General features: G+C 36.7%; 3 protein-coding genes across 5 annotated transcripts; 2 read left to right on the top strand and 1 right to left on the bottom strand.

Annotated features, from left to right (window-relative positions):
- The first annotated feature begins 1,995 nt into the window (after window positions 1-1,995).
- On the top strand, window positions 1,996-14,479 carry LYSMD3 (LysM domain containing 3). The gene is made up of 3 exons (XM_016216184.2): window positions 1,996-2,104; window positions 5,366-5,631; window positions 10,694-14,479. Exons 2-3 carry the CDS (start codon window positions 5,377-5,379, stop codon window positions 11,330-11,332), a joined length of 894 nt encoding a protein of 297 aa, XP_016071670.1. The 5' UTR covers window positions 1,996-2,104; window positions 5,366-5,376; the 3' UTR covers window positions 11,333-14,479.
- Window positions 14,480-15,359: 880 nt separating this feature from the next.
- POLR3G (RNA polymerase III subunit G) lies at window positions 15,360-41,291 on the bottom strand. Of its 3 annotated transcripts, XM_016216182.2 has the most exons (8): window positions 41,246-41,291; window positions 36,393-36,552; window positions 34,149-34,278; window positions 29,219-29,275; window positions 26,967-27,017; window positions 22,315-22,397; window positions 19,079-19,219; window positions 15,360-17,957 (listed from the first exon to the last, which is right to left on the bottom strand). In XM_016216182.2, exons 2-8 carry the CDS (start codon window positions 36,507-36,509, stop codon window positions 17,871-17,873), a joined length of 666 nt encoding a protein of 221 aa, XP_016071668.1. In that variant the 5' UTR covers window positions 36,510-36,552; window positions 41,246-41,291; the 3' UTR covers window positions 15,360-17,870. The 3 variants fall into 3 exon arrangements, with proteins under 3 accessions (XP_016071668.1, XP_087671567.1, XP_016071669.1); XM_087815441.1 differs by lacking the exon at window positions 41,246-41,291 and having other exon boundaries at window positions 36,393-36,610; XM_016216183.2 differs by lacking the exon at window positions 41,246-41,291 and having other exon boundaries at window positions 22,315-22,394; window positions 36,393-36,610.
- A 308-nt stretch (window positions 41,292-41,599) lies between these two features.
- MBLAC2 (metallo-beta-lactamase domain containing 2) lies at window positions 41,600-54,247 on the top strand. The gene is made up of 2 exons (XM_016216179.2): window positions 41,600-42,423; window positions 50,907-54,247. Exons 1-2 carry the CDS (start codon window positions 41,970-41,972, stop codon window positions 51,290-51,292), a joined length of 840 nt encoding a protein of 279 aa, XP_016071665.1. The 5' UTR covers window positions 41,600-41,969; the 3' UTR covers window positions 51,293-54,247.
- Window positions 54,248-60,948: the final 6,701 nt, after the last annotated feature.

Genomic DNA, 60,948 nt, shown 5'->3' with positions numbered 1-60,948 from the left:
TCTACTGATGAGAAAATGTCGCAGTGATAAATGGTTACAGACAGGGGTGTCACAAGGGCAATGGCACACAGAACGGCTCTGACAAACTTTAAAAAAATTTTCTTAAGTCTTTCTCTCCTGCAGTTCTTTTTGTCACATTGTGGAGCACAGTGCCTATCCCCTCAAATAAAAGAAAAATATTGCAATACCGAATTCCTAACCTCTACTGAGACACTTCCCAGAAAACAAAAAACATACTCTTTGAAAATAATTTAAAACAAAGCTTCAAAGGCTTCATGATGCATAAATACTGTATTCAGACATTTTGAAAAGAAGTGCTCTGCACCCTACACATTGCCTGTTTGGATCTAAAATGTATATTGTCATACGGTTGTCAAAGTGCAAAGTCTGTAATATCAACAATGGGAGACGTTACACCCATCATTAAAATGCTTTACACCAGTGATTTTCAACCTTTTTCATCTCATTGCACACAAATTAATTATTAAAATTTTGTGGCACACCCAAAAAATATACTTTTTGCTGATCTGACAAAAAATAGGTATAATGTTGATTGATTTACCAAAAAAATAGTAATTACCAACACTTTTTGCTCCAAAATGACTTTTTAAAAAATCAGGTGCTTATACATGTATATAAGGGTGTCTGGTACCAAGAATTAACCAATCAGATGCAACCCTATTAGGCATGTGACCAGTAAACTACAACTCTATTATATGACCATATATATATATATATATATGGTCATATAATAGAGTATATATATATATATATATATATATATATAGTTGCAAAAAATATATACACTCATTTTGAATAATTATAAAGGCAGTGTTTACTAAAATACACTTAATTTTCAAAATTAAGTTATGAGCTGTTAAACAGTGTATGCATTTTGGGGGGACACCCTGTACTTGTGGTTCAAGACAGGGCATTCACACCTGACATTGTTGTGTTGGCTGTTGTCATTTTTGTTGTTGTTTGACAGTCTTAAGGAAAAGAGATCAGTGCCCCTGACTAAATAGTCACGTATTGCATGTTTAAAATTTTTTGCTGCACGCACAAGGGGTTGAAGTTTACATAAATTCAAGTACATTATCATACTAATTTAGTCAAGTCATAAGGAAAATGACGTATGAAGTCATTGAACTAATTTGTTCGTTATTGAACAAACTAATATCTCACACACCTCACCTGTAAGTACCAATGACTTTCAATTATTTTTCAAAACAAAGTAAGTACAATTTACAGAGGGCTTTGTGTCACTGAGAGCAGGAGGCCTGAGAACCCGGGCTGGAGCGCAAAGATTTCCCAGGGCTGGACTCTAGGTGGCTCACTTTCCTCACCGAGAAACACAAAGGCTGCAACAACTGTCTTCCGCCGCCCGAAGGGTGTTTCTTCAATGCTCTGCCTCTTCTTCAGACTAGAGGCTTCAGCGTAAAGAGAAATAAGTGTAGCACAATTTTCTAAAACATCGACGTCGTCACTGCGCTTTTGCGCGTCCAGCCGCACCCTACAGAAATCCCCAGATGCAGCACAAAAACCGCACGGCGGCCCTGCGCCCATCCTCAGCACCTGCCCCACTCAATGCTTTCTAGACAGTTCTGCAGGGCGCGAGTGGATGAGAGACAAAGGCAGGACCAGCAGGTCGCCCCGGGACCCGGGTCAGCCTGAAGCCTTCGCCCGGCGGAGCGCAACACTGGGGGTAACGGGGCGTGGCCGAGGAGGGAGGGAGGAGCGCGGCTGGAACTCGGCCCCGCCCCCGGCCCCGGCGGAGACCCTGCGCGTGCGCGCCCGGCGGGAGCCTGTGGTTGGCGAGCCCGGGGTCCTGAGCTCGCCCTCACGCCCCCGCCCTGCGCTTCCGCCCCCGCCCCTTCCCACCGCCGCCCACTTGACGCGATGACGCACGGCAGGTTTGCGGACGTGGCGGCGGCGCACGGCGGGGAAGGCGGGGACTTTGGCCTCCGTAGCGGCGGCGGCGGCGGTGTAGGAGGAGAACGGTGGCAGCCGGAGACGGAGGTTCGGCCATGAACTTGCCCGGGACGGCAGCGGTGGCGGACTTGGCAGCGGTCTCCTCCTGGCGTCCCCCGTGTTAACGGAACAGGTAAAGATGGCGGCGAGAGGTGGGGAGTGGCTCCGTCCCAGACGGCGGGGTTGGGCCCCGGCGGGGCCGGAGCTGGAGGCGACGCGGGGCCATTGGCTGCGGTTGTGCCTGGGGCGGCCGGGGGAGACCTGGAGGTAGACACCTTGGATACCAACCCCTCCAAAGCCCCTGGTTACATTTATTGTTGGGGAAACTGAGGCTAAGAGTAAGGATTTCTACGTGCCCGATTTCCCGAGCGACTTGTTTTTCACCCACTTTGGTTCTCCCACAACTTCATGTTTGTATTGAATATTCGCTAACGGCATCTTGTCCACATCGTCCAAGTGTGATGGTGTGACGTAAAAATCTGAGGTTTAATCATTGCAGGGGATAACACGGAAAAGAAAAACTAGGCTTGTGGAATGGAGAGGGAGGGAAGTTACGTTTTTAAAAACGGAATTGGCTCTGGAGGATACGTCCCAGTGGTTCAGTCCGGGTGTGAACTGCCTGGTACAGGGCCCTCCTATGGTTTGCTGTTTACGGACTGTCAAAGCGAAACAGCCAGCAGCAGTTATGCAGGTGTTTGGAAAACCATTTTTACCTACAGACTGAACTGATGAATTCATTGGTAATTTTTGTGAACGCTTGTAATCTATATAGCAGGCAGACTTGTTTTAATTTTCTGAAGAGCGGGTTCGGGCTTTTTTCTTGCTCGATGAGAATTAGAACAAGTGAAGAAAATTGAGTCAGGTGACGTGAGGACTGTGTACTTCCTAATCTGTATATAGTTGGCTCAGATAATTATCTGCCTGGGCCAAAGTCTAGCTTCTCACTGCAGTTAGACACACAACCAGTTCTTGATCACTTAGAAACAGAATACCAGTTTGTGGTATACTGCTGCCTGCGTTTCATTACAAGGGAGAATTAAGAGATAGTGAGACGGATAAAGTTGAGTCTTCAAATATTATTTAGCAATATATCATGGACAGAGGTTGATATAAATATCTAAAATGGCTTTTGGGCATTGCTCGGTGACTTTCAGCTGTGCTAAGCCAGTTTGGGGTTCTAAGAACAGAATTTGAGGTAGAAAAATTTTAACAGGTGGCATAACTGAAACACTATAGCCATGTTTAAATTGCTGTATATTAAGTGGTTAACTTTTTAAAGTCATGGACTCCTTTTGAGAATACGAAAATAGTAAATATTTTCCCTAGAGAAATATACATATGTATAAAACGTGCCTACGAATCACAGAATTCACAGATATTCCCTAGATTGAAGACATGGGATAGAAAAATCTTGGTTAAATAAGTGGAAATAAAACTATTACTGATTTTAAGTAAAGGTGAGATATTCTTTAAGCTTTTTTTTTTTTAAAAAAAAAACCATATCTTTATTGATTTCAGAGAGAGGAAAGGAGAGGGAGAGAGAGAGAAACATCAATGATGAGAGAGGCATTGATCGGCTGCAGCCGACAACCCGGGCCTGTGCCCTGACCCGGAATCAAGCCCCGATCGCCTGGATCCTAGGTTGACGCTCAACGGTTGAGCCACGGCCAGCTGGGCTCTTGAAGCTTTTTAAAAAAATTTTTTAAAAATGTCTTTATTGATTTTAGGGAGAGAGAGAGAAACATCAATGATGAGAGAGTCATTGATGTGCTGCCTCCTGCATGCCCCCCACAGGGGATCCAGCTCACAACCCATGGGTGTGCCGGACTGGGAATGGAACAGTGATCTCCTGGATCATAGGTTGATGCTCAACTGCTGAGCCACGCCTGCCGGTCTCTTTCAGTTTTGAGAATTAAATAAAAATAAAATGCCTTAATTTATTGTGGTATTAAAACAAGTTTATTGTGTTAGAATTCCTTGAAAGCATTGTTCATGCCTTAAAAATTGCCTTTGAAATGTAAACTGTGGGGGCTGTCAAGTTAGGAGTCCCAGTTCATGGTAGGTAATAAAGTAGCACCTGGAGGAACAGGTGAAGTAATCTACTTAATATATAGCTATTAGTTACCTGTGTTACCTGAATGGAAACCCTTGAGTTTTTTTAAAGCATTATGTTGCCATAGAACAGGGTCAGAAACTGGTTTTCAAGGATTGGGTTCAATTATATGAAATTGTTCCAAATTTCTTATAAGTATGTGCCTACATAGAAAGCATAATCTATTGTCATCCAGACTCCACAGACTTTCAGAGTTTGTCTTTTCTGATTTCTTTTTTCTCTTTTTCACTTGGTACTTGTTCATAATATTCACAAGTCCTTTTGAGACATCATTTTACCTTGGCTTTTATGATACATGGTTTCCTCCTCCTCTGAACATTCCTTTTCCATTTTCCTTGCATGCTGATTATCCTTCACCAGGGTACTAAATGCTCAGTTCTTCAAGCTAAAACTGGGAACGTGGAATTAGCCTGTTCTCATATTGTTCACTTTTAATGAGAATAAATCAGCTTGTTGAAGGTGAGTTGAGAGTGAGTATGCAATAAAACAAAAAGTATTAATGGATACATGTTTTTAATTTAGGTCAGCTCTCAGTCAGTTTTATAATGTCTTTTCTGAAGTAGAAATGCACATAGTGACCTAAAATCTGTTCACAGTGTTTATGGACTGTAAATTGAGTTTGAGGAGGACTTGATAAGTTAAAGTTTGGTGAAAAGCTTCCAGAGAAGAAAAATCCCAGGTCAAGAGCAAAATCATAACCTATATAAAAATCACTTACTGTAGTACATATAAATAATAGTGTCAACACGATCCAAAGAGGTAGGTAGGTAGTACAAAAGATATTTCAACCCCACATACACTTAAAATGCAGAACAAGCGAAAAGTTTTGGGTTTATAAAAGTATTTGTGTGTACCTATAAAACATTGATTCCATCAGAACTATAAATTGTGTATATATAATCTCACACATTTTAAAGATAATATAAAATTATTTCTTTCATTTTATTCTCATACTCAAAATAAGGGAAGCTTAATTTTTTGACCTACAAAAAGATTGTAGCAATCTGTCCTTGTTAAAATGTAATCACCCTTACATGTTTTGTGATTTATCGTCTATAAGAATGGATTACCTCTTCGTCCCATTCCCTTGTCTCCACTGCCAGATATTTTCATTGTACTTTGACAGCTATAAAACTTGAACCTAAATTTCTAAATAACTAAAACCATTCTTAAAAAAAAAAAAAAAAAAAGACAAAGTGTCCTGAATTACGGTTCATGTAAAATCAGTCCAATGGATCGGCTGCATTTCAAAGTTTTCTTTGCCTTCTCCCCCCCGCCCAGGTTTTGACATTATGGCAGGAAGGCATCAGAATCGTAGTTTTCCTCTTCCAGGAGTTCATTCAAGCGGTCAAGTACATGCATTTGGAAATTGTACAGAGACTGATGTGTTGGAGGAGGATGCGGAAGTGTATGAGCTTCGGTCCAGAGGAAAAGAGAAGGTCCGAAGAAGTACATCAAGAGATAGACTTGATGACATCATAGTATTAACAAAAGATATACAGGAAGGAGATACTTTAAATGCAATAGCCCTTCAATACTGTTGTACGGTAAGTTTTAATTTCATTTTGCATAATACAGTCCAAAACAAATTATTTGTTCATAGAACAAATTGAAATAAATTCTGTGCCTTTTTATCTTGCTTCCCTCCCCTCCTCTTTTCTTCTTTCCATAGAAATCTGTATCATGTTGGTGGATGTTAACTTTTTAAATTTTAAAGTGAATACTTGAATTTCTTATTTCTAAATCCTTGCTTCTGTTTTCAATACTGAATAACACCCAAATATGTTATCTTTTCTTCCTTATCCAAGTTGTAAGAGAATGTAGAAATATATAGGAAGTTTTTCCCTGACCCAATTTCCTGCGATAACACACTTGCATTTCTTTTCATGCTTTTTTTGTGCTTTTAAGAATATACATACATATGTATGTATATGTATATATAAAAATAAAATTCTTGGGAGATTGGTGATTTTTGTGTTTTTAAAATTGGTTTATACCATCTCAATTACTCTGCAAGTTGCCTTTATCTTTTTCATTTCTTAATTTATCATGGATATTCCTTCATAGTCTTATAGATCTAACTCATTATTTTATATAGCTATGTAATTTTCCATAGTATAGTTATACCATAATTATTAAGCCATCTCATACTCATGGATAGTCAGGATTTTTCCCATGTTTGCATTGTGCTGTATCATCACAATTATATCTTTAAATGGAGGTACTTTTATTTCTGTAGAATAGATTCCAAAAGTGGGATTGATAGCTAAAAGGAAAGGTATATTTCTCATTTTAGTAGATATTAAACTGTTTAAACCCATTTTATATCTGTCATTTCTATTTTGCATCCTTAGCATGGACTCTGTTTTCATGTAAACACATTGATATGGAGACTGTTTAGAACATTGGTTTTCAAACTTTTTATTCTCATACTGCCAATAGAATTTTGAAATGTATGTGTCATGTGCCTCTTTGCACATTTTAAAGCGAACTTCTTAAATATTTCCTAATGACTTAAAATAGTTACAAAGATATAATTTTTATAACATCAATATTGATATTTTAAAATAAGACTTTAGAATAGTCTTTAATGTAGGCATGGAATTCTAAATACTAATTTAGGATTTGCTACCTGAACTAATTCATGTAAACATATAGATATAATATATATGCTCTTTTTTTATAAGCATGAAATTTTATATCATTTTCTCCTTGGTTAATATTTTCATTCTCACCCCCAAAATCTTTCATAATGTAAATTATTTTTATACTTGAAAACTTTTTATGATTACCTGTCATAGTTATCTGAAATAGAAATACCCACATACAGGTTGTCCCAAAAAAAAGGTATATACACTTTAACAGCTGATAGCTCAATTTTGAAAATTAAATGTATTTTAATAAACACTGCCTTTATAATTATTAAAAGTGTGTGTATACATTTTTGGGACCCCCTATATATTTGTAAACATATATATACACAAACACACACATATATATATTTAAATTGAATTTTTAAAATCTACTATAACCATGACATTCTATGTATTGTTTTTTTTCTGGATAATAATTATTGCAATTATTCAAAATTGATCAAAACATATTATAAGTTTTTATTTAAAAGTTTAACAAAGCCCGGCCAGTGTGGCTCAGTGGATCGTCCTGTGCACCAAGAGGTCACTGTCTCAATACCCAGTCAGGGCACAAGCCCAGGTTGTGGGCTTGATCCCCAGTAGGGGGTATGCAGGAGGCAGCCAATCAATGTTTCTCATCTATGTTTCTGTCTCTCCCTCTAAAATTAATAAAAATATTTTTTAAAAAGTAATAATATATGTCTTTGAAATGCATTTCTTGATGAGGTAGAAGAGCTGGGGTTTGTTTTTTGGGGGGCAATTCATGTATGGCAATACCATTTAATCAGAAAATCTGATTTAGTTTTTAATGCAAATAAACATGAGAATATGTGATTTGTAGTGACAAGTGTGGTCCAGCTTCATTAGTTTTTCATGAACCTGGAAAGTTTCCTTAGAAGAGAAATTTGAAATCCCATCTGAATGATTAAAAATAGGTCGTATTTTCAGTGAGGTAGGTGAAAAGGAGAAAGTATTTCTGGCATATGACAGCGATGTAGAGAAGATTTCAAGGAGGAAATAAGGTGAACAACTGGAAATTTAATAGGTATTTCAGAAATGAGTGTCATAGACTGATTGGGGTGAAACACTTTCAGAAAACTAATGAAAATTTTACCCCAATAGTAAGAAAGAGAACACTGTATGGTTTTAACAAGAGTGCTGCAAAGTGATAGGGGAACCTCCTGGTGAAATGGACGGGATCCAGGAGAGAGGGTATTGGAATAATCCAAATGAAGATGATCAGGGCTTAGACTAAAGTATTTGTTAGTAAGAATAGAGAAGCTGATAGAAAATGTATTTGGGGGTAATCACATGATATGTCAGCTGATTCCTCATTTAGAATGAAGACTCATGAAAAGTAATTAGCTTAACAGAGGAAAGATGGCATTGGGGCCATAGTAGTGGGAAAATTGATACAGAATTAGGGAGTTAAGATTAGCAATGCTCAAGTAGCAAAAAAAAGATTAACCTTACCAAAGGATTTATCATTTAAAAAATACAGTACTTAGTGCTGTATCCCACTTATATTCAGTAATAGGAATTATTTAAAAATTGCCAGTTATAAAAGAGTAATAAACCAAAAAGTCCAAGGTTGGAATCCTGAATGCTTCCAAGCAAATTAGTATAACAGAAAATATAGGTCTATTCAGAGAGAGAACCTAGGTAGATACTAAACCTCAGAAGCCTAGTTCAGAGAGAGTATTAAGCAATTATTAGAGTATAATCAAGCAAGGGAACATTTAAAGAAAATAGGGTCAGGCTTTGGGGTTTGTAAATAAATCTTTTTTTGTTTGTTTAAATTTATTGGGGTGATACTGGTTAATAAAATTATATAGGTTTCAAGTGTACAGTTCTGATACATCTGTGTATTGCGTTGTGTGCCCACCACCCAAAGTCAAATCTTCCATCGCCATGTATTTGACCCCCTTTACCCTTTACTATTTCCTACCCCCCTTTCCTCCAGTAACCACCGTACTGTTGTCTGTGCCTATGAGTTTTTGTTTTTCTTGTTTGTTCATTTGTTACTTTCAGTTTCATATCCCACATACGAGTGAAATACAGTTCTTGACTTTTTCTGTCTGACTTATTTCACTTAGCATGGTATTCTCAAGACCCATCCATGTTGTCCCAAATGGCAGTATTTCATCTTTTCTTATGGTTGGGTAGTATTGCACTGTATATATGTACCACATCTCATTTATTCAGTCAGCCATTGAAGGACACGTAGGTTGTTTCCATGTTTTGGCTACTGTGTATAATGCTGCAATGAACATAGGGGTTCATAAATCTTTGCGAATAAATGTTTCCTAATTTTTTGTGAAAATAACCCAGAAGAGGGTTTGCTGGGTCATATGGTAACTCTATTCTTAATTTTTTGAAGTGCCTCCATACTGTTTTCCATAGTGGCTGTACCAGTTTACACTCTGACCAGCAGTGAATGAGGGTTCATTTTCCCCCACAACCTCTCCAACACTTACTACTTTTCTGTTGATAATAACCATTCTACCAGATATGAGGTGGTGTGTCATTGTAGTTTTTTGTTTTTGTTTATTGATTTTTAGAGAGGAAGAGAGAGGGAGTTAGAGAAACATCGTGTGAAAGTGAAACATAGATTGGCTGCCTCCTGCATGGCCCCTACTGGAATGGAGCCCCAACCCCTACTGTCCCTACTAGGAATCAAACTGGCAACCTTTTGGTGCATGGAACAATGCCCAACTAACTGAACCACAATGACCAGGGCTATCATTGTGGTTTTGATTTGCATTTCCCTAATAGCCAGCGAAATTGAGAATCTTTTCATAGATATTGTTAGCCATTTATATGTCTTAGGAAAAGTGTCTTCTCAGGTCCCTGCCTATTTTTAATTGGATTGTTTGTTTGGTGTTGAGTTGTATGAATTCTTTATATATTTTGGATATTAACCCCTTGTCAGAGCTGTTGTTTGCAAATAACATCTCCCATTTGGTTGGTTTTCTTTTTGTTTTGTTGGTTGTCAAGGTATCTTCTTTTGCCTTAAGATAAAACAATATTGAGGTAGTAATATGACAAAGGACCCTTATCTCTACTGTCTTATCTCCTACTTACTCTTCAGTCCTCTCTCCCTCCTCCCCCACGTGCACTTCATGGGAGATGATTTTTCCAACTAGAACTCTCTCAGTATTCAATGGACTTGACCAGTAATCTACCATTGATTCAGTTCACTCCCTCCTAAAAACCCTTTGTTTGACCTTGATACTGCAGGTTTCTGATTTTCCTGTTACTAATATTTAAGAACAGCTAATGTTTGCATAACATTCTATACTGTATATCCCTTTTCTAAATGTCCTTCATACATTTTAATTTATTAATCTTTACAACAACCATATGTCATTTTACATATGTGGAAACCGAATTTCAGAGAGGTTAAAGAACTTGCCCCAAATCAGACAGCTAGAAAGTGTCAGCCATGCTTCAAACCCAGATAGTCCATGCTTATAACCACTGTCATCTATTGCTTTCCTGGTCACTCTTAATCTCCTTTGTGGATTTCTCTTACTCAGCATACCCTTCAAACGTTGGTATTCCTCAGGGGTCTTTCCTATGTCACCTTTTACTCCTGTCTTTCTAGTGAATCCATCTACTCTTGTAACTCCAGTTACCATTTTTGCTGGTAACCCACAAATATATATCTCTAGTTAAGATCATTCATCTGCATTTTAGACATACATCCTAGAATCTACTTAAATAGCTGGCATTAGGGCCATTAAACGTGGGAGATGGTAAAAGGTTCATTGGTGATTTCCTAAGACTGGTAAATCCAAAGGGGTGTAGAACTGTTATCCACAAATAAAGTACAATTTCTCTGGGTGTGATAATACTACTAATAGTTAAGTTTAACTTTTTCCCCCTCCCAAAATAAGTGGGATGAATGAATATTGCTACCTCTATTTTGATTGAGAATTCAGTTGAATGTTTTTTTTTAAATTTTCTTTTACAGGTAGCAGATATCAAGAGGGTTAACAATCTCATCAGCGATCAAGACTTTTTTGCCCTTAGGTCTGTCAAAATTCCAGTAAAAAAGTTTAGTTCGTTGACTGAAACACTATATCCTCCAAAAGGAAGACAGGCTTCACGTCCTTCATCTGTTCAGTACGTTCCAGAGCAACAGGAAATTCTGTCACTTAATGATTCTCTTTCTTCCAGTGATTCAGCTGGTAGCTTTTTAAAAGAAGTAGACCGAGACATAGAACAATTAGTAAAATGTACAGACACCAAAAGAGAGAACCTTAATGAGGTGGTGTCTGCCTTAACAGCACAACAAATACGTTTTGAACCTGATAACAGAAACATTCAACGTAAGGATCCTTATTATGGAGCAGACTGGGGAATAGGGTGGTGGACAGCTGTAGTGATAATGCTAATAGTGGGCATAATAACGCCAGTATTTTATTTGCTGTATTACGAAATTTTAGCTAAAGTGGATGTTAGCCACCATTCAACAGTGGATTCTTCACATTTGCATTCAGGAGTCACACCCCCGTCACAGCAGAGAGAAATGGAAAATGGAATTGCTCCAACTAAAGGAATACCGTTTGGCCAACAAGATGATCATAAACTATATAGTCAAAATTCTTAGTCTCCTGCTACTCAACACAAAGCATAGCAATTAGCTCATAATTACAGTGTTTGTGATCACATGTTCATCTGGAAAGTAGTGAATCAGTTATATTCAATAACCACTTCAAAAGCAGAATTTAGGGACATTGAAGATGCTTTTGTTTTTCACCTTTTTTTTTGAGCCATTTACAAATGGATTGAGTATAAAATTCCCGCAGTTAGTTGTCAATATTGAAAACAGTAAATCTATATATCTGTTATATCAATGCTTAAAGCAAAAAGAATTTAAATATGTGTCTAGGAAGTTCTTGGAAAACAACATTTTTCTTATGCAAGACCAGTTATGTTTAAACTTTAATTATTTTTTGGTTTAAGCTTATTAATGTTTATTAAGCAGAATAATGGTAGCACCAGATATCTGCAACAGAAGAAAATTTACTACTATGAACCATCACAATATTTAGTTGCAAAAAAGTTTGATTCTAAAATTATTTATGATACCACATACTTATTAATACTCCATTTTAAAACTTTTGAAAAGTTTAGCACATACACTATGAAGACATAAGTAGACACAGAGGTAGGAAAGCAGTGTATGATGTCTGTAATAGAGGCTGACATAGAAATTAAATATTTTTAAGCCCTAAAGTAATGTGTTGTGGTTGGGAAGTTGCCAGTTGGTCACTAGAACACTGGATTAGGTCAGGAACCTAAAGTAATCTTTGTCTCTCAAAGAATGCTGCCTCTGCTTCTTATTTTTAAGTCATATTTGCCTCTGATATTTGAAAGCACTTTTGTAATTCTTTGATTAAAAGTGTTACACATGTACTGGTCAGCATTATTTAAAGAATGATTTCCTACATACTGTGATAAGATGTTGCTATGTTACATGTAGTAACATGCCTTAATTACATTTAATGCCTTATAAAATATGTAAGCTAATACAAGTTTTAGAATTAAAAGTAGGCATTATTTCAGATAGTCCAATGGGATTCATACCACAGGCTGTATAAATTTGTCTCCACTTTCACTATCAAGCACAAATTAATGGGGTCAAAACAAGTTTTCATTGTCTGCCTCTGAGGTCTGTTGCAGAAATGGTTCATTAAGCAAAAGCATGAGTAAAGATGCCTTTGGCATTAGCAATAACCGACACATTGCTTTATTTATTGATCCCTTAAACTCTGTTTTTCAAAGAGAAAAATGTCCAACTTAAACCTTTTTTCCCTTGAACTATAGCATAAAATTGGGGAACAGAGGCCAAAAGTGTATGATCAAAAGGGCTTGATAATGCCACTTTTAAGATCTGTGGGTCTGCGAGATAAGAAGCATTTGCATACTGATTCCATCATTTAATTTTTAAAAGTATGTGTTTTTAAAAATGTAACCAAAATGATTCATTAGGAGCAAGATTCGGTGGAGTCTGGATTGCCTGTTTTTTATATAATAAAGTATGTACCTTAAGATCTATAATACCACCTCATTTTCTGGGCATTATTTCCTAATTTTAATATTCAGCTTTTTGACCACTTTGTATTTCAAACTCCAATCTTGATACAAAGTGGTGGGAATAAATATATGTGGTAAATGGGGTTTTATGTACCTTTAGTAGCAAAGTATAAAAAAACAGGACAGAGATGTCAAATATGTATTTGAGGACCTTAGATAATTACCAAAAAGTGTTAATATGGAAATTGTAGCAAATTGATTCTTTGAGTAACTCTTAGTTTAAAATTTAAAACACTGTTTTAATGTGCCTTGGGCATCTTGAAAAGAGGAGTGTGAACTTTCTAATTTATGCTCAATGTTAACATGGTCAGTTTACATTGTATTTATTAAGCCTGCTGAAAATCAAGTTTTAGGGAAGAAAATACAGATTATTTTAAGGTAGAATGGGCTAGATGTCCTTTGAAGAACTGTGTTTACATCAAAGTGGTGAAATTACGGAAAGTCAGTGATTCCTTTTTGCTAGTGGTACTTTGAAATTGTGATAGAGAGGTCTGATTCCCAGAGAAGTTATTTTTAAAGTAGTGAGGTATACTGTATATTTGTTAGTGTCCTATTCCTTGAAGGAAATACAGCATCGTATGACACAGGCAGTTTACTTTTTCTGTATATCTGAATTACATATTTTTAATTGAATATAATTTGAATTATAATTCTGTGTTATATATGGAATTATAGATTCTAATCGTTGTGTCATTTTTAAAAGAAAAAAATTCCTAAGCATTTAATAAATAATTTTAGCTTTTAAAAAGTACTAATATACCTCAAAATTTGTAGCAAATGCAGGTTACTTTGTAAAACTTAATAAAATAAGAAAAATTGTGAATTTTAATTGTGTTGAAACCCTTATTTGAATTTACTTTGAGGCTTCACATTAGAAGAGAGATATATATGTGCAACTATAAAAGTAACAACTGTGTGTGAATCATTGCATTTGGTTCACTTAAAAAACTGGAGTTAAGTGAAGAAAAATCTATTTTTAGGGGAGATTTTAAGTCTGGGTACCAGTGGTTAAGGTTGTTTTGAACTAATGAATGCTGTTTAAGAAAAACTAACTATAGAGTCTGCTGGCCACATTAAGAATTAGAAGACCACATGTTAACTTACGCAGAGGGCTTTTTGTTTTCTAAAGCTTTTCTTTTTCTGGACTCCACTTGCTGTTCAGTGGCCTGAAGAGTTCTTTCAATGAACCATAATGGTTCATTACTTAATAATTAGTTCTTTTTAAAGGTATCTACTTCTAAAATTACCTACTTGGGAATATGAAGGATACAGTTAAGAGTTTTAGAAATATGACGCAAGGATCCAAAGTGCTATAGGGTAAAAGTGGAGTTTTTAAAAGTATTTTAAATGGCACTTTGGAATGGGAATCATCATTATTTGGAATTACAACAATGTTTCTCAGGAAGTATTTTTCTTCTAAGTATGTGCATATTGCACTTTTAGATCATAGAAATATCTGAATGCAATATTTAATTTTTATATATGCAAATACTATAAATCTTTTGTATAATGTATTTTATACAAATACAAAATGGAATTGTAGAACATTGTTAGCATGTACATTTGTAAAACTGTTTTTTAAAACTTTTTACCCCTTATTTTTCATATTTTAAAAAGATCTCCAAAATAAAGTTTCTATTTTTTATTCAATCTAAAATGGAAGCTGGTGAGTTTAATTTAATAAAGCAAACCTTTTCTCCTCTTTGAACTATCTGATATGAAGACACTGTGTAAGATAGACCGAATTGCCAAAGATTTACCAATTCAAATTTCCCCCTTGTTATACTGAAACAAAATCCACTGGATTACTTACAGAACATAAATGAAATAAAATGAAAACAAATTTCAGATGAATGTTCTTGGAAGGATCTTGGATCTTGGGGAAGAAGACAGACCTCATAAGGCAGGGTGGACTTCTTAGCAAGTTGTGGACATCAGTCATATAATAATGTGCTCTATTTATATGTAAATTTTACACAACAAAAAACCTTTCCCCTTAATTTTTTAAAATCACCTACAGTAGCAAAAAGAATTGAGATCTTTGGAGCTTTTATTTAACGGAGGAATTTATGGTGTAATCCTTTTCCAATTTTACAATCATCTTGATCTTAAAATTGTATTTAATTGCATCTCTTTTTATTAAAGTTTTTTTTACTAACTCCAGAGCTTTTAACCATATTAAGGCCAAGCCACTGACACTATACATTTGAGGTAGTGGGAAAGGAAGGTTAATATCCTCTGAATTTGTTAGCATTCTCTCCTATCCAGTGTCAGTCAGTCCATGATGCCAATGATCACACTAACATTACCCTGGCTGCCAAATCTCTTAGTTTGTTATGACTTTAAATCATCTTGAGTTTTCTTATGTTGGTGGTTTATTCCAGAATATTTGATACTGTCATCCCTGCTTAATATAGTTATTTTTCCAGATAAAATCTGTATTAACAAATTAGTTAATAAAAAATAAAAATAATTAATACACTAAATATATTTAAGTAGTTTCAAAGTAAAACATCTTAATATAAAACAGGACACAATTCTGTTTTGAAAGAATTTAATATGTAAACAAATACAGAAAGACAGTATAGCAACAAAACAGTATTGCTTGATAACAATTTTGACACTTCAACAAGTACTTTTTTATATATATGAGAGGCTATCTCTGCATTAAAGTTGACCTTCCTATGGAATAACTTCACAGTCTCTTGAGATTTTAAGCCACAAAACCAAGACTCATGCTGGCAAAGCAACCTGCAAACACTTCCTGCCTGTTCTCACAATTAGTCTACTTTAAACTTGTAAAGAGATTTTTCCAAAAGAGAAAGAATGCACTTAGTGGAGAGATGACTGGGGTCTCCCAAAGCAAACCCCTCCCCAAAAGGCTGTCTTACCATCTGCAGGACTGAAATGTTGGAGACAGATTGAAAGCTAGGGAACAAAATACCTGTATCTTTGGTTTATTTGCCCTATTCAGGCAGTTATCTGCAGATTTACAATAAAGCAAGTAAACAGAACCACAGAGATAAGACTATAAATTATATTAGGTTAAGGTACTAGGGAGGTGAGAGAATAAAACACCTGTAGCTCGGCAGGGCGTGGCTCAGCGGTTGAGCATTGACCTAGGATCCAGGAGACCGTGGTTCGATTCCCAGTCAGGGCACATGCCCCGGTTGCGGGCTCGATCCCCAGTCGGGGGCGTGCAGGAGGCAGCCGATCAATGACTCTCATCATTGATGTTTCCCTCCCTCCCTCTCCCTTCCTCTATCTGAAATCAATAAAGATACATTTTTTAAAAAAAGAACACGTTAATTACCAACCCTAAGTTACTACTTGCCTATTATAATGGAAACTTTGAGGTGTCTACTCTTAAGTACAGTTGACTGCTTTAAAGTAGACTCATTTTATTCATGTTTTCCATTTAGCATCTTTAAACTTTTTTATACATTCCTTTAAAGAAATAATTCACATATGATCAACATAAGCACTGAACTAATAACGGTCCTCTCACCCATCTTGAATTATCTGAGGAAGATTACAACTGAAAGTGATCTTTTTCCTGAGAGAGCCACTTTACAAAATGGCATCAGATGATACAAATTTTCCCCACCAGAATATAAGATGGGAAAATCAGATTACAATATTTTGTAAGGAAAACATGTTTGTTTCTTAAAACAGTGTTTTCAATAACTTTACAAGCTACAATATTTTAGGGAGCCAGACAAATTTAAATGAAGAAGCAATTATTTCTAGATGCTAAGAGAATGAATACATATGGTAAATTCTGGTTGGTCTTTAAGCAGTTTTTATAGGAAATTATTTACAGAAAACCAAGCTCAAGTTTAAGGTTGAGTTTAATAGTAAAGCTCGAATACAGTATAGGGCTCTGATTCTCAGGTAGAAGGTAATGGGTAATATCCTCCCAAAAGGGAAAAATAAATTTATTAATTTTGGTAGATAATATTAATAAATCATTTTTGAAATACATAAGAATTCCCTTCAAAATCTTTGGCATTTGTGAGTCTTTAGAGGGTAAAGTTTTTAGGTATTTTCCCCTGCCCCCAATATAAAAAGGTGAGCTAGTTTTTAATTAAAACAAAAAAAAATAATCTTAATTTCAAAATGACCTGAGTTTTATTCTGCACTGTTATATAAACCAATTAGATAGCTATGAGTCCTCTGAGATATAACAGAGGCCATTATACCTCAGATTTCACATATGCACTCTGCAGTGAGATTTATGACTAGAACTTACCCATAGTTTTGTAAAGTATAAATTTAAATGTCTCAGTCTAATTTTTCATAAGCTCAACTATTCAAAATATCAAACTTATTACAGTAAGATGATGAGTAATTCATACACTGTGTGGTATGAAGTTAGCCCCAAATTCAAGTATTTTTAATATTCATCCCAAGTCTTTGTACTGGCTGAGATATAAGCTGTAGCATTTATATCGGTACGACTGGAATTTTTCCCTGTGTATATTTTTTATCACAAACTTCTAATCTCATATGCAATTGTAAGATCTCAGGTAGGTTTATGTAGTCATAATATAGTAGCATAAAACATACCATGTAAAAGTAAAAAGTAAAATTTTCAAGTTTCTTGGATTTTAAAGTGCTCCATGTGCAGTATTAAATCAGCTTTCAGGTTACAGAAATCCATCATGATGACAAGTAATAGTTTTACAAAAGATCAGCAAGCAGTTAAACAAGAATAATTTGTTCAAGTATGAATACATGGATTAAAAGACGCAGACACTCTTTAGGCACACTCCGATCTAAATAACACCAAAAATAAAATTTTCACTTGAATACTTAAGAGGGATAGAGAGGTGCTGAGAAGGAATGTCAGGGTGTCAGAGACTAAGGTGGTAAAGTAACGGGTATGTAAACTCAAAGTGGCTCTGAATATTTTGGTAACAAATATTGTCCAACAAAACAGAAACAAAAATAAAATACTTACTCATTCCTTATCAGAAATTAGGAAACAAGTCTGTCCAAATGTGCAGAAGCTGTATCAGAAAAATATTTTGGGGGAAATTTCATAGCTAATAAGTCGCTTCATCCATGTTGTCATCACTGTCTACGCCGAAATCATCTCCATTGTCAAAGTATGAATTAATGTAGTCATTTTCCTAAGTGAACATTAAAATGAATGAGTAGTAACATTATCATTAAGGAACATATGTAGGCTGCCCCTTTAGGTCTATAAATACCAACCTTAGGTAATAACATACACCAGGCTTAAAAGAGGTCTCTGCTGTGCATTGCTTAGAAAACACGTGCGCTTCCACTCCCGTCTACCTGCGCCGCTTCCTGGGAGACCTCCACCTGCTGCATCCTCAGCTTCGGGGAGCACGGGGAGCCCCTGCTCTCCAGGGCCGGCGCCTTCGCTCCCCAGCCTCGCAAGGAGCACCCGCGGTTTAGGGGGCTAAGGCGCCGGGCGCTCCAGAAACAGCCAATGCGCACTAACGTTAGACCACCTGGGGCCCCGGCTTTCCACCAGCGCGCAGCTGACCGGCAGCAGCGGGGTTTTCACTTCCTAGCAAAAAAAGGCCTAAGAAACCAAATCGAGGCTCGAGGGTGCTGATGGCTGGGTGGAGGCGGCGGTAAACGCGCAGCCCCGCCTCCCCCCACCACGTGCACAGCTCACGCAGCCGCGGTCCTTCGGAACCACCGGTGGGGCAGGGATCCCCTCAGACCTGCACACGACGCCCTTAACTGCCGACTTGAAAGTTTAACTAATCCGATCAATTTCCTTAGCTGGTGGACTTCTGCTTACAGTTGCCTATCGAGTTACAGTGGTCCCTCGGTTTCCCATCGAGTCCATCGGCAAACATTCCGGTTTCCGAACACGTACCCCCAGAAGGAAATGCTTGGGTTTTGAACCCGGAAGGAAATGCTTGGGTTTGGGAACCCCCCCGGAAGTGGAACGTGCCGGCTTCCGCGGAGGGCGGGTCCTGAGGCCCAGCCGGGGCTGCGACCCCCGGTTTCCAAGGTTCAGACCTGACCGGTGTCCCCGAGCGGGTCACATTCGGAAAGCCAGGGAGCACTGCACTCTCCCTCCTAAATTCAACTGGGCTTTATAGCCAGGCGCTATAATAATTCTCTCGATACAAAGGAATTGATGCCGGTGACAACACTATGCCCCTGGTTCCCATCGACCCGGGCTTGCTCAGTTTAACCCAGAGCACGTGTCTGATTTACTGGGTGATTCTTATCCTGAAGACTGTTCCCCCTCCAGACACGCCCTTACCTCTTCCTGCTCTTCCTCGTCGTACTCCTCTTGCTCTGCAGCGTCTTCCTCCTCCTCCTCGTCTTTACTTTTCTCCTTGCTCCCTTCTTTCTCTTCATTTTCCTCATCTGATTTTTCACCATCACCTCTCTTTTCCAATTCCTGTTGTAAATGAAGTTCATTAACTTTTTTGTAAACCGCTAGACTCTGACCTCCCTGCTCGGCCTCAGTCAGCCTTTTCTAATCCCCCCCCACCGACCCACCCACCCACACCCCCAGGCAGCACATAGGAAATCGTGTTAACTCAAGAAAGGGGAGCTCACTGTCCTAGCGACACACTAGTATTTTCTTCGATTTTGTTAACTCAAAATTGGGACCCCAGGTAATGCTGGGATATCTGCTCTATGCACAGTGCTTTATTTTTATGATTTCTATTAATACCTCATTCAAAAATATTGAACTGATTCAATTTATGGAAAAGAACTTTCAGAACGTTTTGGGTTTTTTTCCTTCTAACATAAAAGGAGAAAAGAGAACATAATGGTACTTTCAAAATGTCTATATTTTTAGTTTATAAGTGAAATTATTTAAAACAGTATCAAGTCATATTGGGGTGAGTTATCCTATTTGCAGATTATGCATGTCTTTTTATTTCTTTTCTCCCTCATTATTTACTTTGCATTTTCCAGGAATTTTGCTTCTGATTATACCTGGCAGGTTGAGAAAAAAGAAAGATTAAAACTCAAGTCACAGTCAACATTAGCGCTTTTTAACAACTCTTATGAGAGGAGGCAGAAAAGATACAGAGTTAGAAAAGCTTCGATTGCCTGATGGTTCTACTTACCCACCCTGTTAAAATCACTGTGCAACTGTCTCATAACTTTAACACACACATTTTTAGTACATCCTCATATTCCTATTATGACTACCAATAATATTCCATTTGGTAAAAAATGAGCTGTTTTCATTACTGTCACTCTTTGATCACTAAATTGTTCTATGCTTAATTTGCACAAGTGATAGGCTCTCACAAGCTTTCTAGGAAATGGGTGTAGCAATAATTTCACATGTTAATATAATTAAGGTATAAGATCACTTTAGCTAAGATGGGAATATTCTTAAACAGTAATCAGAACACTAACTTATAAATCTGCAAATGCTCCATCTTATTATAAGATATTCACTTAGTAGATTATATATAGAGAGATAAAACACATTTTACATCTGGAGTGACTATAACATCTATTCCTTTATTGGTTCTTAAATATTTATTTTTAAAAATTTACTACATTCAAATTTGAATTTGGAAATCAAAAGCAATAGTAAGACTACATCAGATAAACTCAGTTTCTCACCAAAATTCAAACTCTACTTTCCTGTCACTTCACCCTACTCAGACAGAACAAAAAAAGACCAAGACAATTATCTTCATACTGACCCCTCTTGCTTTATGTGACTTATTACTACAATAGAATGTGTGCAAGTTTTATAAATGGCAATCCTTTGGAAAACTGCAAGTAAACAAAATAGTACTTATAGTTAAAATACTATCTGTTTGCTCTGTATGCCACGCAAAATAAGAAGTTCAAATGTTAGTTTACTGGTGTCTGGTGATTCACATGTTAATTATGAGATATGAGTGTATGCCACTCCCTCTCCATCACCAGAAGTTTTATTATAATAAAACTTGCAACTGCGTTTGATGAAGAAATAAACAGTAAGAGTCATCTGGAAGCTAATTTTGCTCTATTAAAACTGCTAAATTGTTGGGATTTCTAGATTTAAAGCTCCAGTTTTAACAATGTTTGTACTGAAAAGGTGTTAAAATGCAAAGACTAAGGAAACACAATTTGTTCTGATGGGAAACTGCATTCAGAGGTCCAAATCAACCTTTCTCATAGTGCATGTCAGCTTAGCAACTTCTTTCCAGGAAGCTTTAAGAACAGTCCCAATCAGTGTTCAGTCAGTACAAGTTGGCTATGTCTGCAATCCCATCCACCAGTCCACCACAGTTAAACCTGATAGTTAACACTATTCCCTTGGCTTTATTTTCAGACATGTTTTCTCCAGCTCAAGTATTGGCCAAAATAAAATAACAAAAATATGAGTTTCTGTTACCATGTAGATGGCCAACTTGGCCAGGTATAAAAGTTTTAAAATAAGGAAGGAGTACTCATCTCATCTGTAAGAAACAATATCATCTCTCTGGGTTGTAATGAAGTCTAAGGACATAATGAATGCAAATAGTTCATCAAAGAGCCTGGTAACTAATAAGTTTTCAATAAATGCTAGCTGCTATCATTATCATCATCATCACCATCAGTTCAAGGTAATACACGTATTGATAGAATAAATTGGTATACCCTTCATGGACAAATCCACTTCTAGAAATCGACCCTGCACATGTGAAATGACACACTTGACATGAATTCATCGCAGCATTGTTTATAACAGTGAAACACTACATGAAACATAATGTCCATCAGTAGGTTCGACATTGATTAAATAAATTATGGTTCATTCTTATAGTGCAGGAAAAAAAAATTTATCCAAGTCTATACAGACTGACATGGAACCACCTCCAAGATATTTTAAGTGATAAAATGGAAATGCAAGAGTATTTATGCTACCTTTTATCATTTAAAAAGAAAGAAAGAAAAAATTTGCATTTGCTATGCATAAAATATTTCTGGAAGGACATATAAAAAGCTTGTAATGTTGGTTGTCTACAGGGGGGAACGGAACGGGTGGGGAAATTTTCAGTTTATTAAACTTTTGAATTTTACATGTTTTTAGTTTTGGAATATTATAAAAAAGATATAAAAATAAGTTCCACAAGTTATGATTTTCCTTCAGTAGAATCTTCTACACTTAATACGAGACAGAAGAAGAGCATTAAAGAAGTACATGTATAACAACAGGAGAAAAACTGAAAGGTTTTTTAAAAGAAATAGATTTTAGGTATGTAACTCATTTCTTTCCCATGCACAACTCAAATGCAAGGGGAAAATAGGATCAGAGTGGAGAAGGAAACGGACAGAGGTGAGGCAAGTTGACAGGTGAGTGGTAAGAGGACAGGATGGAGTTCCTTAGCTCCCAGCCGACGATAACCAGACCTCTCTGGTTACCTGCGTGCTGGGGTCGGGTCTGTCAAATCCACATGCTATTAAAAAGCGAGAGGAGGTGGAAAGGCTGAAGAAGGCAAAGGAGGCATGGCAACTTTTCAATTCACTCCCACAGCAAGAAGAAAGCCTTACCTCAATTTTTTTCAGTACATCTGCAGTATTAGTGAGTGAAGTGTCTTTGCCGGTATTGTTCACCTTTTTGGATCTGGGACCTGCTGAAGTAAAACCACTGTTAACACATTTTTTAATAACAGCAATAATGAATTATATTTCTTTGCCTTTCAATATGCTGCCTAGCATAGTGGTATGTCATACCGGGCAGTCACATACTTTGCAGACTGAATTAATTTTCTTAATAAACAAAATAAATCAGCACACCTCACAAATTTTCTTTCTTTCTTGTTTTTTAAATCCTCACCTGAGGACATTTTCTCTATCGATTTCTAGTGAGAGTGGAAGGGAAGGAGGAAGGGAGAGAGAGAGAAAGAAACATCAATGTGAGAGAGACACATCAATTGCTTGCCTCCCGCAACTGCCCGGACCGGGGCTGGGAACCTTGACCAGTTACACGCCCTTGACTGGGAATCAAACCCACGACTGTTCGGTCCTCTGGCCAATGCTCTAACCACTGAACCAAACTGACCAGGGCACCTCATAAATTTTCCATGATGAGAAGTAAATGATAATCACGTAATAGGATATTTTCTAAGACTGCAACCAGGTATCTTCTTACTAATACTGAAAATCTGTACTGGCAATTAATATCATTCAGGCCAAAATTGCTAAAATATTACCTCCAGTAGAATCACTACAGGATCAATGAAAAGCTCTCAGAAATATAACATCTGCACTAGTTTTCTGTTCACTGACCAGCGTATTTTATTTTAACTAGGGCAATTTTATCAAGTTTGGAAGATAAAAAACAAGTGCAGAATATAGGTGCATTTGCCAATGGTTCAAGAGATGAGAAAGAGGTTCTATTCAGTGCCACATAGCCCTATATTTGGAATGAAGATTAAAATGGTTAAAGTGAACCTATCTATCATATGAATCTGAAAACTCAAAGCAATATAAACAAAATGTGTTAATGCCTTTGGGATAATTTTTTAAGCCATATAAAAAATATTGCATTTTAGGCTATTCTAAAACTGTAGGGACTATAGAATTATTTCATATATAGATCCTGCCAATCAGTTACCAAAGCATTATAATATGCTACAAAATTGTCATTGTGATAAAAAAGTGTTAAGAGTTATTTCCCCAAATCAAGCTAAATACCTAGGAATTACTTGGTAAAAGAAGAAAATATGGCTCAGAAAGATGTAATTTTGCTAAAGATTAACATTTAACCTATAGAAGAAATTTTTAGATTGTGGTAGATGATCCATAACTAATGGAATTATAATTTACTGTGTTATTCCAAATTCCTCCTTGGGGAATCACTAAGCTCAGAACTCCTACTAAACATATGTTAGTGAGGTTTTGCTCAAACAAAAGTAATAGTTAGATTTACTGTTGGGAAACTTTCTCAGTCCCTCCTTGGAGGAAAGACTGTTTAATTTGACCTGTAGCACATAAATATATAGTATCATAAATGAACAGGTTCTCAATATATATTACAATATTGATGCCAGAAAACATTAGCAAAGAATGTAACTTACTCACACCTTAAGTCTTTTTCTTTTAGGATCCTTTTTCAAATTATTTAAGTTGTATAACACATGTCTGCTAAATGGATATTATAGAACATGGACAGGTAAATAAACTTATTAAAATTACTAATCTCTTAACCAAGAAAGTAAGTTGTATACTCAGAATCTTTTGCTATTTATCCCTCTGGCTTATATAATGCCTAATCCTTACATGTATAACTGGGGGAGAAGTGTCAGATTATCAAAATTTGTTAATGACTGTTTTAACCCCAAAACATTAACATGAATTATTTTTCCACCTTTGGCCAAATATATGCTATTCTAGTAAATCAAATTCAAGGAGCAGGAGGTCGTGGGATATCTGATTTGTAGCCAAGTCAGACAGAAGTTTGAGTAACCTGGGGACCTACTACTCATGACTGGCTGAAGTGGAGAGCAATCTCGTGGGACTGAGCCCATAAACTGTAGGGTCTGTGCTAACTCCAGTTATTGTCAGAACTGAACTGAATAGTAACACCCAGCTGGTGTTGCAGAGAATTGCTTGTGTGGGTAAAAAACTCCACACATCTGGTGTCAGGAGTATTATGAGCTGTAGTAGTATGAGAGTAAAGGAGAAAAACACAGCAGGAGTGTGTTTTTCCTATAGATTGTTATCCAAAATATAGCAAGAACCCTTTAAACTCAACAATAAGAACACAAAAAACCCAATTAAGGAAAGGACTTAACAGACAAGAAACACAAATGGAAAGAAAGCATATAAAAAGATGCTCCACATCATACGTTATCAAGGAAATGCAAATTAAAACAAAATAATGGCAAAAATCTAGACCACTGAAAACACTAAATGCTGGCAAGGACGTGGAACAACAGAAACTCTCATTCATTGCTGGTGGGAATGTAAAATGGTACAGTCACTTTGGAAGACAGTGCAGTGGTTTCTCATAAAACTAAACATACTTTACCATGGAATCCAGCAATCATCCTCCTTAGTATTTACTCAACGGAGTTGAATACTTACATCCACACAAAAATGGATGTTTATAGGAGCTTTATTCATAATTGCCCAAACTTGGAGGCAACCACGATGGCCTTCAGTAGATGAATGGATAAATAAACGATAGTACAACTAGACAATGGAACATTATTCAGCACTCAAAGAAAATGAACTATCAGCCGTAAAAAGTCATGGAGGAGACTTAAGTGCATATTACTAAATGAAAGAAGCCAATATGAAAGGCTACATACTGTATGATTCCAACTAGATGATATTCTGGAAAAAGCAAAACTATGGAGTCAATAAAAAGATCAGTGGTTGCCAGGGGTTAGGAGGAGGGAAGGATGAACAGGAGAGCACAGAGGATTTTTAGGGCAGTGAAATGATAGTATATGATAGTATCATTTAGGATCATATGAGACTATAATGGTGTACAATACTATTACAGTTTCATACTATAATATGGTGCTGTATGATACTGTAATGGTGAATACATGTCATTATACATTTGTCCAAACCCATAGAATGTAAAACGCCAAGAGAGAACCCCAAGGTAAACTATAAACTCTGGGTGATAATGATGTGTCAGTGTCAGTTCATCGATTGAAATAAAGGTACCACTCTGGTGGGAGATGCCGGCAATGCAGGAGGCTATGAATGTATATGAGGCAGAGAATATACACGAAAATCTCTGTTTTCTGCTCATTTTTGCTGTGAATCTAAAACTGCTCTTAGAAAAAAGTCTATTAAAAAAACATAAACAGGGCCTGAAAAAATAAAAGGGGTGTGCGGGGCTGGAATTTCTTCTCTTAGTTACTAACCCCATTGTTCTTAAACTCTCTGGCAACTTCCCTCTTTTTCTCTTCATTCTTATTAGCAAAATTCTCTCAAGACTCATCTACGCTAGCTGTGTCCATTTTTTAAACTCCCTAATGTTCCACCCATTCCAATATGCGCAAGTCCACCTCTACAAATCCTTTAAAAAGCTCTCACTGAAGTCGGCAACGATCAATATGTCAAAAATTAATTTACATTTTCTGATCTTTACCTCACGGACCTCTCAGCAGCACTGTTCAACGTCCTTGAACATTGCTGACCACCTTCTAGAATCCTCCTCACTGCTGAGTACTCTGTAACCCGTTCCCTTGTTCCGCCGCCTCCTCTTTCTCTCTCTCTTCTTTACTGATTCGGTTTCCTCTACCAGCTATTGGGTTTTGGTATTCCTCCAGCCTCCGGCTCAGGCCCTCATTTCTCCCAGATCTTTCATTTCACTCTAGACAACCTCATGCTTTTTCATAGTCTCAATTACAGTACCTATTCTGATCATTACCATCTCGGTTTTGAGGTCCATGTCCCCCGTATCCAACAGCATATTCAACTTTGCTATTTGTATATCTAAAAAAAGAAACAAAAAAAACAACAACAAAAAACCCCCAAACCCTTACATACGACTTTTGAATTAAACTTACGATTTTCCCTCTCAAGCCTGATCTTTCTCCAAATCTGCCCCCAACCTAACCTCAGTAAACTTCTACTCATTCTTTAACCTGGAGTCCAATTCCATCTCCTCGAAGGGCTTTTCCCTGCCCTCCCGAGAAGGGCAGAGGGGTTTGGTTTAAGGCTGTTGCTACATTTGACTGTAAGTTCCGTCAGGAACAGACTGTTCCCACTTTGCTCACTGCTTTATTCCTCTTAGCGGCGTCCAGCAACAGTAATAGCAGATGCTCAACAATCATTTACCCAGGGGAATTATGAAAGCACAACACAACAGAAAGTTTCACTTTGGTATTTTATGTACAACATAAAGTTCTAGTCTACTAGTGCCCAAATTTTACCAGTTCCGAATGTTGCAGTTAAAAACTTAAAAATCAGGCAATATAATCACTTAAAAATTTTCAAATACACAATAAAATTGTCTACATAATTGAAGTCTTTCCTAGCACATTGAAATTCCATAATTAAAGGAAATAAACAAAACAAAAAAAGCAACCAAAAAAAGCCTTAACAAAATAATGTGGAACATATTTTAAGAAAATGTATTCAGAACACTAAGTGCAGCTTCAGGTAGACAATTCCACAACAGATAGAATTTAAGCAATAACCTTTCCCTACCTGGATTATTGTATTAGTCAATGTACCTTTTTTGTATTTTTTCCTTGGCATCATCTCTCTTGGGAGTCTTCTCCAATCTGTGTGTAAAAAAGAAGAAATATAAAAATTTCAGTTTCTTCTACAAAGTAGCAGCACTGGACATAACTATTTAAAAAATACAACGGTTGCTCAAGCAATGAAAATATAAGTTCTTAATATCTGATTGTACTGATTTAGCCTGGGAATCAGAATATCACAATAATGTGTTTTCTCCTATGATGAAAAAATGTTCATTAAAATAGCTTTGAAATAGTGCTATAAAATTCCTAAAACATTCTTTTAACAGCTATTTATAAATACATTTATAAAATCAATTCTAAAGAGAGAAATTGTCATAGTAAGAAAAATGTAGAAAAGAATTTTCTACATAAAAAGTTTTGGGAATGAGTAGACGTAAAAAGTTATTCATGATATATTGTTGAATAAAACAGTTTTTTTAAACAATATTTATAGAATCCCCTTTAAAAATAATCCTAGCATAAGCGCGCTCTCCCTCCTCGCCTTTTTGAACCCCTCCACTTCTCTGCAGGCATGTGACCTTTACCCCTCTCTTCTAAGCTCCAAGGGCCCTTCTTTTGCTTCTGTAACTGTTCCCTGAGCCCATTTATTCTACAGCTCACTTCTACCTCTGTGACTTTCTAAATAAACTTTCTCTTACAGTTTGAAAAAATAAGTAAATAAACCTAGCATATAAATATTTATACAGGGTGGGGCAAAGTAGGTTTACAGGTGTGAGTGCAGTTTGTTCTTGTAGTATTAGTTATGGTACTATTTTCCATATGAACAACTGTAAACCTACTTTTGCCCCACCTTGTATACACACACACACACACACAACTTGTGCAGAGAAAGTTGTAGGTTGAGAACAAAATATTACAGTAATTCTTTGTGGGTGTTTGGAATACAGCTGTTTTCCTTAAGTATTATTTATCTATTTATTTGACTATTCTGTATATTATAATGTTTCTGTAGTTGATACATATTTCTTATGTAATAAAGGATTTTTTTCAAAAGATAAAATACATGAGCAAAATCCCAACACATGCAAAATTAAACAAATAATTCTATTATCTAAAAACTTTAAAATTAAAATATAAATAGCTGTGGAAGAGTAAATTCCCTCCAACAAACAATTTTGCCTACATAGCTAAACAATTCCTCTAATTTGTCACTTCCTTTTAATTTTGAAGCAATCAGAAAAATGAAGCAACATAAAAATGGATTAAAATATGCTGTCTGCTAATTAAAAAATAAATAAAACCTTCAGTGTATTTTGTAGAAAACTACATCTCAAGCTATTTTACCTGACCTAAATAATTTGAATATATATATTTTATAAACAATTCATAGATGATCATGAGACAGTATGTAAAAAGAATCATTTAGAAGATGAATATTTATGAAGTGGAAGAAATGAGAGATCTAAGAGAGTATTTCCAGGGGACCCAACCTTATCAATGACCAATCAACACTGAAAAGAAAAAGCACTATAACTCACGAAAGCAATAATACTATAAATGCCATTTATGCTTTTACATGAAGGCGGTTTCTATGAAACACCAAGGACAGACATGTCAAGGAAAGTGAGTTAAAATGAGGAGACCTGGGTTCTAGTAGCACTATCCAAGTCGCCCTGACAGGTCACTTCATTTCAGTGGCAACTTTTTTTTTTTTTTAAATCTGCAAAATAAATGAGCTGGATGAGATCTCTCCAGCCCCTTCCACCTTGTCTATATCCAATGCAAACTTGTGAATGTTGAGGGAAAAAACCCTCTTAGGTATGGTCCTTTTGAAAAGGCATCTTAACAACTAAAAATAGTCTATGTCTGCTTGAAAGAAAGGAAGATCCATGAGCTTAGCTTAATAGTCTTTAACACTAGATTTTTTCTTCAAAAGCTATAGAATCACGCAGGAGCACAGAACTGAGCACTATTGGTACTACAGTCTGAAACTGTGATTGTGGCAAATGAAAATGGAAAACCCAAATGAGTCTGGCAAGTCCTAGTTTATTTTTAAAAAGTATTTTAAGAACTTCCACAAAATAGTTCAACTCTCTCTTATTACAGTATAAAAATCTTTTCATCTTAATTTTCATAAGATATACATTACTAATTGCAGGAAAAGAGATAGATTCTATTCAACTCTAGATTCTATTTAAGAGAAAATTTGTCCTATGAAAATATAGGGTAGGAAAAATAGCCTTTAAATATTATTTTAACATTTTCAGTTTTATAATTACCTGGTATCCACTCTTCTTTGTACACCTTCATATATCTTTTACTATACCTTTCAATATCTAGAAAAAAAAAGAAAAAAGTGTTCATTAGAAAAATCAAGAATAAACCTGAATTTAAGCCATTCCTTTAAAATAACTGAAAACACCAGATACCTTGTACTTTACATATAGGGAGCTTCCTACATTTGCATGTAATGCATTCCTGAATCCATACTGAATTGTTTAATGAGCACTACTAAACATTAAGAAAGTGGCAAGCAGCAGCTGCGTATGAATGGCTGGAGTTGAGCAAAACCTAAATCTTAATTATAGTTCTTAGAATCAGACAACCTGACTCATCTATGAGGATGTTCACAAAAGCCCAAAGCCACTTACATACAAGGGAAAGGAGGTCTACCGGGCATCTTCTGCTTTCTTCTGCCCACCCTGGCCTCCGGCTCCCAATCTTTAAACCTTGTGTAACTGCGATGTACTAAGCACCTCAGGAAGGATGGCGGCTGCTTGCTCACCTTCAGCATGTTCAGTGAGGCGTCCCCCTGAGCCATCTTTCAATGCACTGGGGAGGGGTGGCAAAAAGGGGAGGCGTAGGCCAGGCTGGACTTGGGGCCATGAGTGAGCGAGCTGCAAGCCTTCCACGTCAGCTACCAAGAATTCTGCAGGGACTTTCTGAACCTGCCAGAACTGGAAGAGCCACGACTGTGTCTCTTGCTTCTGCTTTGCCCACTTTGCCACAAGAAACGCCTTTGATGAGGGCCCAAGCACCACCATCACGCAGTATGGTGAAACCACGGTTCATCATAAAAAGTGGTTTTGGAGTATAGCCATGGAAAACGGAAGGTAATAAAAAAGATGAAAATATACAAGTCAAGATCCAAATATGTACTGATTTTTCTTCATGGATGCAGTCGGCTCGGGGAGGAGAGAATGGGGGTGTGATACTATTGAGTATGGGGTTTCTTTTCAGGGTGATAAAAAGCTTCTAAAAATTAGATAGCAGCATGGTTGCACAATTCTGTAACTACACTAAAAGCCACTTTATTATCTCAATAAAGCTGTTATTTAAAAAGAATGACAATTATTGGAATTTTTAATAAATTAACTGAACTTAATTATATTCCACTATTTTCCTGGTATTGAAGGTATATTTACCCAAAATGGGCAACATTCTTTAAGTGCAGATAACTGTATATCAGTTGTGCATTCTCAGTTTATCATGCACAAACCTTGATTACTTGCATTTCATATATCCTGATTGCAGATTTCAAATACATCTTTAATACATACTAACATTACTTCTGGTGATTCTAATTATAAATGAATTCCTAACAGGTTCTAGCTTATCATTACTTCCAAGTGTTCTTGTACTTGCACCATCAAAATGTAATACTTTAAAAGACTTTGATGGCTCACATTTTTGAAGAGAGGATGGATGGGTCAGCTATCTTCTTTAGTCTATAACTGCAAAACATTTTCATTATTAAATTTATGATTACCAATTAACATGATCAATCCATTAAATTGTTTAATTTCTACATAATCTAGTTCCTTTCAATCATCTTTGTCTTTGCCCTCAGCATTTGTCCAGTTACAAACTACATCAAATAAATTTTGGTACATTAATATCACAAAAAAGAAAAAAATATAGTCACATATCATTTTAGCAAACAGGATGTTCCAGATTATCACAAAATATGTAATGAAAAGCTTTTCAAAGATTAACTACATATAAATACCATACTTCCTTCTTATTCTTAGAAAGATATTGTTTACTTGATTTTAGAGTTTGAGAAAATTCATCAAGGATATTGTCAACTGAAGACTCGGTCTGAGATTTTGCTTACACCATCAATTTCACCACTATCATTAGCAACCAGAGAGCCGCTTTCTGTGTCTCTGCATTCATCTCCTGATTTGTCTAGTAATCATGAAACATCTTCCTGTCAATTTTCTTCTCTTTGCCATTATGAGAAGAAAATAAAAAATTTTAAATTCTCAATTACATTCTATAAAAGCTAAAACAAAAACAAAACAACTACAAAGACAAGAGTCTCTCCAGACTTCTTTTATATCCTCTTAAAAATTAATGTAACACTTCGGGCAACACAGTAGGAAAACTAAAGGATGATGTAATAGTGATTGATAATTTATTTCAATATTGCATAATCCTTTTATGCAAGTTTACCATTCTTCTATTTTTTTATATTTTAGTCTTTTTGTTCAGCATTGTGGGGAGTAATGGATGAATGATGATGATAAAACACCCAAATGTTTCAAGGCAGGAAAAATAAGATCACTAAGATTCCCAAATGTATTTTAGATTAATAAAAGGATCAAATGAGTAGGTATGGTAATGCTAAGAAAAAATAAGGTGGTTTTTAAAATTTTTTTTAAAGTAAATCTCTTTGTTCTTTGGAAGCTATGAAAAAATAAATAAAAGTTATGAATATCAATAATTACATACAGTAAGAACTGCTAAAAACGAAATGAAAATTAAATAGGGTCACATGGAGCCTGATGGTATATCAAAAGTCAAAACAAATTCCATTTATTCAGTAAAAGACCTTGTGGCCATATTGTAGGTAAATGTATAACTTGCATTGAGGTTTAAGTTCTGAAAAGGCTTACAGAACCAGCACCTCTGTCACTCCTATTTCTATCTCAGTCGTTCAGGAACCTGAGCTGGGAACCACTGGACCAGAGATCTCTAGGTACCTTTGCAGCTAAAATTCAATAAAATAATAATATTCATTGGTGTTTTTCCTTTATTATAAAAATAATAAATTTCATTGTAAAGAAAATACCAATCACTTTTATAATTCTATCTGAAAACATTATAAACAAACCTTGAAGACATCACAACATGAAATGTTTATTCTGTGCCCTCATTTTTTTTTTTTTGACAAATTTCAATGGCCTGAACCACCAGGCACTTGATTATCTATCAGGAATTCTTGAGATCTCCCACCCTATTTGTTTGCTCTAGTCTCTAGTAATTTAGTTCCTTACATTAGTCTCTCTTTCCTAAAGCACATAGGTAGCGAGTGATGGAAGAAGGCTGGTGAAGGTGCAGTGACGTAACACTATCTAGAATTATCTCCCTCTCACAGCTGTTTACTTCCATTCACTCTGGTCAATTCTTTTTCATTCTTGGTGTATAGTATATAAACATTATATGTGTGTGTGTATATATACACATATATGCCTAAATACAGCATGTATTTTATTAACCTATATACACACATATGTATGTATATATTATATTTAAAAACCCTTTATTTTCAACCATACTTTTTTTTAAAAACAAACAAACAGATTACATCAGGAAAGAGAGGTAAACATGAAGATTTCAAGGAGAATGTTCTTGTATCAATTTAGAAAATCCTATACAAGAGTTTTCTCCTGGAAAAAGAGAAGCAAAAGATTCCTTGTATTTTTAAATATTTTATTGTGTAGTTATAAAAGACAAAGAGCCTCTTGATCCAGGTACAAACCAACAACTCCCAGAGACCAGCAACAAAATTATGTTCTTAATGTGCCTAAAAGACTCACATAAATACTTTAATGTTATGATACACTTTTAAATTAGACATGTGCTTTAATAACAAGCACATCTAGTTAAATAAATCTGTCCTGCAGTCTAGAGAAAAGACTAATTTTAAAATAGTGTAAAAGTGTTTTTACACTATTATTTTCTAATAAGAATATTTATTAGTTCATTTAGTGTTACTTTTTAAAAATTTTTAAATGAGTTTTAATTTCATTTTCAACTCAAAGAAATAAAAGCATACAACATAATCATGAAAGTTAAAAAAATTTAGTATTTTTGAGGTAAAATGATCTCTTATCTAACCATTACATAACTTCAAACAGCTATGTTTTAAAAAATTAAATGAACTGGTCTAAAAGGCTTCTTATAATTACAAGCACATGTAATAAAATATTATTATATAAGACTTCCTTTTTGACTCTTAGCCAATTCTGTCTTTCAGGGGGAGGGAAAATGGAATGCATTTTTATTACTAATGGAATGAGATGATCCTATATGAATTTCTCATGTTTTAATGATGTTGTTTTGAGAACTCAAGAATGATATTGATCACTCTAATTTCAACATTCAAGGGCAGAGACTGAAAATCAAAATAGGTCTACTGTGCTAAATAACCATTCAGGAATAGGACCCCTTCCTCTGAAACCACTTCCCACTTCCAGTATGAGACTGGCAAGCCTTCTCCAACTGAATATCCTCTCTGTCCTTAGCATAACCAATGAACATGTGTTTTGTATTCTATTATAGCTGATACATAAATAAGCCAAAATATGGAGAAGGCATTTAAAATTTTTAACCATAATATGAAATAATCAGAGACCTGCTTAAAGATTTATGTATAAGGATAGTAATCATGGCATTCTATGAGAAAAAAATGAGAAACAACCTTAAATCTAATAGCAGGGAATTAGTTACAATTAATGTTATATCCACAATGGAATACCACATAGTCATTGAAAATCATATTTTCCAAGAATACTAAGGATATGTAAAAATGCTAATAATATTCTATTGAGTAAAAAAGGAAGATACAAAGTAATATGAATCCAATTTTGTAAAAAGAATACACATACAAAAGAAAAATTTCAGGAACATACAATATAATATTTTAATCTAGACAAACATTATAGATGATTTTCACTTTTAAAATATTTTTTGATTTCATCATTTTTACTGAGCATATAAAACTTCTATTGTGAAAGGTAATTTTACAAATAAAATATTAAAAAAATATTTTCTGTTAAATCAACTTAAATATGTGTTTTCAAGGTTGTTGATAATTTCCAACTGAATCAAATCAATCAGTACTAAATGACCATATGTCTTGTGCCAAAGCATTGCTTCATCTGTATACCCGAAACTACAAAATCAGAGTCCAATACACACCTTGTTTTTCTTCAGGTGTTTCTAGAAAATAAGGCATTCTTTTCACAGTTTCTCTCAACTCCTGTTTCAAGGCCAGCATATAATCTTCACCCTCTCCTGTTTTCAGTGGCACTGGTTTATAATCTATATCCTGTTTAAGAGACAATGACTTTTTAAAAAATAAATTAAATATTTTAATATCCCTTTTGCCTAAATTCTGGAAAATCCCAGTTTTATTGAAAAACTACATTTTATAGGTAATAAGTTCTACAATCAACTTAAAAAATGTTGAGTTGTAATCTATTTAACCTGTAGCCCATTTGCCCTTATTTTAGAGGTAGGAAAGATGGTTATTTTCCTATTGGCCCTCATTTTCCTGATGACAAAATAATCATTTTGCTATACAAGTCTGTTTACTGTGATTCCATATTTTAAAAGTCAAGGGACCCAAATTAGAGTAACTGCTTTCCTCTTCTATTAACCTCAGTCGGTAGTGGTGGTGCTATTTGGAGTAGTAGCATAAAATATGTAATAGTAGCAGCTATTGTTTAACAAGCGGTTACTCTGACCAGGATGTACTCAGTATTCAACATCTATGATCTCCTTTAAAATATCATCAATATTTCTCATTTTAAAGTGAAGAAATTGAGACGTGAACAATCTGTAAGCCCAAAGAACACGCAAAGCAGGAGTTTGAAACTACATCTTCAATCTTAAAAATTACATGCACACACGTGACGTGTGTGTGTGTGTGTGTATTCATTATATATATTGATAAAAAAGTGGATCCTTGGGATATAAACTAAAGGCATTTCTGGTTTCAGGGGCTAAGAGTAGGATATATTTTCAAAATTTTACTCCAAATTTATTCATTAATTCTACAGCTATTTACTGAATGCCTTCTATAAGCCAGACATGGTTAGACAACAGGAGTTACCATGATGAACTCGTCAAAGTTTCTGCTCTCCTGGAACTTACATTCTAGGGGAGAAAAACTCAACGAAATGTGTAAATAAATGAGGTAATATATAGTTTTGGATAGTGATAGGTGCTATGAAAAAAATGAAGCTGGGAAGAGGAAAGGGTGACTGACAGAATACATAGAGGGTGGCGCTAGCTGGTCTACACAGGGTAAGCATGCATGACCTCTCAGGGAAATCATGTTTAAGCAGAGAGCTGGATAAAATTAGGAAGCCATCCATGCAAAGATATGGGAAACAGATGGCACCAGCCAGGGAAACCAGCAGAGGAAAATGCCTGAGGGAACAAGGAGGCCTGGAAGGCTAGGGAAGGGGAACAGTGTGGTAGGGAAAGGGTCAGAGATTCATCAGAAAGGCCAGATCAGACAGAGCCTCTTAGCCAGTAGTAAGGAATTTCAGTTTTATTCCATGTATAAAAACAATGGTATGTACTAATAGTCCCAGTGTTTAGAAGTAATCTCACACATGGAAGAGCAAAAAGTAGGCTCCCTATGTGAGACATCTAGATGCCCAGATATATTTGTCCAGGTCCTCTACTTACATAAATCTTTCAACAAAGAACTTTTCCTTTTGAAATAGGAAAAAAAATTCCTGGAGGGAGTATCTGGTAATTTATGATTTTTTCATTTTTTTATACTGCAGCACATGCACATCTGGAAATATAAGCTTACATTTTAAACTAAATATAAAGTGAAAGCATTAAACATTATGCCAATTAAGCTTGCAGCATATGCATTAAATTTAAAAGCTTCTACTAAACAGAGTAAAAGCACTTATATTTTGAGAAACAATAATGAAATTTAAATTCATTTTAATAAAATATGGAAATAAGGAAAAAAAGTTCAGTGGGGGAAAAAAGGCCAAATGGTAGAGTAGGGAGCAAATTTAAATTCTATTGATGCAAGATGAAAAGGTCATTAAAATCTGGTAGTGTGGGAACTGAGGACCACTGTAAAACTTCTGCTTTAAAAAATATTTTAATGATGTAACATATCAATAACAGCAATGTAAGATGCATGAATTAAAAAAATTATTTCTTAGTTCACACAGTTCTGAATCTATTCATGGAAAGGTATGTATATAGTTTTATTTTCTGTATTTTAAGAAAGCAGTCTGAAAATCAGAAAAGGTTCAGAGAAGAACAGTGGAAATATTTCAAGGTAAGTGAAACATGCTCTTACTTTTTTACATTTCAGGATATCATATATTCAAGTCCTATACAGAATTTTAATTTTCTCTGAAACATGAGAAACACTCTGTGAGAATCCGCTGTTAATGTACTTACAGGAAACAGTGGGGGTGGCTTCAATACTACATCAGGTAACTTTTCACCTCTGCTAAATCCGACTGCCTCGATATTGAAGGTATAAGCAGCACGCCCTCTTCCTTTATTCCCAGCCATTGCAACCAGTTATACCAGAAAAGTGGGCAAATTCTGAAAGACACTATTAATGATTAAGATTTATGGGATCATATAAAAAATAAAACCAACATTTTAAAGCAAAATACACTCTACCCCTTACGTAGCATGGCCAATTTAAACACTTCTGGGAAGCAAAATTTGTAAAGAAATAAGCATGTGACAAGCTGACTCCTGAACCCCTCACATCTAGTCGTGTTTGCCGATGGCCTCAACTACCTCAGTAGGTCCTGGGTGGAGGCTGAACCCTAGGGCTCCTTCAAGACGCTGCCCCAACCACTGCACAGCCAGTTGATGCAATTTTCTCCACTCCTGTGGTTTGGCAAGATCTTGATACATGTAAAAATGTGGAAAAGGAAAGGTCAGGCTGATGAAGAGAGGACACTTTGCTTTCTCATTCAACGTGAAGACTGTCAGCAGTCATACACAAAGTTTGTAAATGATTATTTTTTTTATCCTAGAATTTGAATGTTAGAAAAGATCCTTGAGATCAAGTCCAGTGTCCTCCCTTTAGAAATGGGGATGGGCTCAATAAGACTCTGAAGATGTCTGTCCAAGCAAAAACATAAGTAAATAAGTTCAGAGAAAAACACCTGAAATTGAAATTGTTAAAGGCAGAATGAACCTGTACTCTCTTCACCTTTGGGGACAGTAGAGATGTCACATACTCAAGTTCTGTACTGAACATCTGAATTGTCTAAAACATGATCACACTATAATGTGATAACTGAGCCAGCAGTAATATTAACAGGGATTCCTCCTACATTAAGGATCTTTCACTACAACTCTGCATTTGACTGCAGTGAAGATAATACATACTCTTAAATAGGCTTTTTAAAAAATCCTCACCCAAGGATACGTTTTTTATTGACTTGACACAAAGAGAGAGAGAGAGAAAGACAGAGTGATCAGTTGCCTCCCTTACATGCCCCGACTGGGGATCAAACCCAAAACGTGGGTATGTGTCCTGACCTGGAATCAAACATGCCAACTTTTGGTGTACGAAACAACGCTCAACCAACCGAGCCACACTGGCCAGGGCTAATACACCCTTTTAAAATATCTTTTCCCACTGATAATATTGAGTATCATTCAACCCTATAAGCTCAAAAATCAGTAATATCCCCTCTCCCATACCACTGTAATAGTTCCTTCCCATTTTCCCCTTGCCATTTATTTATTTCCTTAAAAAAAGAGGTCATTGCACATACAATGCTTCTCCAACTTGAAGGCACACGTGAATTACCTTGTTAAAATGCAGATTCTGACTCAGTTGGCCTTGAGCAGGGCTTGAGAATCTGCATTTCCAATAAGCTCTCTGGAGATATCAATGCTGCTGGTGTGCAGACCACACTTGGAGAGTAGCAAGGCTGTACATTGTCCCACACTTTGGATTTGAAAGATTGCATACATGAGATATGGTTTAACACATTCCTCTATTCCCTGTACTTTCTGTAAACAGGTGGACTAGAGACTTAGTCAAATTTGGGTTTGATTTTTTATAAGAACACTTAAAAGAGATGCTTGCTTTCCTACTGCACCACACCAGGATGCACATGAAGTATCTGTCCTGGTGATGTTCTCTGGTCATTGGGTTCAGGTGCTGTCAGTCTGTTTCATCTAGTATAAAGTTCCCCTCAGTTTTGGCATGATGATTTTAGCAGCCATTGATGATCATAGCCTAGATCCATTTTTCTATTATGGATAGCAAAGTGGTGGTATACAAATTTTATCATTATTTCTGTATTTATTAACAGAAATTCTACCAGAGATCAAGTCCTCTCATCCACTATTTAGTTACTATGAAACACAATTCATATAGGAAAGGTGCTTATTTTAACAAGCGATCTCATTTCAGCTGTCTATACTAAGAGAAGAAAAATATCCAAATGGCCTTGTTTCAATTGCTGAGTCATTAAAGCATATGCTGAGCTTACAGAAGGAAGGTCGGCCAAGTATGCAAATTGCTAAGCAGAAGGGCTCGCACCTTGACTCTAAGAAACAAATTGTGGGGGCCCATTAGACACGTGTGGCCAAGACTACTAGGCAGAATTCCAGTCCAAGATTTGCCACTAAATAAAGATTAAGAACAATTCTGGATAATGTCTCCCAAACTTGCCAATTACCTGGAAGACTTATTAAACAGAGTCCCAAGTGATCCTCAAGTCCTCAAACCTATTACACCAGAATCTCTGGAAGTGGGCCCTGGGAAGTAGTTGGAAAACTCACCCTAAAAAGAGAGTCTATTAGCTACCGCTGCTTGGACCATTCCTTGAGAAATGTCAAACTCTGCTGCCTCTAAACTTCTGTTTTTATCAAGCAACCTTTGGATGTATAAGTGCTATCATTAGTGAATGTACTACTCTCGGCATAAAAATCAGTCCTAGTTCTTGAGACACCCTTAATAATTACACGGTGTTCTGGCCTACAAATCCATCTCTTTTTCGTTTGGTTATCATGAGTCAGTTCTCCTATACCTGGAGAAGCTGCTAAATTCATTTTTTCTTCTCTTGCAGAGCTGAGGGGCAGTCCCTTGACTCTGGTAACTATCTCATGGGAAAAATAGCTCAGAAGTGATGCCTAAGCAGCACTCTCTGAAATCCTTTAAGTTGACTTAACAATTGCTTTGTTTCTTTTTCACCCTGCCAAACTTTTTGAAAGAAGGCTTTTTTTTAAACCAGATTTCCTCATTTTCTATCCAAATCTTCCTTCACTTCATAAGGGCCAGTTTCACTGAGTCATTCACTCAACCAATATTCAGCATTCCAGGAACTGTGTCAGGAACCAGACAGCACTGAACAAAACTGGTTGCTTCCCTTAAGTCTTAAATTTCAATGGAGGAAAGAAACACAAAGAAGTAAGTAAATAAGTTTATAACATAAAATTATCTGTTCTTTAGATGTCCCCTCCAAAAGGATGTTGAAGTCCTAACTGCTGATAACTGTGATTGTGATCGTCCTTATTTGGAAATAAAGTCTTTGCAGGTGTAATGAAATTAAGATGAGGTCATACTGAACCAGGGTGTCCTCTTCCAACGAATGGTTTCCTTATAAGAGGGAAATCTGGACAGAGAGAAACTCACAGGAAAAACACCATGTAAAGGTGGAGGCAGAGATGGGTAGTGCTGCAGCTGCAAGCCAGGAACACCAAAGAATGCCAGGAAACACCAGAAGCCAGGAGAGAGGTATGGAATACAGTCCCTCCGAGCCTCCAAAAGAAACAAACCCCTCCCACACTTTGATTTCAGACTTCTGGCCTCCAGACCATGAGAGAATAAATTTCTATTGTTTTAAGCCATCCAATTTGTGGTGCTATGTTATGGCAGCCCTAAGAAATCAATACAGCTCTGAAAAAAAAATAAATCATGGGTAGGGGATAGAAAATAACACAGGAGTATGGTAGTGGCTTTTTCATACAAGGAAGGTCTTTCTGTGGATGATAAATCTGACTAGTATGCTGGAGAAGGCCCGTGAGCCACTAGGAGGGATGGGGTGGAGATGATTACAGAGAGAAACAGCAAGTGCAGAGGGGGAAGCCACAAGCTGGGGGGCGGGGGTCTGAAGAACAAGCAGCCCATCGCCCTGGCTGGTGTGGCTCAGTTGGTTGGTGTGCCGTCCTGCACACCAAACAATGGCGGGCTCGATTCCCGGTCAGGGCACATATCTAGGTTGCAGGCTCGATCCCCGGTTGGGGCACGTGTGGGAAATATAGAGATGCCCCTTTTGGGAAATGGACCTTTTCCAAAGGGAAGGAGTTTCACTTATATTTTTTGTTTGTTTGTTTCTTTGACTGTATTAACAGTAGAGATTTTATGCAACCCCCCAGTCTTCCGGAAAATTCTTGAGAACCCAGATCATGACTTTCTCCACACATCATCTAGCTCAGGGACTTGCACATAAGGATAGCCCTGAACAGAGTGACAGGAAAAATTCTAAGTAGGTTAGGAACATGTTAAAAAAGGCTGCATCCCCACCAACAGCTTTAGGAGTCTAGGGGAGAAGAGCACACCTATCCTTGTCTGAAAGCTTTTTAGTAGATGCCACGATAAGGGTTTTCATAATTACCCTTTATAATGCTGTCTCATGGGTCTCTGGAGGTTAGTCAAGTTCTCAAGGGAATTTCTGAATGTTTCAACAGCTGGGAGGTGCAGGGTGACCTGTTGTTAATGGTGGGGGTGATTTATGTGGCTGGCAGGGCTACACCCAATTATTAGGCACTTTTTCTGTCCTCGCAAAGTGTGGCTGCCCTCACTTGCCTTAGTTGAACCTTTCTACTAACTTTCTTTGCTCTCTTCCAAGAGTGAACAAACTAACCAAAAAAAAGGGGGGGGGGGTTTGAATAAAGAATATCGAATTTAATTTTTTGGAAGAGAAGAAAAACCTTATTAACACAACACCTCTCCCCAAGATACAGGCTCAAGCGCCAACAGTGAAGAAAAGTCTGCGGCAATGATTCGTGCCTGAATCAATCCGTCACCGGATTTGAAAATCTACCATCAGTAAGAGCACAAATTCCTTTCTCACTGCAAACAGGCCCTGGAGACGATTTAAAAATATTTCTGAAGGGATCAGAGGTAAAGCTTTCTCTCAACAACCCTCAACCCAGAGGCGCTTTCATGAATCTCCACCCTGACTTCCCCCCCTTCTCGATGTGCCCCTGTAACTCCTTTCTACCCTCTCCATCTCCTCCCCCAAGTCCTCAAGGGCTGCTTCTGTTACCTGCTCCCTAAGAATCGAGGCTTGGGCAAAACTGTGCCAGCGAAGCGCCGGCCGGCCAAGAACCGATGCGGCAGGAGGCGCCTGCGCCCGGCGCGGTTCCTCCTCGGAGAAGAGCACCCTCCACGCGGCCCCGCAGCCGAGATGCGAGCGCAGCCAGCTAGCCCCGCCCACCACGGGGAGGCCCCGCCCGCTGGGCAGAACGCTTTTTAGCCCTTGGCGGGCGCCGTAGTCGGCCAGCCCGCTGGGTCCGGCCCTCTGCGCCGGTGGAAGTGCGCAGCCCGCGCGCGGCGGGTGGGCGGGCCAGGTGCATCCCACGTCTGGCGCTGCGCCTCTGCAGTCCGAGCCCCCTCGGTGGGGGAGTGTCTCCTCCCAGCTCTGCGGTCGGCTGCGCTGGCCCCCGCGTTCACACGCCCTCGCGCTGCGGCTACGGAGGCTGCGACAGCTCGGGCGCCCCGGTGCGGGCAGGGCAGCCTCTGCTCTCTGCGGCCCGGCGGGAGAGTGCGGGCGGACGTTCCGGGCAGCGTCTCCGCGTCCCTTCCTCCTCCTAGTTCTCCCCACCCTCCTCCCGCTCCTCGCACCATCCCATCCCCGCCTCCTCCTCGCTCTGCGCCTCCTCCCGGGCTGCGGGCAGGTCGCCCCACGCCGCCGCCGCACCTCGAGTCCGGACAGCCTGCTGGAGGCACACACGCCCACCTCCGCGCCCCCAGCCGCACCCCTGCCCAGCATGTCGGCGCTCGAGTGGTACGCCCACAAGTCCCTGGGCGACGGCGTCTTCTGGATTCAAGAACGCTTCTACGAGTCGGGCAACCGCGCCAATATCTGGCTGGTGCGCGGCTCCGAGCAGGACGTGGTGATCGACACGGGCCTGGGGCTGCGCAGCCTGCCCGAGTACCTGTACTCCTCCGGCCTCCTGCAGGACGGCGGGGCCAAAGAGGACGCGGCCTGCAGGCCGTTGCTGGCCGTGGCCACCCACGTGCACTTCGACCACTCCGGCGGCCTTTACCAGTTTGACCGGGTGGCCGTGCACCATGCCGAGGCCGAGGCACTGGCTCGCGGGGACAACTTTGAGACCGTGACCTGGCTGTCCGACAGTGAGGTGGTGCGGGCGCCCAGCCCCGGCTGGAGGGCCAGGCAGTTCCGAGTGCAGGCGGTGCAGCCCAGCCTCATCCTGCAGGATGGTAATGGGCCCTCACGGGCCGCGCTTTCTCATTAAGGGAGGGGATTGGGAAGAAACTGCCCAAGGGATGCATGTTGCAGATGTGCGTGACTGTACGGGGCTTGTCGCATCGCAGAAACGCCACTTTTCCCCCCTCCCGTCCCTGAGTAAAAGCCCACTCTACCAGAACCGAGGCCATCGCAGCCTTCCCTACCGGAGACCAGCTCTGGCACCGAGTGGCAACGCTGGGTTCTCGAATGAAAGCCGGCCCCACCCCTAGTCAGTTTCCCGTGTAAGGTACGGTAGCGCTGCACTTCTGACCAGGAATTTTCCATTCTTTTCCCGAAACCCTGTCTGACATTTCCAGGCGCTTTTCCAGCGAGACGACGTTTAAAGAATGATGCCTCACAGAGTGCATGTGATGCTCTGTGCTTTTGAGGGCTGCTGATTTCACCTGCTCCGTGACCATCGACTGTGAGCAGTCCCCACCTGTAGGCTTAGAAAGCCATTAGAGAACTGTGGTTCCCGTCTGCTAGGGCCTCCTCCTCATCCAGATAGATTTCTGTTCTTGATGTGGCCTCACCAGAGGAAAATCTCCATAGGGTACACAAAAAGTAGAATGTGTCTTGAGTCTACACTATGACAGATACCCAGTCTGGTTGAAAACAAGGCCTGAGAAAGATTAATACGAAGCTTATTTCCATGGGCTAATGTATAGGTTATCCTTGGGCCTCTTTCGCTCTGTGAAAGATAGGATGGGGTTTAGAGAGAAACTGATGGAATAAGAGTAGGGCCCCAGTCCTCCCAACCCCATGCAGGTACTTAAATAATTGAGCGAATTACACAGGAGCAATATTTGTATGTTAATTTCCTTTATTCTTTTTAAAATACTTTTGTTGACTTCACTTTATCCTCGCAACACATTTGAAGTGAGCTGGTGGACCCCCAATTAAATGGCATGCCCAGAGCATACAGAGCAAGACTGGCAAAAGCTAGGATTTGAACCAAGGCACAACAGATCAAAGCATGCAGATCATATATAAATCCTACCCCATAAATACATTTTGGTAATTCTGAGTAGAATGTGAAACCCGTTTTTTTCCATTCTATTCTTGAAACCATTTTTATTGCCACTTTAATTTGTGAAAACATTCTTCAATGAGGTAGAAAAATCCAGTTGCTGCAGTACAATAAGGCTCACTTTATGACTGACCAGTATGACAAATAATGAAATATTTTACAAAATTCATTTTATCTTACAGATGAGATCCTGATCACTTGAAATATAAAAAAACAGAAAGCACGTTCTATACCTCATACCCCACCCAAAAAGTATTTTCATTAAAAATTTAAAGATTTCATTAAAGATTTTTTAAAAAACCTGGTTTAGATGCGAGTCTTATGTTACCTAACAACTTGAGATGAAAGAAAAGTACATTTAATGTAAATTTGTTTAATATATAGTAATGTAAAAGGACATTACATTAAATGTACTTTTAATTACTATATAGCTTGATAAAATTAATACTTTTAGAGGTAAGATTTCCATGCAGTTGACAGGTATTCAGACTAAATTTTTCTGGCATCCAAACCAAAAAATATTGACATTAGTATTTAAAATATATTTGTTTAAATGAATAAGTTACTTTTATTTACGTTTGCTCTCTGCCAGAAATAGAAAATCAGTGGTGAAAGAGTGATGGAAATAACTGTTTTATGGATGAATGGTCCCAGCAGCCCTGAATAGCCACATGGACACAGCCACTTTGGAAAAGAGCTGGGACTAGAATCCAGGTTTCCTGAATACCAGTTGATGGAAGAATTATAGCTTTATAATTATAATTAAAGCATTTTGGAACTGCAAGGGGCCTACTAGCTACCTGTGTGGTGCTTTAAGCCTTTGAAGGTGTGAAAAGAAAACTAAACACTTTGAAGGTGATAATACTGTGTTAAATCAAGAGGGTTTTTTTGTGTGTGTTTTTAGAGTTGAATGCCTCACACTCTTGAGTAGTATCTAATTTTCTCTTTTCTGGGGAATATTAATTTCCTGTCTCTTTTGAATGGTGTGGTCTGCTAACTTGCTATTATCATAATCCTGATGCCTGGAAGGAGATATAAAATATTTATATTATAAATGCATACACAGTTACACACGCAAATCAACAGCACACACCCGAACAGCATAAAGTCTTCATTGTTTTGGTTAGAACATAAGAAAGCTACAGTCATTATTTTATTACATTTCATTTAAGTGAATTGATGATCATCTGTATTGGGGAAACATAAATCTGTAAACTGTATTAGTAATGCAAAAGCTGACTTATAAATGAGGGACAAGGAGAGATCATCATACAGTGCGTCATCTTTGATGGAAAAACAACTCGCTCTACTACTAGTGAAATAGTATCTTCCTATAATAAGATAGCAATAAACCTTTGATTGATATAGCACAGTCTTCTTGAATGGGCACACCTTTTGCCTATTTTTGACAATATTCAAGTGATACGAAGTGCAGGCATTTTGGCTCTTATTATACATATTTAAACAATTTGCCTAGAGTCATCAACTTACAGGGTGGGGCAAAAGTAGGTTACAGTTGTTCATATGGAAAATAATACAATAAATAGTAATAATAAAGACTAAACTCTGTTTTGCAAACTCACAACTTTAAACCTACTTTTGTATTAGAGCAGTTGTTTCAGGTGGACTTGAATCATTTGGGGACAATTAAAATGAAAAGATTACAGAAAGGTAGCTGATTGAACAAACACATTTGACTCCCTTCCAAGAAAACCCCACTAAGACTACTATAAAGGGACCATGGTTTGCTCACTTTAAGTATAAATCCAGCCTGACTGAGGAACTGTTTCGAATGCTGGAGAGTACTAAATATGATGACTGAGTTAGCAGTTTTATCCTATTCCAGCAATGGGAAATCAAGAGATGATCCAGTTTGCACTGCAGGAGCCTTGTAAGGAATTAGCAATAGCTGGTACCTTAGTGGGGGCAAAGGGAAGATTACTACTAAAATAAGTAGAATTGGTTGAAAGCCATTTAAAAAGCTGTTAAAACTCTACAACCCTTATTTGTAAGTGAATGCCCACCCAGTTAGTTTGTTCTCTGGAGAGAGTAAAACAGGTTTCTTGATTGAGGGATGCCAAGTACTATTGAGTGCAGAGGCTCAGAACAGAGAATAGGAGGGATGTGTGTGTATCCCTACTAGTTCCCAGAAAAGCCAGGCTTTTACCCCCCACCCCACCCTCCGGAGGAGATTAAAAGAATCTTATCTGAGATATCCTGCCAGACATAGAGAAAGAACTAAGATGCTGATCTTTAATTAATGCTTGGCTTGATCTTTCTACAGTGAATCCTGTAGGTCACTAGGCCCCATGCTTGTGTTTCAAGTAGCCTTTTCTTCCCCTACTCTTAAATAGGCAACCGAGCATGAAAAATCTGGGGAAATCTCTAAGGAGGATAAAATACTAAAACAGATAGCATGAAGCAACTTGAGAGGGTAGGACTATCATTAATATCATCGGGACTACAGAAGATATTGCATTCAAGATATCCAAGAGACAATAGGACGCTTTCAAAATAAGCAACAGACAGAACAATACACACACACACACAAAGGGCTCTTAAAATGTCCAAAAAACTTAGTAGAAGATCCAGAAGATAATGTTGAAAACTTACAAGAAGAGCAGATAGGCAAAATGAAAATTGGGAAAGAACCAGTAAAGGATCAGTTTAGAAAATTCAACACTGGAATAATAGGAGCACAGATAGAATTAAAGAAAGCAGACGAAAGGAAAGCACAGTACAGGTAATTCAAGAAAATGTTCCACAGCTAAGGGATGTAAATTTCCAGATTGAATGGACCCAGAGTTCCCAGCAAAATGGGTGAAAACACATCCAACCCAAGGTCCATTATTGTAAAATTTCAGAATACTGGGAATCAAGCTTCCAGAAACTTAAAAAAGGTTATCTATAGAGGTCATAATGCTTTTGGAGCTAGAAAAGAAGTGCTATGCCTTATTTGAATAAAATTGATTTCCAACCTAGAATTCTACATCCATTCCACTAATGACCATAGTCTCAAAAAAAGTATTCCCTACATGCTGTTACTTAAGAATCTACTCAGATATACCTTTATCCTATTTATTCCCTTCAAAACAAGGGAGTAAACCAAGTGGAAGGCATGGAATACAAGAGAGCTAAAACCAGAGAAAACTGAAAGAAAAAATCAGAATGACAGCGAAGTATTACAGTCTGACAATGATAGTACTCCAGGCATAGAGGGCTCCACATTGGAAGAGTTGAATCTTACTGTTTTGGAGGATGAGAAGATGAGAAATGTATACATGTATGGTGGTCGTGGGTGGAGAGAGAGGATTAAAGAGAGCTAAAAATCCTTATATTTCTTAGTAGAAGTCATCAGGTAATATCTAAAATTTGAAAACCAAGAAATGGTAATACATGAATGAAATCAGTACAGTTTACCTGTTGGTAAATCAGGAAATAGAGTCTAAACATCATTTAAAGATAACTACATTTAGTAGAGGCAACTACCAGAAAAAAAATAGCTAAAACTGTTAAAAGTGGTTGCCTCTTGGGAGCAGGATTGGACACAGAGCCGGAATGGGTCAAAGAACTTTTTCTTACATTTAAGACCTTCTGGAATATTTTATTTGAAATATGTACATATACTTCTTTGGTTAAAATGAAATAAAAGTAAAAGGTTGGGGATGTCAAGATAAGAAAGGGTATTAAGAGAAGCCAAGAGAACTCCAGTATGGCTGGAATCTGGTTAACAAGCGTGCTTAGAAGGGTTGTGTGTGTGTGTGTGTACATTTCATGGGCAGTTCTGGTTCATGTAAGAAAGCTTTGTTAATATTATGTGAGCATTATAAGCATATGGAAGGCATTTATGAAGCCACAGGGTAATGGCAGATCTAATGATATTCAACCACTATGGCCTTATCAATTGCTTACAGTTGGTATCTGTTGATAGGTGGGCACTTATGTCTTTTCTGTTGCTAAATATTTTGAATATCACCTTGACATAACCGAAGATCAGTAAGATTCTACATTGATAATTCTCCAAAGCTTCTTTTCTAGAATTAAACTTCCCTCACTCTCCTCCTTTCTATATACTTACTAAACAATCAGTCTCCAACTGATTATTAAGTCAATTTAGCTATAATTTCTTTACCTGCCAATCATACAGTAAGTGGCAGTGGTTTGTGATTCCCCAGAGGCACCTTAAATCTGGAACAATTATCCTGTAAAGGAATCTGGCCCCTTATGACTGGAATGCTGGAAAATTGGGGAGTGTCTGATCCCATCTCAATGTAATTATTGGGATTCAAGACAAGTCCAGGACAATCTCTGCTCCCAGTCTGGCCCCATTGATCTGTTTTGTGTTATTACAGTTTATTTTTTCTGAAAAGTGTCTACAAATGCAATTATACAGGGGTGGGCAAAAGTAGGTTAACAGTTGTTTATATGGAAATAACACAGTAATTAATAAATAATAATACAAGAATAAACTTTCATATACAACTGTAAATCTACTTCTGCCACCCATGTATAATGTGTAGCCTTTGTGTCCATCTTCTATTTGGCATGATGTTTTGGAGATTCATCCACGTTGTTGTATTTATTAATCATTTTTTCCTTTCCATTGCCTAGAAATAATCCATTTATGGGTATAACATATCTATTTACCTGTTGAAGGAAATTTGAATCTTTCTAGTCTGGGGCTGTTATGAATAATGCTACCATGAACATTTGCATATACATCTTTGTGTGGATACATGTTTTCATTTCCCTTGATAGATACCTAGGAACAGAATTGCTGGGTCTTATAGTAAGTGTACGCTAATTTTTAAAGACAGTGCCAGACTGTTTTTCAAAGTAATTATACCATTTTACATTCCCAACTGCAGTATATAAGGTTCCAGTTTCTCTGCATCTTTGTTGGCACTTGATTTTGTAAGTAATTTTGATTTTAAACCATTCTAGTGAGTATGTAGTGGTATTTCACTGTGGTTTAATTTGCATTTCCCTAATGACTAATGATGTTGAACATATTTTCAGGTACTTATTTGCTATTCAAATATCTTCTTTGTTAAATGATGTATTAAAATCTTTTCTCCTTTTTAAAAATTGAATTTTTGTTTTCTGATTATTGTGGTATAAGATCTTTATGTATTCTGAATTCAAGTCCTTTATCAAATATGCAATTTGTGAATATTTTTTCTTAGTGTGTGGCTTGCCTTTTCATTTTCTTCATAGTGTTCTTTGAAGCAAGAAACTTTATAACTTGGATGAAGTCGAATTAGTCATTTATCCTTATGTTTTATGGGGTTTTTTTTATGTCTATATAAGACCTCTGTGTCTAGCCCAAGATCACAAAGATTTTTTTCTAGAAGCTCTCACATTTAGGTTTGTGATCCATTTTGAATTAATTTTTGTTAATATTGTGACGTAAAGGTTGAGAGTTGTTTTACTTGTTTGTTTGCACATGGATACCCAAAGTGCCCCAGTCCAGTTTGTTGAAAAGACTATCCTTTTACCCACTGAATTATCTTGATTGATACCTTTGTCAAAAATCCATTGACCATATATGTAAGTGTCCCTTTTTGGACTCTTCCATTAATTATGTATATTATATAGCCAGCACCATGCTGTCTTGATTATGGTAACTTTATTATAATTCTTAAAATTAGGTAGTGTAAGTCTTTCAACTCTGTACCTCTTTTTCAAAACTGTTTTGGCTATTCTAGGTCATTTGCATTTCTATATAAATTTTAGAGTCAGATTTTAAATTTCTTAAAAAAACCTCCAGCATTTTGATTGAGATGCTGTTGAGTCTATAGATCTACACTGACCATTACGGAAGCCATTAGCCACATGTGACTATCTAAATACAAATTGAAATTAAAATTGAAATTAAAATTTTAGTTTCTTAGTTACACTAGCCTTATATCAAGTGCTATTAGCAACATGTAGCTAGTGGTACCATATTGGACAGTGTTGATACAGAATATTTTGGTAATCTCAGAAAGTTCTATTAGACATTGCAGCTATAGAAAAATTGAATTTAATTACTATCTTAACAATTTTGAGTCTTCCAGTGAATGGACATGCAGTATCTCTCCTTTTGTTAAGGTCTTTAATTTCTCTTGATAGTGTTATCTTTTTCAGTGTTTAGATAAAACATCTTTTAGTCTCTGTTGCTGGTACATATACATTTATAATTTTTACTTTTTAATGTATTGACCTAATGTATATCTTCATATAATGTACCTTTTTCTCTAGTAATAACCCTTACTTTATCTCATATTAACATAGCTATTCTAGTTCCCTTATAATTAATATTTATATGTTATATATAACTTTTTCAAACCAATTTTTGTCTTTGACCTTACGGTTCTTATATAGATTGACATATGTCTTGCTTTTTAAAATCTAGGCTAATAATTTCTGCCTTTGAGTAGAGTATTTATCCCACGCATATTTAATGTAATTATTGATTTAGTTGCATTAGGTCTGCCATTTTGTTGTTTTCTATATCTCATGTCTTAATTATCCCTCTGTTCCTTCTTTATTGTATTCTTTAGTGTTTAATAAATCCTGATTATTACACTTTAATTCTTCTATTAACTTTGTAACTGTCTTTCTTTGATTTTTTTCTTTGTGTTGTATTTGCACTGGAGATAGCAGTTATGATGCTTTACATAGGTTAGTACTTATTTAAACCAGTAAAATAGCAGTTTTGCACTTAGATAGCTCAGTTTCCTCCCACTATCAAATAACTGGGAGGGGCATGAGATTTTACCCCCCTTGCAAGTTAGTAAGTTAGTCTGCCAGTTTCATGGATTCTGACAGGAGACATGAGGTTCCTGAGACAGACACTAAGGACAGTTTATTACTCACAGAAATGGCAACCACCAGAGCATCATCATTTGTACCAATTTCTCAAGCCTTAGTTCCCACAGGCGACAAAACAAGGGGCAAAAATATAATGTTCACTAGAGCAGCATTCATGAATTCAGATGGATGTTCTGAAAAAGAAAAGCTTTGTGGTCAAACGAATTTGAGAAAGTGTACAACCATATCTCCCTCATATATATCACAATATACATTAGCATATTAAAAGCTCTGAGAAGGCTTGCAGAAAAGAATACTGCTCAATTTTCTTGGAAGAGTTTCTGAAATTATTTGACCACAGAATCTTCTTTTCTTCTTCTCATGTATCATAGCAACCTGCAGAAACAGTGTTCACAGTACCCACTTTAGCAAACTCTGGTCTCACAAGCAACAGAAATGAAATATAGGCAACTTATTTTTAAATCATTAAAAAATAAGATATTTTTAAAATAAAAGTAAAATAAGTGTCACCCTTCCCAACCTCTTTGAAACGATGTAATGTTCTGTGCTTTAGGTAATTGAAGTCATATATGCAACATGTTTATCTCTAAACTCTGTTTCCATTTGTAGGGGATGTAATCAACCTTGGTGACAGACAGCTCACTGTTATGCACATGCCTGGTCACTCCAGGGGCAGTATTTGCTTACATGACAAAGACCGAAAGATCCTCTTCAGTGGAGACGTTGTGTATGACGGATCACTGATTGATTGGCTCCCATACAGCAGGATAAGTGACTATGTTGGAACCTGCGAACGTCTGATAGAACTAGTGGACAGAGGTCTGGTAGAGAAGGTGCTTCCTGGGCACTTCAATACCTTTGGTGCTGAAAGGCTTTTTCGGTTGGCTTCTAACTATATTGCAAAAGCCGGGATATGTCACAAAGTTTCTACTTTTGCCATGCGATCTCTTGCAAGTTTAGCCCTACGTGTAACAAATTCTAGGACCTCACCCTAGTACCTATACTGATGACCTATTTAGAGTAACTCTATAAATTACTCAAATTCACTTTGTGCTGATTAAAATGATTCATGGTCAGCATTTCAAAAAGTGCTATTATACTACTGTTGTATATTAGAGAAACAAAAGGTTGAGAATGAATAAGCCAAAAAAGAAAGTTCTTAGTTTAATTTTTTTCTTTCTTCCAAATAATAAACCTCTTAAGTACAATTATAATCTGCCAAAGCTGTCATCGTGTAATATTTGCCCTAGAAGTGACATAAAAATATATGGAGAAGCAAGGAGGCATTTTGTAGTAAGAGAACTGTCCTTGCCCACCATTTGTCTTATTTTATTTCCTAGATGACCTAGAAAAAGGACATAAAGAGTGTTTCATTTATACTCCAAACTTGATATTTTTAGTATATTATTTAAAAGTAAAGGTTCTTGGGTTTAAAATACATTAGAACTCAATACAAACATATAAACTAAGATTTAGAATGACAGCTAAAACAATCCATTATTATGATACAGAATTTTTATGCTTCATTTTATTTATTCTTAATGTAATTATTGTATACATTATATGTTGTGTTATTTTACTTACAAAAGTACAATGAATTTTGTTTTATTGCAAAGCTTTAAATGTAAATTGCAGAGTGCTTCAGTAAAAAGATGTTATATATTGTTGTTATTATGTATGTGTAATATTTTCAGTCATAAAAGTGAAATTCAAATGTCTGTAATCTAACTACAAATTGTCAGATTTCTTAAAAGGACACTGTCAGGCAAACCTGAAAAATATACACATTGAGAATTTTTATTATATCCTATTTTAATATTAACAGCTATGATAAACAAAATTTTTCTTGTGAGATAGCAGCTTCAGTATATGTCATATTTTATAGTATCAAAACAACTATAGAGATCTACAACATCCTGATCTAAACCCTTCTTTTACTTAACATAACATACATTTGTACCACTGAAGGCTTTTCAAATTAATTGCAAAATGTGCATTAGATATTGACTTAGAGTGAATTGCCTTTTTAATCCTGATTCACAACACCTATTCCTATTCAGTATTCTTTGTCTTGAGTGAAATGAAGTCTACATTTTTAAAGTTATAGGAAAGATTATACCACTGTTTAGTAAAATGTTTGGTTTGGTGCTCTTAATAATTTATTTAAAAACCTTTTGAAATACTTCATAAAGGTTTTTAAAAAAGTCTTCTCACTGCCTTTTTATTATTGACATGTCCAAGACCAAACTGAAATAGCTTTGGAAATCAGATTTTCAGTTTTAGGAAGGTCCAGCAATTGATTTCTGAAAAATTATGAAACTTTTTCTACCCTACACCCACCCAGGTTCTTTAGTCTTTGATTCACTCAACACACACGTGCACACACGCCCAAATGCATACACACACAGTCACATACATGCATGCACAGCATTGCGCTAAACACTGTGGAAGGTTAAAAAGTCAAAGAGACTACATCCTAGCTGGAAGTAGAAGGCAAACAAAATATGTATAATATTATATGCAGATTCAAGTTGATACAAATTACACACGAGTGTCAGGACATAAATGGAGGGAATGTGAAATTTGATTAGGGTAAGATTCCTGGAGGAGGGGTTTTTGAGTGAGATTTTAAAAGGATGATTTGTTAGGTGGTCAGGGTAGGAAAGAAAAAGACTCAAGACAGGGATGGAAGCGATGCTGTCTACAGTAGGCTTTTCCCTATGACAATTTCAATTTAATTTTCAGGAATCTTAGATCTTCCAAACACCAGGTATTTAGCATTAGAAAGGGGTTTGTGATTGTGTATATAAGAATCATCCTTAATCACAGACAAGCTGTACTGCCGCATGCGACCAAATGAACCTTTACTTAAAATCAGTAAGGAGGCCATGATTGTTCAAATGTAGAATATCATGGGCGTTTCTCTATGATAGTCATTCAAGGCAGTAGGTCTGTTTCAGTTGATAGTGCAACATAAAGAATATAAATTTGGTTCAGGGCAACTACAAATAATCACTTAATGAGCCTTAAATATAGCCATTATTTTTATATCAGTAGCACAAAAGAAAACCAAAAGTCCTTAACCATTGACCATTCTATCATACTTTTTTTTAAAATCAGGGTATACTAGGCACTAATTTTTATTGAGAAATATTTAAGCCTGATGAAGGCTTTATTTCTAAAAGTACAATTTTTCAAAACATTCATTTTATTTTTAATTTTTTTTTCAGTTTTTCAGATTGTACCAAAACATAAGACTATGATATTTTACTATTACTTCAATATAAATAAATAGAGGAAAGCATCTATCGTCCATTTAGTGCCCATGCTAAGAATTTCAAAGTGTGCATTATTTAATTTAATCCTGGCCCCAGGGCCAAGTAGTAATTGACCAGCCTCATACAACACAACTTTGGACAAAGCTGGTAATTGAACACAGGTCTGCCTGCCTCCCAAACTGTGCTTTCTCTTATACCTGCACAATAACATAAAATTGGCAAGTGTATTTTTACTTTCCAAGATGCCACATGTGCCAAGAACAAATCAAATGATGTTAAAGCATAATAGCATATTTTAAAAAAAGCTTTAAAAAATATATATATATATATTACCCTGACAGTGACCCTTGTTGTAATTTATGTTTTTTGGAAATGATAGCATGTAAGTATAATTCAAAGTTGTCAAAATGTAAGACATTTGGAAGTAATTTTTATTTTATTGTTAATAATTGAATCTTTGGAAATTCATTTTCCTTATTTAGTGTTTCCTTTTAACTGAGAAGTCTTAAACAAAACATTGTATGTTATCCTGGTATAGGTAAATAAATGGTTATGTATAGTTGTTCTTATACGGATAGTAATATGAATGTGACATGCACAAGTTGTCCTCATAATTTTGGGATAAATGTAAACATTTGTGTGATCAGTATTAAAGTGGACATTTTATTTCAATCTCTAATTGGTATTTTTTATGCTGTTAACAAATTCCCATTTAATTTCTTGCAAGGATATTTCCTATATGAAGAGCAGTTTTGAAAAGCTGGTAATAAATCAGATGTCAAATTGATGGGCAAGAATACAGACTCCAGAAACCAAAAATACCCAAATTAGCCATTAGTAGTTAATAAACATGACATTTCAAATCAATGGATAAAAACTATTCAATAAGAAAAAAGTAAACTACTATGGGGAGGAAAGTCATTTTCTCTATCCTCTTAGGTTCTGTGGCTGGGCCTACAATTAAACTTACAAAAACAGGTTAACAGGAGCAGAACATACAATTTTGTTGTTAATATTTTTACATATACATGGAGGCCTTCATATATAAGAAATGAAAGCCCAAATAAGCAGATAGGCTTGAGAGCTTACATACCGTTTTAACAAAGAATGATAAATTGTGGAGACTGACATGGCAGAAAAAAGAGGTTCGGGCTTGGGATGATAAATTGTTGGAAAGTGACTAGGGAATATATGGGAAGAACTAATGAAAGACAAGGATTATTTTAGTAGGTTTGTTTATGCAGATTGATCTTGATTTCAGCCCCTGTCTCTAGTGATAAGAATGTTCTTCTCTTCCTGCTACAGGGAGGGCACCTTTCTCATGGGAAATTTTATTCCCTGCTTTAGGTAGAAAGAAGGGTCAGAGAGCCCTTCCTATATATTTTTTTTCTCAATTGCCTTCAGCTCAATCAATATGCCCAAATGGGGTATTTTGGGTAGTGTGTTCTGATACCCTTCAGTACTTACTAGAAAAATGGGTAAGTTATATGAACAGTTATTCATAGAAGGGGAAACAAAAAGAGCCAATAAACATATAAAATTATGCTAAACCTCAGTAGCAATCAGGGGAATGCAAATTTAAATAACGAGATAGTTTATCTAACCAGATTGGGGAATTTTGAGAATACAGATTATTGGCAAGGGTAAGTGGATATGTTCTTGCTGTGGTGCTAGAGTGTAAAGTGTTCCAGCCATTTTTGGGGGGCTGGGAGGGCAATTTTGGAATGTGATTTAGCACATTCTGATCTTGAGTTAAGAATGGAGGTTGAGCACACACTTCTCTCTTCTGAAACTCAGTAAAATAACAAAAATGGCATTTTTTTAATGGCATAAACTCACAAGAACAGCAAGCATGGTAAAGGAGACAATAGCATCAGCATTTTGGACACTAGAAAGCTGATAGATGAATGAAAACTGATTCGGTAAACTCAAGAAAGCTGAAAACAGGAATGAGGGAAGCCAAGAAGCAATCTTATTACCACAAAAAACCCCTAAAAAAGGCTTAGAACTTGATAGTACCAGGTAACCCTAGAAATTGGGGTGAAAGTCTTTTTGATTCACATTATGTTTATGATTTAGACTACCAAATCCCTCCCTAATTCTACACTACTAAGCTAATTGCTGTCCCTATCTCCGGAACGGTTGGAGGCTACTTTAGATTTACCATGAAATTAAGTAACCTTTAGCTTCAGGGCCTAGCATATGCTGGGTCCCCTTCCAAAGCCCTGGGAGGGGGCCCAATAAATGTGTTTAAATGGTCATTTTAATTTGTAAAACACAATACTTTTTATTCTTTCTCTTAAAGACCCTAAGTTGCATAAATTTCAGGCCCCACAAAACTGGGATCTGCTCCTGACTAGAGGATTATTATATGGGGAGGGTAAAACAGGATCTCTACTCAGAGGAAGCCAGACCTTGTTAAATTTGGGTTCTATATTGAAAAAAAGAGGGATTAAGTAAAGGCTTATACAGTAAAAGACTGTATACTAAATGTTCACACTCCCAGATGCCTCCAACCTAGCTCAAAGAACGCTGGCAGCTAGGATTATATCAACCCTCAGGTAGGAGACTGAAAAAGCCTTTTCTTAGAAATTTGACTCCCAAAAGACAAGACTGAATGATACCGAATCGGCAGTCCCTACAGAAAGGGTCCAATGAGATCATCCTACAATGCAGCCTGCAATTGCTTAGCCTCCCTTCCTCGCCACTCTCACACAGGGAACTCTAAAATCTTCCATTCTTGTTTAAATACATGGTGGGGCAAAAGTAGGTTTACAGTTGTTTGTATGGAAAATAATACAATAATTAATAAATAATAATACAAGAATAAACTGTGTTTCACATACTCACAACTGTAAACCTCACTTTGCCTCACCCTGTGTATACACCAAATGCAGCATCTTGTGGAAAAACTAAAATAATAAATGAAAATAAATGGGAGAAACCACTTAAAGCAGTAAGAGAATTTAACAAAGTAGCTGGATATAATATTAACATTATAAATCTATAGTAGTCTTCACCAAAAAAAGACATACAGATGGCAAATAAGCATATGAAAAGATACTCCACATCATATGTCATCGGGAAAATACAACCTAATACAACCACTACATACTTATTAGAATGACCAAAATCCAGGACACTAATAGCACCAAATACTGTCAAGATGTGGAGCAATAAGAAATCTCAGACATTGCTGGTAGTAGTCAAGATGGTATGGCCACTTTAGAAGGCAATCGGCAGGCTCTTATAAAACTAAACATATTCTTACCATATGTCAATGAAAAAAATGTTCAAACCTGTACAGAATTTTTATTAGTTTATTTGAGCCAAACTGATGACAACTGCCGCGAAGCAAAATTTTAACGGATTGAGAAAATGTTCCAGGCAATGGCAGCTTTTCCACTTATTTTATACATAAGAATCAAAGCAGATGAAATCCACTGGTGACAGATCAAGGAGGCGGAAGAAAGCAAAATGGGGAAATCTCTGAGACTGGACAAAAAGTAGAACAAATAGACACACACTTCCTTTACATTGGTGGGCATTGGACATTTAAGAATTTTATAGCACATAGAGTTGATCTGCGGGAAAACAAGGTAACAGTGCAAGAGGGGTTCTGTGGCCTTGTGCTCGCCCTGGTGCAGTGGTCGTGCCCTGATGAGTCCAGAAAATTAGATTACTCTGACATTCCAAAGGTATGTTATGTTAGATGCAAAAAGACAATAAACAGGCTCAGTTAAGTTAAAGATTGACCCTTGTCAAGGAAGATACTGTCCTAGGACATCACTACCCACCATGACTCACTTTTAGTTAGAAAGTTTTAATTTCAGACGATCTATGTAGTTACTTTTGGTCTCTGAGTTTGTAAGGCCATCATGCAGGCCTCCCCTGAGCTTGTCAGGTTTAGTATGTGGCCCCTTTTATGTCTATACATGTGAATCTTGTAAATTACCCAAACGAATTAAAAACTTATGTTCACAGAAAAAATTGCACATGGGCCCAGCTGGTGTGGCTCAGTGGTTGAGCATTGACCTATGATCCAGGAGATCGAGGTTCAATTCCTGGTCAGGGCACATGCGGGCTCCATCCCCAGTAGAGGTGTGCAGGGGGCAGCCAATCAATGATTCTCTCATCATTGACGTTTCTCTCTCTCTTTCCCTCTCCCTTCCTCTCTCTGAAATCAATAAAGATATATTTTTTAAAAATTGCACATGGATGTGTATAGCAGCTTTATTCAGAATTGTCAAATCTTGGAAATAATCAAGATGTCCTTCAATAGAAGAATAAATAAACTGTGGTACATCCAAACAATGGAATATTATTCAGCACTAAAAACAAATGAGCTACTAAACCATGAAAAGATATGGAGGAAACATAAATGTATATTACTAAGTGAAATGCTATATACTATATAATTCCAATTACATGCTATATACTGTATAATTTTAAAATGCTATAAAATGCTATATACTCTATAATTCCAATTATATGACATCCTAAAAAAGGCAAAAGTATGGAGACAGTAAAAAGATCAGTGGTTGTCAAGGGTTGGGGTGTGGGGGCAGAGATGATTAGGGGGAGCAGAGAATTTTTAGGGTGCTAAAATTACTATCTATAATACTACAATGATGTATACAAGTCATTATGCATTTGACCAATAACCCATAAAATGTACACCAAGAGTGAACCCTAACGTAAACTATGGGCTTTGGGTGAGTATGATGTGTCAATGTAGATTCATCAGCTGTAACAAAAATACCACTCTGATGGGATATGTTGATAATGGGGGACGCTATGCCTGTGTGGGGACAGGAGAGTCTATGGGATATTTCTGTACCGTCCACTCAGTTTTGCTGTGAACATAAAACTGCTCTAAAAATTAGTCTTAAAACAAATCTGTAGTCTTTATTTATACCAATAAAAATGAGCTCAAAGGTATAATTTATAATATATGATACATATGTACTTATAATAAATCATTTTTTAAAATATCAAGGCATAAACACAAAAAATACTTAAGGAAACACATATAAGGAATATATAGGGTGTCCCAAGTACACACTTTAACAGCTGATACCTGTTAAATGAAAATGAAATGTATTTTAATAAACATTGCCTTTATAATTATTAAAAGTGTGTGTATACATTTTTGGGGCATCCTGTATATGTGTATGTATATTCATAAATATATATATGTTCAAAAATATATAAAGAAAACTATATTGAAAGAATACTATGTACTTGAATAGAAATATTGGGAGACAATTCTCCATGGGTCTCTCATGTTTCCCCACATGTGGAAAACAGAGGCACCAACTGCCTTTGTTCCATACTTTCTTTTAAAAAATGTTTATTATTGAGGTATTATTTACATACCATAAAATTCACTCTGTTAGAGTGTACAATTTTCAGTGGTTTTAAGCATATCCACTAAAGTGTGCAACCAACACCACTAATTCCAAAACATTTTTATTACCCTATCTCCCCCCTGCTCCCGCCTCCCTATCCACTAGTCTGCTTTCTCTCTCTAGGTATTTGCATTCTGGAGGTTTCAGATAAATGGAGTCATACAATATGTATGTAAATATGCCATTAACTCTAAAGTTCAAGTCAGACCATCCCAGACCTGCCCTTCAACTATTTAGAAAACCAATCCAGACAGAGTTGTTTGGGTGACAGGAAAATAAGTAAACAGATATTTTTAATATCTTTATATAGAAAAGAAAAACGACAATTCTCAGCCTTGACTGTACATTTAAATCAAGTGGGAGTTTTTAAAAATATGAATGCCTGAGATGCATACAAACCAATTCAAATTGTATATCTAGGGGTTTGTAATTTTAAAAGCCTGGTATCTGAGCGCCTAAAGTTTCAGAGGTGATTCTGATGCTCAGAGGATGGGTTAAGATTCTTTGCTCACCTCTTCTGATATCTACTTCTAGAGCTAAGAAAATCCATTGTCTGATAAATTTATTCCAAAACTTAGTAAGAGTGACCCTGACTTAATCATTGGTTCTGGTAACCGACTGTGTAGAAAATCTAGTGCAAAAAATGCCTCCTTGTGGTTTGTCCTAATATTGCAGCACATAGAATAAGGCCCTTTCTGCGATATATTGCTTATCCCACCATCACTATTTTTAAAACTAGTAGTAATGGTCTACTACTTGGGAATGGGCAACAGAGATTACTGAGTCTAGCAAACTCTCTGGAGATTATCTGATTCTGTAAGGTTGCGTATCTTTTTATTTTTAATCCTCATTCGAGAATATGTTTGCATTAATTTTTAGAATGAGATGAAGGGAGAGAGAGAGACAGAGAGGGAGGGAGGGATAGAGGGAGAGAGAGAGAGGGAGGGAGGGAGGGAGGGAGGGAGGGAGGGAGGGACGGAGGGAAAAGAGCAATGCAAATTAATTTTGTCTTGTAGATATAAAATTGATTTCTGCCTTGTAGAAAAGATTGCCACAAACATTAAATGTTATTGTACTTACATTAACCACTTTTGTATCTATTTCCAAATTATTTTCAGCATTCTTTGTTATGTATGTACATTTTTGAAATGTTTCTTTAAACTAATGCCCTCATTATTAATGAGTTGAAAATCTTTCATGTGTTCATTTTATATTTACATGAGAATAAAAAATATATATTTTTTCTTTTTGAACACCATACTTTAGCAGTTAAATACCTGCTGTTTAGTTAAAAAAGCAACTCATACAGGTTACTAAATATGTAAACCTAACTTACAGAAAAGTTATTGAGACAGAAGGAATATTTTGGATACAGTGACTATAGTTTTTGAATGCAGTATATAAACTTTCCTGTGGTAAAGGAATCTCCTCCACAAGGGTAATCTACTCTCAAACCCTTTCTTCTATTCCTTGGCTGTGTTTTGTTTTTTAATCCACAAAGGGGGGAAAGAAATTTTAGAGATAATAAAAATATTAGGTGAGAAAGGAAAAAAAATTAGAGGAAAGAAATGAAGACAGAGTTAGGAGCATTGTTTCAATTATGTCTTTTTATATAGAGTCTATTTTCAGGCTTAAAATCTTGGAGGTTTTTGTGCTCCCAAGTGAATCCATTCCATCTCAGTGACCCAGTGACTTCTCTGGTGTTAAAGAAGGACATTAACTTACTACAACACAAACACAATAAAGCACTCTTTAACTGGACTGGAGTTTTCTCTTCTGTAGTTTTATTTCTTTAGAATTGAGGAATAGCCATTTGGAAGGTGAGAGCTTTAAAATATATGATAATCAAGTGTTTTCTTCAAGAGCCATTTGTCTAGTGCAGTCACAAAGAAACAAAGATATTGCCATCTAGTGGTTTCATTGAAGAAATTCAGTAAAACAATTTTTCTCATCAAGTTTTAC

The sequence above is a fragment of the Miniopterus natalensis genome, chromosome 3 (assembly GCF_054644295.1).
Source record: "Miniopterus natalensis isolate mMinNat1 chromosome 3, mMinNat1.hap1, whole genome shotgun sequence".
Taxonomy (NCBI): domain Eukaryota; kingdom Metazoa; phylum Chordata; class Mammalia; order Chiroptera; family Miniopteridae; genus Miniopterus; species Miniopterus natalensis.
This window is presented reverse-complemented; position numbering and strand designations above follow the sequence as displayed.

Excerpts from the sequence above, each read along its gene's own strand:
- LYSMD3 (XM_016216184.2), top strand. The coding sequence starts at position 5,377 with ATGGCAGGAAGGCATCAGAATCGTAGTTTTCCTCTTCCAGGAGTTCAT. Across the intron at positions 5,632-10,693 it reads CCCTTCAATACTGTTGTACG|GTAGCAGATATCAAGAGGGT; the intron begins GTAAGTTTTAAT and ends TTTCTTTTACAG.
- POLR3G (XM_016216182.2), bottom strand. The coding sequence starts at position 36,509 with ATGGCTGGGAATAAAGGAAGAGGGCGTGCTGCTTATACCTTCAATATC. Across the intron at positions 34,279-36,392 it reads AGCCACCCCCACTGTTTCCT|GATATAGATTATAAACCAGT; the intron begins GTAAGTACATTA and ends TCTCTTAAACAG. Across the intron at positions 29,276-34,148 it reads AACACCTGAAGAAAAACAAG|ATATTGAAAGGTATAGTAAA; the intron begins GTGTGTATTGGA and ends TTTTTTTTCTAG.
- MBLAC2 (XM_016216179.2), top strand. The coding sequence starts at position 41,970 with ATGTCGGCGCTCGAGTGGTACGCCCACAAGTCCCTGGGCGACGGCGTC. Across the intron at positions 42,424-50,906 it reads CAGCCTCATCCTGCAGGATG|GGGATGTAATCAACCTTGGT; the intron begins GTAATGGGCCCT and ends TTCCATTTGTAG.